Raw genomic sequence first — 72,089 nt, forward strand, 5'->3', positions numbered from 1 at the left:
CAACCAAACATACCAACCAATCCTAAAATACCATACAAACTTAGTAGAGCCCACATATCACATCAACTAATGCTAAAATCACGAATCACCCTCCAATTCAAACATAAAGAACTTGAAACTTCAAATTCCTACAACCGATGCTGAAACCTATCAAACCACGTCCGAATGATCGCAAATGTTGCACACAAGTCATATTAAACATTACAGACCTACTCCAACTTCCAGAATTGGAATCCGACCCCGATATCAAAATTTCCACTACCGGTCCAAAACTCCAAAAATTCAATTTTCGCCAATTCAAGCCTAAATAAGCTACGGACCTCCAAAATACAATTCGGACACGCCTCTAAGTCCAAAATCACCTAACAGAGCTAACGGAACTGACAGAATTCCATTCCGGAACCGTCTTCTCACAGTTCCAACTACGGTCCAAATTCTAAGACTTAAGCTCTGATTTAGGGACTAAGTGTCCCAAAACACTCTGAAACACAAAACCAATCATCCCAACAAGTCACAATAGCAGAAATAGATATAGGGAAAGCAGTTAATAGGGTTTCGGGGCTCTAACTCTCAAAACGATCGGCCGCGTTGTTACATATAGATACCTGGTTATTCTAACTAAAGCTTAGGTAGATAGGAATAAATCACCTAGTTGTCGATTTGAATCTTGGTCTTCAAGGTTTGCACCCACTTCATTGACCACGAGCTCACTATTAGATGCATATTGTAAGGCTTTATCAAGTTGACATTGCTCATCCATGCTTGTACGATTGTACTTGAAAAAAGTGATTTCAACATGATTCCACGTTTAACCCTTTCCGAAAGGTCAACTTGGAGAAAAATGGATGGGTTCTCCACAGAATATTTAATCAACAATGATAAGCATCTTGCTGCTCAGGTATCATTTCATCCTTCTCTCCTTCTTTATATTTGTTAAGCACCGTCTTTGATAACTTTAATCTTTGACTTTATAGGCTAACCTCCTGTGACGATCCGATAGGTCTTTTCGAGTAATAGCCTTAATTTTCGTGTTTCGATACCTCTCATAGCTTCGTTTGATATTTATTAGTTTGTGTACATGGTCCGTTATTTTTCGCAAAGCTTTTACGTGAAATTTTGAAGAAAAAGTAATTTTTAACTTAAAATGAGGTTTGAGCTGACCATAGTCAATATTTTTAGTTAACGACCTTGAATCAGTGTTTTGACGATTCGATTAGGTTCGTATGATATTTTTGTACTTGTACGCATGTTTTGTTGGGGTCCCGAGTGATCCGAGCACGTTTCGGTGCATTATGTGAAAGATTGTGAAAATTGAGTTTTTAAGTTGAAATCTTGAGTTTTGATGAATGATTCTTGTTCTTTGATGTTATTTTGGTGATTTGAGCTAGCAAGAGATTTTTTATGGTGTTATTATACTTGTGTGCATGTTTAGTTTGGAGCGCGAGGGGCTAGGGTGAGTTTTGGATGCATTGCAAATTGATTTGGAACTGCTGGTGCTCAGCAGTTGCTGGTGCAAAGTTGTAGGTCTTGCATTTGCGTGTACCAGATCATAATTGCAAGCCTCGCATTTGCAATGTCAAGTTTGCAAATGCAAAGTGGGCACTGGGCTATGGGGTTCGCATTTGCGAACAACCTTTCGCTTTTGCGATCCAGTCTGGGATCACTGTTGCGACCCTTGTGTCGCATTTGTGATACTATGCTAGGTAGAGCAGTTTTGCATTTGCGAGGGGGTGTCTTTCACAAATGCTATAGTTTTGTCGCATTTGCGACTCTTGCATGTCTGTCATGCTAGCCGCATTTGCGATTAGTGCTTTGCAATTGCGGACATCACAATTGCGAACAAGAGTTTACAATTGTGATGTCTGCAGCTGGGTAAAAGGTGGTAAAGCCGGGACTTAGCTCATTTTACACAAATTCTCCACCCTAAACACACAAATTTAGCTAATTTTACACAAATCTTCAACCCTAAACACACAAATTTTAATCAATTTCAATTACTTTACCATGAATTTCATCATCAAATTCATGAATTCCAAGGCAGAAATTTGGAATTTTGGGTAGAATTTAGTGATCTTGTAAAATTGAGATTTAGACATCAAATTGAGGTCGAATTTCGAAATAAATCACATATCCGGGCTTGGGGGTGAATGGGTAGTTTGGATTTAGTCCAAATCTCGGATTTCTACCAAGCGGTCCAAGGGTTGACTTCTGTTGACTTATTTTTGTGGGTAGTGTCTAAAACTTGTTTTGAATTATTTGATGGATAATTGGCTAGATTCAGTTGGTTTGGAGGCTTGTTCGAAAGGAAAAGCAATGGTTGAATATTGATTTGGTTGCAGAAAGAGGTAAGTGTCGTGGTTAACCTTGACTTGAGAGAATTAGGATTTGATTGGTCTATTATCTACTTTCTAACCGTTTGGAGGTGGATTCACGCGGGATGGCATTTCTAGAGTATTGGGTGGCTTGCTTGGGATTTGATTTGGCTTGTTCGCGGTAAGTAACATTTCTAAACTTGGAATTAAGGGTAATTTTGGCAGAAAACCATGTTATTTGTAATGTGTTGGGTGATGCACATGCTAGGTGACGGGCATGTGGGCATGCACCGGGGTAATCAAGAGCTGGGTTGATTTTTGGACTATGTTGCTATCATGTCTTGTTTTATCCGTATTTTTCATACTTGTTAGATTAACTGAGCTATGATTCATGTTAGAAATCATATTAATGATATATGGTTATTTGATTGAGACTTAATGAGGCTATTTCTGTTATTTTGCTTTATCTGATTTAACTGTAATTATACACTCAGTCATGGTTCTTCATTTGCTTATCATATCTCAGTCTCTATTTACCAGTCATTGTTAGATCGCATGTTATCATTATTATTTTTCATATGTGGAGTTGATGGGTTGAGCGGTATGAGATTGTGAGCCATTGAGACTTGAGAGGTTGATGACTGAGATGGGCCTTAGAGCCGTGTTAAAAGTGTAGTTGTGGATCGGACTGCATGCTACAGTAGGACATATTCGCTTTATTATTACTTTATTATTATTGAGGATCGAGCTGCACACCGCAACATGCCATATTGGCTTTTGATTAGCGCTTGGGCAGGATCCGCCCCTCCGGAATATGATATACCAGTAGTGAGCGCATGCACTGTGAGATACATACATATGCTTTGGTGAGGGGCAATGATGCCAGGCACCAGTACAGTGATGAGTGATTGTGTGTGTGTGATGAAGTGGGAATTTGAGATAAACAACTTGAGTATATTAAGAGTGAGAGCACCTGGGGATACCACCATGAAATTATTCATTTGTCATACATACTTGACATGTAGGCATTGAGATTCATTATCCTCATGCAGACGGTAATGTGACATTTGATGATTTGACATGTATATTTGACATGTAGGCATATGGATGTATATTCCTCATGCTAGACGGTATATGATAATTGATGACTTGATATGTATATTGACATGTATGCATAGAGATGTACTTTTTTCATGCTAATTGGTAAATGAAAATTCTTGTCTGGTGTTGTGAATTGGGAATACAGCTCTTTTGATAAACTCATGTTTAGTTGATTTTCAGTGGTAAGATTTGGGCTTGACTATTTTACTTGAAAAGTATGCCTACTTTCAAGTAACTGTGAACGAGCTGAGCATATATCTCTTGAGTTATTTACCTTTACTATCCTCATTATATTATTACGAGTTGTTATTGGCTATTGGTGTTGGATACTTACCTTCTTCCAAGCTCATCACTATTTTCAACCTGATGTTAGGTTTGTTAGGGGTCGGTTGTACTCACACTACACTTTCACACCTTTCGTGCAGATCTTGGAGCTGATGTTGCTGTGTATGGTGGGAGCTGCATTGAAGATGTCCCTACATTCCAGTTATAGCTGCCATTTGTCCTTGGTAGCTCTAGATTTACAAATCTATTAATGTATATTTCGAACAGATGATGTATTTATATCTTACCAGCTTTATAAATTCTAAGTCTTAAAAGCTCGTGACTTGTATTACCAAACATTGGGAGTTTGTTTAGAAATTCATTCATTTTACTCATTCACTCTTATTTATTCTCATATGAGTTGTGTTGAATGTTACATGGCTTACCTAGCATGTTAGGTTAGGTACCATAATGACTGTTCGGAGTTTGGGTCGTGACAGGTTTATAATGAGTGCCTTCTTATAGCCTCGTCACTACTTCGTCGAGGTTAGGCTCGGCACTTACGGAGTACATGAGGTCGATTGTACTCATACTACACTTTTGTACTTCTTATGCAGGTTATGGAGTTGGTTCCAGCAGTATTTAGTGGAGGCTTGCTCAGACTATCATTACTTAGAGGCTTGAGGTAGAGTTGCACGACATTCGCGGAGGCTGATGTCCCCTTCTTATCTTTGTACTGTTTATTTCATTTAAATAGTTGTATTTTATTTCAGCCCTTGATTGTAGTACTTTTAGTAGCTCATGTACTTGTAACCCCTTATTCCGGGATTAGACTAGCAGCGTGTTTGGAGTTTATTATATTTTTTGGAGTTTTACAGTTTTACCTTCTTGTTAAATCTGCATTTTAAATTATTAAAATGAATAGTTGTGCAACTCATGTTGGCTTCCCTAGCAAGTAGACGTTAGGCATCATCACTGCCCCGAGATTGGTATTCCTGGTCGTGACATCATGATCAAGCCTAGTAGAATCTTGAGTGTCGGTACGGAGACGTATGTACTTATCTTCTAGAGGCTGTTGATACTCAATTTTGACCCTCCGTATTTAAAAATTAACTTGTGCAGGCTTCCCAGTCAAAAAATGATTAAAAGTAGTCTTTTACACATTTTTTAGCTTAAATGTAATTTATTGATAATTATCCATGTTTTCAGAAAATATACTTTTTTTATCATTTTATTGCAATTAGTTAAATACTATTATTTTTGTGCATTTTTCTAGATTTCAAATAATTTATTGATAATTGTCTTCTTTTTTCAAATAGCAGGATATTCTATCAATTTCTTGTCCTTTAAGAAATGAAAATAACAATTACTACAACATTAGTGTAGTCATCAATATTTTCAAATAAATACTACAAAACATATTTCCTAATTAAATAATCATATTCTAGTTTATAATACAATCTATTAATTAAATGAAAGCCAATAGAATTTATTTTAAAATACGAATCGCATACAATCAAACCCAATATACCCTCAACGTCCGATGTGATGACACATTTGATGTGAGTAAATATTTGATGTGACTAGATATTTGATATGACTAAACATTTGACGTGACTAAATATCTTGATGTGAAAAGACATGTGATTTGACAACACATGTGATGTACCATGACATCCCTTTTACTCAATGGGTAAAGTTTTTATCCAAAGGGTAAAGACCATATTTTTTCCTATATAAAAAGAGGGTCATCCTCCACAATTTACATAAACATTCACGCACTTGCACATTTTCTTCTTCCTCCATTAAATTTTGCAAGAACACTTTGCGCACTTGCACGTTTTCTTCATCCTTCAATTTTTTGAAGAACACTTGCACTTTTCTCTCGTTCATTCTTCAATTTTTCATCACAAATCGAATTTCTCTCGGGAGCCGATATAATCGATTTGAAGCATACATCTCAATGTCATGTTCAGAGATTATGGAGCAAATAAAAATTTCTTCTCTATTGATTTCAAAGCTTTCTACGAGCGAAAATCAGAGTAAATGTAAAGCGAGGAGGGACAGACTCACTTAGTCGTTACCTTGGTTGTTTAATCCGAAGCTCATCTACTTCGGACATAAGGTCCACATCTCTCCCATTTTTCATGTTGTTTTACATATTGGGTGTGTTTGGTATGAAGAAAAATATTTTCCATGGAAAATATTTTTCTAGAAAATATTTTTCTGAAAAATGAGTAGTTTTATCACTTATTTTTTATTGTTTGGTTGATGAGTAAAAAACCTTTTCCGGAAAATAGTTTCTAATATTTGGTTACAGAGTATAAAATATTTTTAGGAAAATAAATTTTTTATGTTACTCTACTTAACCCACCTTCCCCAAAATCCTCATTGTTGAATGAAAGAAAATATTTTTTCTACATCATGAAAAGAAAATACTCAGTTTGTTGAAATGAAAAAAAAAATATTTTTTCTACATCATGAAAAGAAAGTACTCTTTTTTTTAAATGAAAGAAAATACTTTTTCTACATCTTGAAAGAAAATACTTATTTTGTTGAAAAAAATACTTTTTTCTATTTTAGGAAAAGAAAATACTTAGTTTGTTGAAATGAAAGAAAATATTTTTTTGGCTTAAATATTTTGGAAAATATTTTTCTCATCAACTCACTTTCCTCTAATTGGAGGAAAATATTTTTCTTATCAAGCGTAGGGAAACCATTTTTCAAAACTCTTTTTTAACCTTCTCTACCTTATTCCCCATGCCCACCAACCCCCACCAACCCCAACCCCCTACCCTCTACCCCTTACCCCCTTCCCCCGACTTCACCCCACCCACCTCAACCTTGTTCACCACCCACTCTAAATAGAACTATTATAAAGAGTACTTTCTTTTATGTTGTAGATAGAGTATTTTGTTTTATTTCAACAAAATGAGTATTTTCTTTTAATGATTTAGTAAAAAAAATTTCTTTTATTTAAAAAAAACGAGTACTTTTTTTTTCATGACGTAGAAAAAAATATTTTCTTTCATTTCAACAAAACAAGTACTTTCTTTCATGATGTAGAAAAAATATTTTCTTTTATTTCAACAAACTAAGTATTTTCTTTTCTTGTAATAGAAAAAGAATTTTTTTTTTCAAAAAATGTGTACTTTCTTTTCCTGATATGGAAAGAGTAGTTTCTTTCATTTCAACAAAACAAGTACTTTCTTTTCCTGATATAGATAAAATATTTTCTTTCTTTCAACAAAATAAAGTATTTTCTTTTTAGTTATCGAGCTCAAATTTTAACGTTATTTTTGTGTGAAAAAATAAAATAGCACATTATTCCTTTGGGTTTGTGTGAATTATAAAAAGAATAATTAAATTCTTGAAGAAAATAGAGTCCGGAGGGGGGAGAGGGGGGGTGGAGTGCATGAAACATGGAGATTTTGAGAAAGGTGGGTTGAGGAGAGTAGCATAAAAAATTATTTTCCTAAAAATATTTTATACTCTCTAACCAAATACTAGAAAATATTTTCGGAAAAAGGTTTTTCACTCACCAACCAAACAAGGAAAAATAAGTGATAAAACTACTCATTTTCCAATTCCATGAAAAATATTTTCCTTCATACCAGACACAACCAAAATATGGTACCTTTTTGTATTATGCATAGTGATAGGTGTATTGGGTAAATATGTTATGACACGTGGCCGCCCGAGAAAGGGACACGTGGAACCCAAGACAGGGGGATGACTGAAGAATGAAGACAACTGTTTCGTTTGTCACCGGAAAGAATAATGCTCATAAAGATATGATAAATGGTCTTCTCCCGTTAGCATTCAATAGAGAATATTCATAGCATTAAGAGCAGTTACCCATTACAAGGAATTTAATATTTATGTTCACTTACATCTTCATCATTGCCCCTCATAATTGACATTAAAGAAGGGCACGACCCTAAGACCTTCTTCATAGCTATAAATAGTGAGCTCAGTTGTCATTGTAAAGGACACGAATTTTCTGGCAAACTTACACTATTTTATACAAAGCTCAATCCAATCTTATCTTCTGATTTTTCTATTCTTTTGTTGTTGTACCTAGAAACCTTGTTCCCGAAATTGTTGCTTGTGCTGTTTCATCTATATCTTAAGGCTAAGTATTGTGTAACTCTTCAATTATTTATTTATTTCAGGATCAAATTAATTCACTTATCTAGAAACCACGTATAAATTCAACTGTACCATTTTACGGATAAACAGTAATTAAATTGATCATTGCCTTTTTTACTAGCGTGTTTTGATCATTTTTGTCTTAGAAAACAAATCATAAGAAATGGCAGATAATGCTGTTAACGACATGCACAGCCCCAAGATTCGAGGGGATCAGCCTCATTCCGAGGACTCAATCAGTGATACCCATAACGAAGGGAGTGACGCTACACCAGTGCATGACATGCAGTATCCTCGACATGTTCGGGGGACCACTCCCGAAGAGGAGCATGTCGTCGATGTGATAAGGGTCTTGCAAGAGAAACAAGCAATCATTTTAGGCCACCTTATGCGACAAGATAAAGTTATGACGGAGTTGAAGCAAGCATTGTCGGGAGCTTCAAATAATGCAAACAGACGATATCCAATCCCTCCCAGGATTCCCACGAATCAAACAACGCGGAGGATCGATAACATCACTCCTAGGGGTGAAATTGCCTTCGATGGGGCAGGGGCGAATGAATCCGGTCTCAACAACGAGAATGATTCTTTCAAGAATGAACTTTTACGGTTCATGAGGGAAGTAACGCCCGCATGGACCAGATCCCGGGCACGCCACCAGTGTTGAAAGGCAGGGACTCGATGAAGTATACTCAATTGTCGTACAAGCCAAGTGCGACACCAGAGTTAATCCCGAAGCGGTTCAAAATGCCTGAAATGCCAATGTATGACGGAACTTCAGACCCCCAGCAGCATATTACCACCTACACAATAGCGATAAAAGGGAATGATTTAGCTCATCACGAAATTGAATTTGTGCTGCTGAAGCAATTTGGAGAAACCCTCACGAGGGGGGCCTTAACATGGTATTCGCTGTTACCCGAGCATTCCATAGATTCCTTCGAAGTGCTTGCAGATTCTTTCATCAAGGCTCATGCTAGGGCAAGAAAAGTACATGCCCGAAAGGCCGACATATTCAGGATAGCGCAAGGAGAGTCTGAGTTGATATGAGAGTTCGTTACCCGATTCCAGAAGATGAGAATATTGCTCCCGGCTGTCCCGGATGAATGGGTGGCTGCGGAGTTCACCAAAGGATTGAATCCGAGGAGTTCAGATGCTTCCCCAAAATTGAAAGAGAGCCTACTCGAGTTTCAATAAATGACCTGGGCGGACGTCCACAACCGGTATGAATCAAAAATAAGGATCAAAGATGATCAGGTTGGTTTTCTATCGTCGACCAAAGGACGGGAAAAGAATAAGGAAAAATCAAAGGATGATTATGACGCGGACATGTAGACTTCGAGGGGCCGATTTTCCCTTACAAACGAACCGAAGACCGCATCAGAGGTTTTCGGACCGCGGACAAGGTCACGATCGATAGGAGGACCGATCGCGGCCAGAATGATCAATCACTGCAGGATAAATAAGTGGCAGGATCACGGGATCCTTCCTACCCTAAATTATCAGAAAACAACTTCAACGACAGTATAGTGGAATTGGTATCAGCCATGAGAAACATCAAAGAAGCATGGTTCCCAAGACCGACGGGATCTGATTCTAATCAGAGGGATGCCAACTTGTGGTTTAAATACCACGGGACAAATGGCCATCGGACAGGGGACTGTCGACATCTCCAGGAGGAAGTGGCAACATTATTAAGGAATGGTCACCTCAGAGAATTCTTGAGTGACCGAGCTAAGAACAATAATGGTCATAACTGAGACAACGTGGAACACTTGAAAGCGGGAGAAGATCCTCCGCGTCAAACAATCAATATGATCTTCGGAGGGAACGAGATTAACGGGGTCACCTTTTCAGCAACGAAGAAGAAGAAGGTATCAATAACGTATAGCAAAAGGCTTCGGGAAGATGATATCACTTTTACGGAGGAGGACGCAGATGGATTGCTGCTACCACACAACGTCGCATTGGTAATTCCTTTAAATGTGCTAGATTTTATGATTAAATGTGTTTTAGTAGATCCAGGGAGTTCGGCTAATATCATACAATGGAGAGTATTGGAGCAAGCTAAACTCACTAGAAGCATCATTCCGGCCACAAAGCTCCTCGCCGAATTCAACATCGCAAGTGTGACAACTCGGGGAGAAATTGTATTACTCACAAACACTGAAGAAGTAATGAAAACAACTCTTTTCGAAGTAGTACATGGTGATTGGGATACAACATCATTTTGGAAAGGCCATGGTTGCACGAGATGAAAGCGGTACCATCAACTTACCATCAATTGCTGAAGTTTCCAACACCCGAGGGAATTAAGTAGATAAGGGGTGACCAACCGGCGTCAAGGGAGATGAATGCAATTTCGGTCTCCAGTAGAAAAGGAAATAAGCACATGGCATAGAAATTATAGGGCTCGGCACCTACTCCTGAACTAGATGAAATTAGCCAAGCGTCGAAAGATAATCAGATGCCGAGATATTTATAAGTTCCAGAAGAGACTGATGTGACTAAGTCCACAGTGGAAGAGTTGGAGCAAGTGGAATTGTTCGAGGTATTCCTAGAAAGGAAATTCCACCTGGGGACATAATTGCACCAGGAACTTAGGTCCGACTTCATTAAATTCGTTAAATATAACATCGATTGTTTTGCATGGTCGCATGAGGATATGACAGGTATCCCGACAGAGGTAGCCATACACAAGTTAAGCTTGGATCCTAACATACCTCCGGTAAGACAAAAGAAGTACCCGATCGCCAAAGCTAGGAATAAATTTGTCAAAGAAGAGGTAACCCGTTTACTTAATATTGGTTCGATCGGAGAGGTAAGATATCCAAAATGGCTAGCTAATGTAGTAGTTGTTCCTAAAAAGAACAATAAGTTTTGCATGTGCGTAGACTATAAAGATCTTAATTAGGCATGCCCGAAAGACTCGTTCTCACTGCCAAACATGGATCAAATGATTGATGCCACGACCGGGAATGAGTTAGTGAGTTTCCTCGATGCTTATTCTGGGTACAGCCAAATTAAGATGAATTCGGAAGATCAGGAAAAAACTTCATTTATAACGAGTTTCGGTATATATTGTTACAATGTGATGCTCTTCGGGTTAAAAAACGCCGGAGCCACTAAGGAAGTTTATATAGACGATATGCTCGTTAAGTCTTCAAATGCATTTGATCGTCTTAAACATCTGCAAGAGACTTTTGACATCTTAAGGAAGCATAATATGAAGCTTAATCCCGAGAAATGAGCGTTCGGGGTCAGCTCTGGTAAGTTTCTATGATTTCTGGTATCACAAAGGGGGATTGAAGTAAACCCCGATAAGATCAAGGCCATAGAGTATAACCCGGACCAACTGACAAGCGTGAAAGAAGTCCAAAGGCTTACGGGAAGATTGGCAGCTTTGAGCAGATTCATTTCTCGATCGTCAGAAAAGGGTCATCGTTTCTTTGTACAGCTCAAAATGAAAAATAATTTCGAATGGACCTAGGAGTACCAACAGGCTTTGAGGGATTTAAAGAAGTACTTGTCGAGCCCTCCATTGTTTTCAAAACCAAAAGAAGGGAAAACGTTGTTGGTTTACCTCGAGGTCTCAGAAGTTGCGGTAAGTGCAGTTTTAGTCAGAGAAGATGAAGGTACGCAATCTCCCATTTATTATGTTAGTAAAGTTTTAACGGGAGCAAAAACTTGTTACCCATATTTGGAAAAACTGTCCTTAGCTCTCGTAGTCACCGCTCGAAAGTTGAGGTCCTATTTCCAATGCCACCCAAGAGTAGTGGTGTCTACTTTACCTTTGCAGAACATCCTCCATAAACCCAAGCTCTCAGGTAGATTTGCCAACTGGTCCATCGAAATGAGTGAGTTCGACATAGAATATAAGCCGAAGACTGCAATTAAGTCTGAAGTCTTGGTTGTCTTAGTGGCCGATTTTAGTTCGGGATTATTGTCTCAGGCAACCAAGGAAGAAATGATGATGTCAGAATCGATATCAGGGGTTTGGACCTTATTTGCGGATAGAGCTTCCAACGTGAAAGGGTCTTGGCTCGGTATAGTATTAATTACGACTTCGAGGGAAACCCTGAGGCAAACCATCAGGATGGTCCATTTAACTAACAATAAAGCAGAGTATGAAGCTTTGATTGAGGGACTCGAGTTGGCCTGGGGACTTGACTCCGAGGTCATCGAAATAAAATGTGACTCACAACTGGTGGTAAATCAGGTGTATGGGATCTTCAAGACCAAAGAGGAGCGCATGCAACAATACGTGGTAAAGGTTTAAGCTCCACTGGCGCGATTTTGAGAGTGGTCAATTACTCATATCCCAAGGGAATAAAACATAGAAGCATATGCATTGGCAAACCTAGGATCATCAATAGAAAAAAGGTATCGGAGTCCGGGTCGGTGGTACAACTGATGAACTTAGTCCTGGATACAGATGGTTACTACGAGATAAATTCAACTAGTCTAGTATGGGACTCAGTCCTGGAAGCTACCTGAAGACCCCAAAATGTCCCGAGCGCTACGCGCCAAAGAAGCGCGATATAGCTTTAAGGGAGGTTAATTGTATAGAAAATCTTTTCAAGGCCCACTGGCCCGATGCTTAGGATCATCCGAAACTAACTATGTCATGAGAAAGATTCATGAAGGGATATGCGGCAACCACTCGGGCGTAGATTCCTAGGTGTTGAAGTTGGTAAGGACAGGATATTACTGGCCCCGCATGTAACAAGACGCCAAGGACTTCGTGCAAAAATGTGATAAGTGTCAATGTTATGTGCCACTGGTGCATCAACCGGTAGAACCCTTACATTCGGTCCTATCTCCGTGGTCGTTCATGAAATGGGGAATGGACATCGTCGAACTATTACCACTGGCTCCCGGAAAGGTAAGATTTTTTTTAATTTTAACTGACTATTTTTCTAAGTGGGTGGAAGAAGGTTCTTATAAGAAAATCAGAGAACGCGAAGTGGTGGATTTCTTATGGAAAAATATAATTTACAGGTTCAGAATACCAAAAGAGATAGCATGAGACAATGGGACACAATTTATCGGCGTAAAAGTTACAAAATTTCCTCCAATATTAGAAAATAAAGAGGATCACATCTTCCCCTTATCATCCGAGCGCAAACGGTCAAGCGAAGTCGATGAACAAAGTAATTATTTAAAGCCTCAAGAAAAGGTTGGAAGTGGCTAAAGGAAATTGGCCCGAGGAATTACCCGGAGTTATATGGGCATTTCGAACTACGGCAATGTCGAGCATAGGGGAAACCCCTTTTTCCCTCGTATACGGTGCAGAATCTTTAATCCTGGTGGAAGTAAGGGAACCGACTTTGAGATACTTCCTAGCAGAAGAAGAATCGAACAACGAAGCAATGTTTGTCAACTTGGAACGGCTCGATGAACGCAGGGAATTGGCATATGTAAGAATGGTAGCTCAAAATTAAAGAATGGAGTGGTATTATAATCGAAGAGTCAACCTCCGTTATTTCAAAATAGGTCACTTGGTCCTAAGGAAAGTAACTCATAATACCCGGGAGCTCAATGCGAGGAAGCTAGGTCCAACGTGGGAAGGCACCTACCTGGTTTCAACTATCACCGGAAAAGGTTCATACGAGTTGGAAAACCAAAATGGAGAGAAGTTTCCCAGCAATTGGAACGTGTCACACCTCAAAAGATATTATTGCTGATGAACATTGTCCGATCAGAAAGTATGTGCTGTACTTTACTTCCCTTCATTCAGCTTTTATCCCAATTGGGTTTTTCTGGCAAGGTTTTTAATGAGGCAGCAACAGAAAGCATACTATGAATACAACATCAATAAGACCTTTAATAGCAAGCACACAAGCAGAGATCCACTTGGGGATGGTTAGATAATCGTTTGCTCTATAGAAAATTCCCACCGGGAAGTTAAGTTTTTTATTGAGCAAAAGTTATCTGATCATACACGAGCACAAACCACTAGAGGGTTATTAGATAGTCCTTCGCTTGATAGCATAAATTCCTAAGGAGAAGTAAAGTGACTTACCAAGTTAAGAATTATCTACCAATGTATTAGTGGAGTCTTCGAAGATACAAGACATCCAGTGTTCCAATTCGCATTCTTCGCATTCGAACACTGGGTGGGGGAATGATATGAGGATATGGCAACAATGACTGCCATGTCAACAGGGAATGAAAAACTGGAAATATAATTACATCATCGGGACTGGGGACTGCACGAACAGCATTGTAGAGATAAGTTGTACAAGTTAGCCACAAGTAATGGCGATTTCTTTTCAGCAAAGCAAATGCTTATGTATTTTTTGAAAATAGAAGGAATAAAATGAAATCCTTTTGTTTTTATCTTGTTTCTTGTCTGAACGATGAATTAACTTTGTCATTTGAAAGTTAAACAAGTACTACAAATGCTAGTGCCGTAATGAACAGGAGACATCCTCTTCAAGAGCACCGTAAACATAAGATGGCCCTCTCTTATGAAACCCCTCACATTAAAGGGTTGTTTCTGGAAACATTTATGCCCGGAATAAAAAATGCCATCAGGGATGTACCGACCTGTCCGGTCATTTTGAGAGTTGTAGCCCCGTTCCCCCATTTACTGCTCATTTTGTACTTTATAGTCATAATGTGACTTGCCGGGGTAGTCGGTTTGGGTCCGGAGTAAATTCATAATAAAATGAGACACTTAGTCTCAAGGTTGAAAGCTTAAGTTAAAATGATTGACTGGATGTCAATATATGAGTAAACTACTTCAAAATAGAATTTTGATGGTTCTGTTAGCTCAGTTAGGTGATTTTGGACTTAGGAGCATGTCCAGATTGTGATTTGGAGGTACGTAGTGGAATTAGGCTTGGAATGGCAAAAATTGCATTTTTGGGAAGTTTGACCGGGAGTTTAGTTTTTGAAATCGGGGTCGTATTCCAATTCCGAAAGTTGGTGTAGCCATAATGTCAAATGTGACTTATGCGCAAAATTAAAGGGTCAATCGGACGTGTTTTGATAGGTTTCAGAGTCGTTTGTTGAATTGAATTTTCTTTAGTTTCAATAGGCTTGAATCGGGGTGCGATTCGTATTTTTGAAGTTCTTTGATGTGATTTTAGGGCTCGACTAAGTTCGTATGAAGTTTTAGGACTTTTTGGTATATTTGGTTGAGGTCCCAGGGGCCTCGGGTTGATTCCGAATGGTTAACAAATCAAAAGTTGAAGTTAAGTGATTGCTGAAGATGGACCTCTACTGGTGTAACCGCATTTGCGGAGCTTTGATCGCAGGTGCGAGCTCACAGGTGCAACCTGGCTTGAACATGTGTGATATTTGGAGGGGAGAGTGTAGGTGTGTGATATTTGGAGGGGAGAGTGTAGGTGGTCATAGGTGCGAGGATATTTCCGCACCCGCGTGACCGCAGGTGCGGAGAGAGTTACGCAGAAGCAGAAGGCCCGCAGGTGCGATAGAAAGTTCCGACCACAGAAGCGGAAGTGGGTAGATGAGTTGGGACCGCAGAAGCGGCTTGGATACTCACAGAAGTGAGTCCGCAGAAGTGGAGTGAGGGACTGTAGGAGCAGTATGGACCGCAGATGCGTGGGTGATGTCGCTTCTGCGACGCCGCAGAAGCAGTTAAGTGTCTGCAGAAGCGGAAAGCCTGGGCAGATTATTAAAATAAGGGTTCGCTGTTTTGGCTTTATTTCAAACATTTCAAGCACGGTTTAGGCGATTCTTCAGAGGGTTTTCAAGGGTATTCTTGAGGCAAGTCCCTTGTGCTCATTTTTGATCAATAATCTTGCTTTCCCATTGATTTTCCCACCTAGTTGGTGTTTATTTAAGGTATAAATTGGGAGTGTTTGGGAAGTTTGAAGAGTTAAATTTGGGGATTTGGGTGACGATTTGGTGTCAGATTTTGATACATTTGGTATGGTTAGACTCGTGGTTGAGTGGGCTTTCGGGTTTTATAACGTTTATCGAATTGTGAGATGTGGGCTTGGGGGCCGGCTTTTCAGACATTTTTTTTATATTTTGATTAATAACTTAGCATTTTCTTATGGAGTTGATTCCTTTAGCCCGTATTGATTATATCGCATTGTTTATGGCTAGATTCGAGGCATTCAGAGGCCGTTTTGCGAGGCAAGATTGTTTTGGAGTAGGGATTTACTCTAATTGAGGTAAGTAACCGTTCTAAATTTGGTTCCCAGGGTACGAAACCCCATATTACATGTCATGTATTTGGTTTTGAGGTGACACACATGCTAGGTGATGGGCGTGTGGACGTGCACCATAGGAATTGTGACTTGGTAAAATTTCATGGAACCATGTGCTTGAACAATTTGTTATATGTACATTCTCCATGTAGTACAGAAATTGAACCACAAATCATGTTTAGACTATGTGTTGGTACTATAGGGACCCACAGAGGTCATGTACATGTTGAATTATCTGCTAAATTATTGTTTTGTACTTAGTCACAGTTTTACTTGTTCATTATATCTCAGTCTCTATTATTCCTTGTTGATACATTATATCATTTCTATTGGGGCTGACTTTCATGATTACTTAGAGCCCGAGAGACTGGAGAGATTGATGACTGAGTGAGGCCGAGGGCCTGATTGTGAGATATTGATACTATAGCACGTGAGTTGTCCGTGCACCAAGTGAGTTGTCCGTGCAGATCCAGATATTATACTATAGCACGTGAGTCTTCTATGCAACACGTGAGTTGTCAGTGCGGAGTATAGAGCTTGGGTTGAAGGAGCCCCTCAGGAGTCTGTACACACCCCCAGTGAGCGCAAGTACCTACTGAGTGCGAGTGCCGAGTGCCGAGTGCCGAGTGCTGAGTGAATGGGAGGGATGAGTGACTGTGGGCCTGAGAGGATGCATTTGATTTCGTTATCGTTGCACTTAGCTTCCATGTATCACAGTCTTGAAATTTCTGAAAGACATTACACTCTGTTTCACTTAAACTTGTCATGGAGTAACTGTTTGACATAATATATCGAACGTGAGAGCATGCCTACTTTCCTATGTTGACATCACTGTAATTAAACTATAACTGTGAAGCCCGTCACTACTTTCAGTTATTTATTTAGTCTTGTTACTTACTGATTTGGTTGTACTCACGCTACACCCTGCACCTTGCGTGCAGACCCAGTTGCTTTCGGTCACGACGATTGTTGAATTGTGGAGTTCGGATTCTCGGAGACTATCGAGGTAGTTGCTTAGCATTTCACATACCTTGTTTCTCCTTCCCTATTTTTCCACTCATTGTATTTAGTTTAAGATTATCACAGACAGTATTTTCTAGACTTGTGATGTATAGATGCTCATGTACTCTGTGACACCCCGGTGGTTGGGAACTTCCACATTGTATTTTGTGTTTCTATCTCGTTTATGAAAACTTTTATTGTTTGAACTGCTTTAATTCATTTTCTGTTAGAGGTAATGGAAATATTTTTAAAATGACGGCTTGCCTAGTACCACGATAGACGCCATCACGACATGTTAGGATTTTGGGTCGTGACAAGTTGGTATCAGTGCCTAGGTTACATAGGTCTCACGAGTCATGAGCAGGTTTAGTAGAGTCTTGCTAATCGGTACGGAGACGTCGGTACTTATATCTGAGAGGCTGCCAAAACCTTAGTAAATTTCACATTCTTGTATTCTTGTTATGCGGATTTGTTGATTCCGGTAACTAAACGTATGCATTCTATTCTGTCACAGATGGTGAGGACACGTGCTATCGGACAGGATGGACAGCCACCAGTACCACCAGCTAGGGCCACGAGAGGCTGAGGTCATGATAGGGGCAGAGGTGCATCTCGTACAACAACTAGAGCAGCACCTGCAGATCCACCAGTTGCTCCAGCTCTGGAGTAGGTTCCAGATGTAGTTGAGCCAGTGGGGCCATCCCAGAAACCAGTTGTACCTATTGTGATTCCTGGCCTTCAGAAGGCTTTGGCCCAGATTTTGATGATTTCCACTCGCCTTGCTCAGGTAGTATCGACTCAGGTCGTGCCAGCCACTTCTCAGGCCGGAGGAGGTACTCATACCCCCGCTGCCCGAACTCCAGATCGGGAAATATAGGGACTTTAGACACCGGAGGTACTACCAACCTAGTCGGTTGCAGGTGCTCAGGACACGGTGGTCCCCATTTAGAGTGATGATGAGCAGAGGAGACTTAAGAGATACTGGAGGCTTCGGCCTCCATCATTTAGCGGTGTTGAGTCGGAGGATGCCCAGGGCTTCTTGGACAAGTACCAACAGACTTTTCGTACAACAGGTATTCTGGAGACCAGTAGGGTCTCGTTCATTACTTTTCAGTTTTCTAGGGCTATCTTCAGATGTTGGGAGGCGTATGAGAGGCACAGGCCGGTCGGTGCAGCACCACTTACATGGCAGGAGTTCTCCATTCTCTTCTTGGAGAAGTTCATGCCGTTGTCTCGCAGGGAGGAGCTGCGCAGACAGTTTGAGCAAATTCGGCAGGATGGCATATCTGTGACCTAGTACGAGATGAGGTTTTCTGAGTTAGCTCACCACATAGTTTGTTTGGTTCCCACTCATAGGGAGAGGATCATAAGGTTCATTGATGGCCACACGTGTCAGCTGTTGTTTCTTATGACTAAGGAGATGGTATCTGGTGCCACTTTTGATGAGGTGGTTAACATTGCTCGGCACATAGAGATGGTCCGTAGCCAGGAGCATGGTGATAGGGAGGCCAATAGGCCTCGAGGTTCGGGCAGTTTTAGTGGGATACCTTCTGGGGGACAGTCCTACCATAACAGGGGTCGCCCTTATAGGCCCGCTTAGATGACTCGTCCAGCTCATCGTGGTGCATCAACTAGCCAAGATTCTTCCAGTTCTCACTCAGGCCAGTCTTCATTCAGTGCACTACCAGTGCAGAGTTCTCACCATGCCTCGTCCGCTCAGGTTTCTACAGGTAGTTCCTCGGGTTATTAGGAGCAACAGTTCTGTCAGAGGAGGGGTTGTTTCGAGTACAAAGACTTTGGTCATATCAAGAGAGATTGCCCTAGGTTGTTAAGTGGGGTGCCACAACAGAGTTCTCGGCCGATGGCACCAGCACCAGCAGTTACACCACCTACTCAGCCAGCTCGGTATGGGTCCTAGGCAACTACATGTCGCCCTAGAGGGGGAGACCGATCGGGGGATGGTCAGACTCGATTCTATGGTGTCCCTGCCAAACAAGATGTCGTTGCTTCCGAGGTATTGTCTTAGTATGCCACCGGGATGCCTCTGTATTATTTGACCCTGGTTCCACTTATTCGTATGTATCATCGTATTTTGATTATTATCTGGATATTCCCTGTGTGTCCTTAGTTTCATCTGTTCAGTTATCTATGCCAGTGGATGATACTATTGTTGTGGCCCGCGTATATCGGTCGTGTGTAGTGACTTTTGGGGTATGGGAGATTAGAGTTGATCTATTCCTGCTTAGTATGGTTTATTTCGACGTGATCTTGGGTATGGATTGGTTGTCTCCATGTCATGTTGTTTTGGATTGTCACGCTAATGTTACAACCCATATTTTCCTACGTAAAAGTGGTCATAAGCAAACTAATGTAAGACCAAAAATGAGATCATCTTTGGAAGTATATAAAGTAAGTTATCATGTTACCTCGGAGGTTACAAATATTGAGGATCATGAACAACAAGTACAAAGAGGGTTGGAAGGTTCAGAAGCTAAGAAATTGAAGAAAATAATGATTCGTCGAAAGTCGACAAGTTGGGAATGTTATAACCCGTACCCTTGGGGTGATACTAGGGTTATTAAAATGATAAGGATGTTATGTTATGAGTTATGTTAGTCGTATGATAGTCGTGTGTTAGGTTTTGAAGTTAGGCAAATTGTGGAACAAAAGTCGATGAAAGTCATCACAAGTTACATTCATAAGTTTTACTGAAATTTGGGTCAAATCTAACTGCGATTTTCTCCCATTATACTTAGGGTTACGGGTTGTTACACCCATCAAATTGAAGATCTATGAGTCTATTTTCTAATGCATTAAATTGTTTATTAATACAACATCATAGTAGAGATATATATGAATTTTTGCAAGACTGCACAGAGTTCTAGGTGACAAGTAGGTGTGTCACTTACTTGCTTAAATGAGAGGATTATATATGTCCAAAAATGGGCTAGTTTGGGTCATCCAAAGAGAACTTTTAAAAGCCCATTTCCTTCATATATAACACTGATAATAGGGCATAATAACCATACATAATATCTTGCAAAAATCCTCCCAAAAATAGCACACAAATCCTAATTGATTTTCTCTCTCTTTCAAGTTATAATTGGAGGTAAAACCTAGAGTTTGAAGAACTAAGATATGAGCAGAGTTACTCAAAAAATAAGGTAAGTTTACTGCTCTCTTTCATCCATTTTTTATTTTGTATATGTATGGAAAGTCGTTCTATAATTATAAGAATGCACGGGACAGTGATCGGAAGACGTGAGTTCGAGTTATTCACTTGTAGCGAACTCTTTTGTGGACTGTTTAGTGTTGCTGTTGGACTGCGTGTTTTGATACTAATTTATGGAGTTTTGGAGGAGAAAAGGTATGGAGAAACACCACATAAATTCAGGGTGGTGGGCTGGTCATTCGTCATAACATTTTCGGGATGTTTGACACTACTACAATGGTCATTTTGTGTATGAAGAGTTTGGGGTGTTTGGGGCTATTTTATAGTAATTTGTGGTATATATAAGGTTGTAAAATAATGTATATATGTTGTTATTATTGTGTTCTTGTGTTTTTTGTGTTATCTTGAATTTTGAGGGAGTAAGGATTATAGGGGAGATGTTGCCTGTTTTAATACAAAATAAGCTTGTCGTTCATTGTGCGATAGTTGTACCTTTCATAACGTAATGTGCAAAGAGGCGAACGTGTTGTTTATTATCGTTGTTGTAGATTAAGGTGCGAAGAGGCGAGTTAAACTTGGTGGTTGGAAAGATTGTGATAAGGTATGTTAGGGCTAAACCTTTCCTTCATTTTAGCATGATCTCGTAACTACATGTATTTGATAACGAGACATAAAGAGAAGTTGGTATTCCTGAATTTATTCACATTATCCTAGTCTCAGAAGTTACAGTATTCTCCCTTATAGGGACTTTATATTCAGTTAAGTATTGTTTTCTTCCAGTCAAGAGATCAGAGGGTTTATATACAGTATTACAGTACCTAAAATAGGTTTCCCGTTTCTTGTTCATTTAGATATACGGTATTACAGTATTTTCACCACCATCGAGCTATAATCGGTGGGCAGGCCCCTATTGGGCAACCTTTGATCAGATGGTAAGTTATATACCGAGTCTACTATGGCCGAGTGCCTATGAGTGAGCCCAGTTGGCCTAGATACAGAGCCTAGTCTGGCCGAACGCCTATGAGCGAGCCTACTACGGTAGAGAAGTTACACGCTCCGAGCCTTATAGGGCCGGACAACTATTTTACTTACTATATGGAGAGAGTTGAGTCTGTATCAGCAGGTAAGTATATTTCCAGATCATCTTTGACTCCCAGTTATGTTCAGTTATTATATTATCTGTTTAGTTTTAGCTTTCAGTTATTCTATTGCCTTACATACTCGGTACATTTTTTGATACTGATGTCCCATTCCTGGAGATGCTGCATTTCGTGCATGCAGGTTCGGATAGACAGCCTGGTAGACCTCCTCCATAGGTGTTGTCCGTGATCAGCTTGATCGGTAAGCTCCATGGAGTTATCAGGTCTAGGGTTTTGAGTATATATTATGTATATATATTATGGGTAGGTCGGGGCCCTGTTCCGACCACAGTACATCCATTAGTAGAGGCTTGTAGACAAATCCTGTCAGTTAGTGTAGTTTGTTGGGCTTGTAGGCCTTGTATGTATATTTTGGTGATTTGTCAGTTGTAGTAGTTATGACGGCCTTGTCGGCCCAGCTTTATATTGATGTTTAGTCAGAGCTAGTTTCCGTTCAGTTTTATATTTTGTTTCGCAAATTGTCTTGCAATGTGGAACCATGGCCAAAGTATGACATTGTATGTTCAAAGTCCCTCGGTCGCAAATTGGTACGCTAGGTTAAGGATCGAGTGGAGAGGTTCTCTATACTATGTTCCCAGCAGAGTGATTTCATATTTAAAGGCCCAATGGATGGTTGGGAAGGGTTGTTTATCTTATTTGGCCTTTGTGCGGAATGTTTGTGCTGATACTCGTACTATTGATTTTGTTCCGGTGGTGCGATATTTTCCGGATGTGTTTCCTGCAGACCTGCCGGGCATGCTGCCCGACAAGGATATTGAGTTTGGTATTGACTTGGTGCCGGGCACCCAGCCCATTTCTATTCCACTGTATCGTATGGCACCAGCTGAGTTGAAGGAATTGAAGGAGAAGCTTCAGGAACTTCTTGATAAGGGGTTCATTTGGCCTAGTATGTCGCCTTGGGGCGCACCGGTTCTGTTTGTGAAGAAGAAGGATGGTATTATGCGGATGTGCATTGATTACATGCAGTTGAACAAAGTTACAATCAAGAACAAGTATCCTTTACCGCGCATTGATGATCTATTTGACCAACTCTAAGGAGTGAGGGTGTTCTTTAAGATTGACTTGAGGTCTGGGTATCACCAGTTGAAGATTCAGGACTCGGATATTCTAAAGACTACATTCAGGACCTGTTATGGTCATTATGAGTTCCCTGTGATGTCTTTTGGGCTGACCAATGCCCCAGTAGCATTCATGCACCTGATGAATAGTGTATTTTAGACTTACCTCGTCTCGTTTGTCATAGTGTTCATTGATGATATCCTGGTGTACTATCGTAGCTAGGAGAAGCATGCCCAACATTTGAAGATTGTGTTGCAGCGGTTGAGGGAGGAGAAGCTTTATGCTAAGTTCTCCAGATGTGAGTTATGGCTTAGTTCAGTGGCATTCTTGGGGCACGTGGTGTCCAGTGAGGGGACTCAATGGATCTGAGGAAGATAGAGACAGTCCAGAGTTGGCCCAGACCGTCCTCAGCTATGGAGATTCAGAGCTTTCTTACCTTGGCCGGTTACTATCGTCGCTTCCTGGAGGGTTTCTCATCTATTTCTTCGCCTTTTGACCAAATTGACCCAGAAGGGTGCTATTTTCAGATGGTCGGATGAGTGTGTGGAGAGCTTTCAGAAGCTCAAGACTGCCTTGAACACTGCTCAAGTTCTAGTTCTACCTTCGGCTTCTGGTTTTTATACAGTATATTATGATGCTTCTCGGATCGGTATTAGGCGTGTCTTGATGCAGGGAGGTAGAGTGATAGCTTATGCTTTGCGTCAGTTGAAGCCTCATGAGAAGAACTACCATGTCCATGATTTGGAGTTAGCTGCCATCGTTCATGCATTGAAGATTTGGAGGCATTATCTCTACGGTGTGTCTTGTGAGATGTTTACAGATCATCAGAGTTTCCAGTATTTGTTTAAATAGAAGGATCTGAATTTGAGGTAGCGGAGATGGTTGGAGCTGCCAAAGGACTATGATATCACTATTCTGTATTATCCCAGGCTGGCCAATGTGTTGGCCGATGCCTTGAGTATAAAGGCGGTGAGTATGGGTAGCCTTGCATTCATTTCTGTTGTTAAGAGACCTCTTGCAGTTGATGTTTAGGCCTTGGCCAACCAGTTCGTGAGATTAGATGTCTCGGAGCCCAGTCGGATTCTAGCTTGTGTTGTTTCTCGGTCTTCTTTATATGATCGCATCGGAGAGCGCTAGTATGATGACCCTCATTTGCTTGTCCTTAAGGACACGTTTCAGCACGGTGATGCCAGAGATGGTACTATTGGGGATGATGGAGTATTGAGGATGCAGTGTCGAATTTATGTGCCTAATGTAGATGGGTTATGTGAGTTAATTCTTGAAGAGGCTCACAGTTCGCAGTATTCCATTCATCCGCGTGCCGCGAAGATGTATTAGGACTTGAGGCAGTATTATTAGTGGAGGAGAATAAAGAAAGATATAGTAGGGTTTGTAGCTCGGTGTCTCAACTGTCAGTAGGTGAAGTATGAGTATCAGAGACCTGGTGGATTGCTTCATAGGTTAGAGATTCCAAAGTGGAAATAGGAGTAGATCACCATAGATTTTGTATTTGGGCTCCTACGAACTTCGAGGAAGTTCGATGCTATTTGGGTAATTGTGGATTGGCTGACCAAGTCGAAGCACTTCATTCCAGTCGGGACTACTTATACTTCAGAGCGGTTGGCTGAGATTTACATCAGAGAGATTGTTCGCCTCCATGGTGTGCTAGTGTCCATCATTTCAGATCAAGGTACGCAGTTCACATCACAGTGTTGGAGAGCCATGCAGCGAGAGTTGGGTACCCAGGTTGTGTTAAGCATATCGTTTCACCCTCAGACGGGCGGACAGTCCGAGCACACTATTCAGATATTGGAGGATATGCTACGCACTTGTGTCATTGATTTTGGGGGTTCTTGGGATCCGTTTCTGCCACTCGCGGAGTTTTCCTACAACAACAACAACCAGTCAAGCATTCAAATGGCTCTGTATAGGAGACAGTGTAGATCTCTGGTGGGTTGGTTTGAGCCTGGTGAAGCTAGGCTATTGGGTACTGACTTGGTCCAGGATGCTTTGGACAAGGTTAAGATGATTCAGGAGCGGCTTCGCACGGTGCAGTCTAGACAGAAGAGTTATACCGACAGGAAGATCTGTGATGTTGCTTACATGATTGGGGAGAAAGTACTTCTCAAGGTTTCACCCATGAAGGGTGTTATGAGGTTCGGGAAGAAGGGCAAGTTGATCCCTCTGTATATTGGGTTGTTTGAGGTACTTCAGAGGATTGGGGAGGTGGCTTACAATCTTGCCTTGCCACCTAGTTTGTCGAGTGTGCATCCAGTGTTTCATGTTTCTATGCTACAGAAGTATGTCGGCGATCCGTCTCATGTTTTGGATTTCATCACGGTTCAGTTGGATGGTGATTTGAATTATGATATGGAGCCGGTGGCTATTTTGGGTCGACAGGTTTGTAAGTTGAGGTCAAAGGACATAACTTCAGTGAAGGTGTAGTGGAGAGGTCAGCCAGTTGAGGAGGCTACTCGGGAGACCAAGCGAAAGATGCGGAGCAGATATCCACACCTATTTGAGACTCTAGGTACGTTTCTAGCCCCGTTTGAGGACGAGCATTTATTTAAGAGGGGGAGAATGTAACGAGCCGATCGGTCGTTTTGAGAGTTGTAGTCCCATTCCCCTATTTACTGCTCATTTTGTACTTTATAGCTGTTATGTGACTTCCCGGGGTAGATGGTTTGGGTTTGAAGTAAATTCAGAATGAAATGAGACACTTAGTCTCAAGGTTGAAAGCTTAAGTTGAAATGATTGATCAGATGCTGATCTATAAGTAAACGATATCAGAATAGAGTTTTGAGGTTTCCGTTAGCTCCTTTGGGTATTTTGAACTTATTAGCATATTCGGATTGCGATTTGGAGGACCGTAGTAGAATTAGGCTTGGAATGGCGAAAGTTGAATTTTTGAAAAGTTTGACCGGGAGTGGACTTTTTGATATCGGGGTCGAATTTCGATCCCGGAAGTTGGAGTAGGTCTGTAATGTCAAATGTGACTTGTGTGCAAATCAGACGTGTTTTGATAGGTTTCAGCGTCGTTTGTAAAAGTTGAATTTCCTTAGTTTCAATAGGCTTAAATTGGGGTGCGATTCATGTTTTTAAGTTGTTTGATGTGATTTGAGGGCTCAACTAAGTTCATATGAGGTTTTAGGACTTGTTGATATGTTTGGTTGAGGTCCCGGGGGCCTCGGATTGATTCTGGATGGTTAAGACATCAAAAGTTGAAGTTGAGTGATTGTTGAAGATGGACCTGTGTTGGTATAACAGCACCTGTGGAGCTTTGATCGAAGGTGCAACCTGGCTTGAACAGGTGCGAGATTTGGAGGGGAGCGTGCAGGTGGTCGCAGGTGCGAGGAATTTTCCGCACCTGCGTGGTCGCAGGTTCGGCGAGAGGTGCACAGAAGGGGAAGGCACGCAGGTGAGATAAGGAATTTTGCATCTGCGTGGCCGTAGATACGGCAGGAGGACCGCAGAAGCGGAAGTGGGCAGATGAGCTGGGACCGCAGAAGCGGCTTGGATGCTCGCAGAAGCGGCTTGGATGCTCCCAGAAGCGAGTCCGCAGAAGCGGAGTGATAGATCGTAGGAGTGGTATAGACCGCAGATGCGTGGGTGATATCGCTTCTGCGACGCCGCAAAAGTGGTTAAGTGTCCGCAGAAGCGGAAAGCCTGGGCTGATTATTAAAATAAGGGTTCGCGATTTTGGCTTCATTTCAAATATTTCAAGAACGGTTTAGGCAATTCTTGAAAGGGTTTTTGAGGGGATTCTTGAGGTAAGTCCCTGGTGCTCATTTTTGACCAACAATCTTGCTTCCCTATTAATTTTCCCACCTAGTTAGTATGTATTTAATGTGTAAATTGGGAGTTTGAGGCTAGGGATTTCGAGAGTTTGATTTGGGGATTTGGTTGATGATTTGGTGTTGGATTTTGATAAATCTGGTATAGTTAAACTCGTGGTTGAGTGGGATTTTGAGTTTTGTGACTTTTATCGAATTTCGAGATGTGGGTCTGGGGGCCGGCTTTTGAGCTGATTATTTTTATTTTGATTAATAGCTTAGCATTTGATTTTGGAGTTGATTTGGTGTCGGATTTTGATAAATTTGGTATGGTTATACTCGCGAGGCAAGGGTGTGTTTGAGTAGAGGTTTTCTCGGATTGAGGTAAGTAACAGTTCTAAATTTGGTTCCGAGGGTACGAAACACCATATTACATGTCATGTGTTTGGTTTTGAGGTGACGCACATAATAGGTGATGGGCGTGTGGGCATGCACCGTAGGAATTATGACTTGGTCAAATTCCATGGAACCGTGTAGTTAAATAACATGTTATTATCTATACATTCTCCATGTAGTAGACAAATTGAACCACAAATCATGTTTAGACTATGTGTTGGCACTGTAGGGACCCACAGAGGTCGTGTGCATGTTGAATTATCTACTAAATTGTTCTTTTGTACTCAGTCACAATTTTACTTGTTTATTATATCTCAATCTCTATTGTTCCTTGTTAATGCATTATATCATTTCTATTGGGGCTGACATTCATGATTACTGACAGCCCGAGAGACTGGAGAGATTGATGACTGAGTGAGGTCGAGGGCCCGATTATGAGATATTGATACTATAGCACGTGAGTTGTTCGTGCAGCACGTGAGTTGTCCGTGCAGATTATAGCGCTTGGGCTGAAGGATCCCCTCCGAAGTCTGTACACACCCCTAGTCAGCGCAGATACCTACTGAGTGCGAGTGCCGAGTGCTGAGTAACTGTGGCCCTGAGAGGATGCATTTGATTTCATTATTGTTGCACTTAGCTGCCATGTATCACTGTCTTGAAATTTCTGAAATATATTACATCCTGTTTCACTTAAACTTGTCATGGAGTAAATGTTTGACCTAATTTATCGAACTTGAGAGCATGCCTACTTTCCTATGATGAAATCACTGTAATTGAACTATAAATATGAAACTCACCACTACTTTCAGTTCTTTATTTAGTCTTGTTACTTAATGAGTTGGTTGTACTCACGCTACACCCTGCACCTTGTGTGAAGACCCAGGTGCTTCCGGTCACGACGGTTGCTGAGTTGTGGAGTTTTGATTCTCGGAGACTATCGAGGTAGCTGCTTGGCGTTTCGCAGACCTTGTTTCTCCTTCCCTATCTTTCCACTTATTGTATTTAGTTTCAGATTATCATAGATTGTATTTTCCAGACTTGTGATGTATAGATGCTCAGGTACTTTGTGACACCCCGGTGGTTGGGAACTTCTGCATTGTATTTTTGGTTTCTATCCCGTTTATGGAAACTTTTATTGTTTGAACTGCTTTAATTCATTTTTTGTTAGAGGTGTTTGAAATATTTTTAAAATATCGGTTTGCTTAATACCACGATAGGCGCCATCACAACAGGTTAGGATTTTGGGTCGTGACAGGGGAAAAATATACCCGGATCCGCATACAAAAAGTACGCAAAAAGTAAACTTGTGCAAATACTTATCAAAGCCCTCACGGAAAAGAGTTGATGCTCGGAGCCAAAAATTCTTTTGGGGAGAATACACCCAAAAGTTTCACATAATAAGACGCCAAAAAGTCTTCAAAAATTCTTAAAGAAAATGCAAAGATTAAAGGCTTGCATGAAAATTCTAACGATGAGAAGACTCAAACAATACTTGAGCAAAAGATATTTTTATTTACAAAAAACATGACAAAATTGCATAGATACGAGAACTATAAAAGAATAGAAAAGCTAAACTGCGTTGTCTCCAGAACCAGGAGGAAGAGAAGTGTCTGCGCCCCTAGAAGAAGTTGGCGAATCCACCGATGTCTCAACATTTTCACCAGTTTGGCCTTCGGGAGTCCACTTTTAGCAGCTAACTCAAGCTTGCGGGCCTTAGCAACTTCGGCATCAAAATCAATGACACCAGTTTTGGCCTCTTCCAAGGTTTTTCTCCTCATGCTGTAGATGGTGTAAGTTTTTTCAACAACGAGGGAAGCCTCTCGGCACTTGAGTTCTTCTTTGAGATGGGTTACCTCGGCAGAAAGGTTTTTCCGGGTGGGCCTAGCAGATTTGAGGGTGACATCAAGGTTGCGGACCGTTGAACTAAAGAGCCTATTATGCTCGATAGTTTTCCTATACTTCTCTTCCAACTGGGCGTGTTTCTCCCACACAGCAGCAAGCTCTTCAATTTTGGAGTTCAAGGCTGCCTCTAAGTCATTCACTCTTTCAGTGGAGGTAGCCTCCCGTTCGATTGCAGCAAGAACAACGTTATGGAGTTCAACCCATTTGGCCCTGGCTTCGTCAAATATAACTCTCATAGGGCCAATTTCTTGGCTAAGGGTTACTTCTTCTTCTTCACTCTGCTGCAAACGAGCTTCCAGTACAACAGCCTCATCGGCTTTGGCTTCCAGTTCCGAAAGGCGAGCGATATGTTGCTCTTGCTGTGCCAAAAGCTGATCCCGTGCGAAGATAATCTCATATTTTTCATGTATCAACCTCTGAAGGCCCTCAGAAGCAAGAAAGTTAGCCTACAAAGTAATAAGGGTAAAATTCAGGAGATGTTCACACACAAAATTAGAAGATGTAATAAAGGAAGAAAGGAACTCACCGCTGCGGCGTTATGCATAGCGTTGTTCAACAAACACTCTCCCGAGGGTGCTTCAATCTTTTCCCAGTCTTTCTCTAAAGCCAAAGGCTTCATATAATTAGCAAGCTCCACCGGACGGCATAGCAAGTTGCATCCAGTAGAGACCGAAAGAGTAAGGTTCCTCCTCCTTTGTGGATCTTCAGAAGGGGCAGCATAATTTTGTCCCAAATTACCATGAAATGGGGACTGGGGAAGAGGAACACCTTCTTCATGGTCTGACGCGGCCGGCGGAGGTGGTGTAACAACTGTTGGTAGAAGAATGGATAAAGATGGAAGTGATGTAGCAGTTACTGGTGTTGGCGAAGATGGAGATGAAGCTGATGGAGTTAAAGAGTGAGAAGCAGCTGCTTCAAATGCAGTGTTGGTTGTTGGATGCTCATCAACTAAAGACAGAAAGGGTTCGGTACTCAGCTCCGCAGTACCGGACATAGCAATTGGGGTTCAAAAATGGGAGTTGACATTATCTACTAAATCAAATTCTCCCCCAAAGTGCTGAGGCATCGTCCTCGGTTGGTGTAACTCTCTCAAAAGGTTGAGCATCCTGTTGAGATGATAAGGATTGTCGTCTTCTTTTTAGAGAAGCTCCCTCATCACTAGCTTCTTCATAATTATCGATCATCACGGTGTCTATGACCGGCCCGAAAGGAGTGCTAGTCACCATCGCTACCCGAGATGACTCGAGGGCATCGGTCCTCCCGTTTTTATTATTTTCCCATGCTGCAGAGGAGCGTCTTCTCTTTGGTTCTTTGTCTTCTAGTCAGGGACTCTGAAAAGAAGCATTTGCTCTCAAAGCCGGCCCGGAGCCACCTGTTCGAGTAAGTGCCTCCTGAAGCAGCCTCACTGGATCAGCAGGATCAGCCAAGACATCCTCCTTGGGAACAGCAATAGGTTAGAAAAGATCAATCAAGTTCTTCACATGAAATATTGAAACAAGATGAGTTTGAATTACCATGATTATTAGCCTTCCACCCGTATTTAGGGGCCAGTTCTTTCCACAAACGAGTCTCGAGCGTCGTAACATCCAAGATATTTTGTACCCACTGGTCCAAACCTTCAATCACCGATGGGACCAATCGAGTTACTGAAAGAAACGAAGGATGGAGGATCAATACGGCCATTAAAAATATTGTAAAAGGAAATACTAAACAAAGAGCATACGAGTGTGTTTCCAAGTGGCCGAAAAGGATGAAGCTATTGTTGGAATGATATTGTCGGTGGCAATTGCAACAAACTGTTCCATCTACCCACGGTCGTTTTCATCATCCATGCTAGATAATAAAGCATGGTGGCCACGCTTGCAGAGGTTTATCATTCCCCCACGGAAGATTTTGGGAGAATAAAGATTCATCATGTGAGCTAAGGATAGCTCCTCTCCAGTTTCTGGGCACAAACGCCGAAAGCAAGCATCTGTCCTCCACACAGAAGGACTTACTTGCTCCAAACACACCTGGTAACGGAGGCAAAACTCCGCAATCATGGATTCAAGCTCTCCGCTCAAAAGAAATGCACCCAAAGTAAAGGGATACGTGTAAACATATGTAAAACCCTCCTTGGGAAGAGTGACTCGCTCTGATAGATCAGAAGCGATAATTTCTAAGTCATGGCAGTAACAGTAATGGCCCATGTATGAGAATTAGCAGTAGGATATGGAGCCCACTGTTGGAGGAGCAAAGTCCTCGGCTTTGTTTTTGCTTTTTGAGGAACCAGTACGTTTCGAGGAAGAAGCCATTGTAGGAAAGAAAGGGTCTTTCGAATGAACAGAATTAGAACAAAAATAAAGAAAAAAATATGCAATTTAGATGAAGGAAGTTTTAAAAGTTATGAAGCATAAGGGTGGAAATTGATACGTATAAGTAAAGGTTTAGGCAGCTAAATTCATTGCCAGGATTACCTCGATAATCGGTAAAAGATGTGCTGAATCATGGGAAGACGTGTGTTCGGGGCATTAAATGCAGAGAGACATGCCTCTAATCAACCGTCAGAAGCCTTTAAAGGGAATTATAGTAATTCCCGCCAAAAGAGTATTTCTACCAACTTCCCGGTAACACAAAGTTATGTCACCGAAAAGAAGGGGGCTATCTATATTGGGTAAAATATGTTATGGTACGTGGCCGTCCGAGAAAGGGACACGTGGAACCTAAGACAGGGGGATGACTGAACACTGAAGACAACTGTTTCGTTTGTCACCGGGAAGAATAATGCTCATAAAGATGTGATAAATGATCTTCTCCCGGTAGCATTCAATAGAGAATATTCATTGCATTAAGAGCAGTTATCGGTTATAAGGAATTTGGAATTTATGTTCACCGTTACATATTCATCAATGCCCCTCATAACTGACATTAAAGAAGGGCACGACCCTAGGAAGTTCTTCATAGCTATAATAAAGGACATGAATTTTGTGTTAAACTTACACTATATTTTATACAAAGCTCAATCCAATCTTATCTTCTGATTTCTCGATTCTTTTGTTATTGTGCTCGAAAACCTTGTTCCCGAAATTGTTGCTTCTGATATTTCGTCTATATCTTAAGGTTAAGTATTGCATAACTCTTCATTTATTTATTTTTTCACTTATATAGAAATTACGTACAAATTCAACTGTATCATTTCACGCAGCTTCTTGGTACCTTTAGTCCTTAACTGATGTTTAGTTCTTTGAATTTGGAACATTTTGCCTAGCTTTAAATATTCAATGTCAGAGTTGTTTGTTGTCTCATTCACCAACAGAGCTTAAGTTGGGTACTAGAATAGATAGTTTTATGCTATTTAAAAAGTAATGCTTTATTTTTGAATAAATGAAAAAAACATGATAGTCTAAGTGCATAGATATCATTCCAATTTTTGAAGATTAGTTAAGGTTGGTATTAGGCTAAATGTTGGATAATTCATTTAAGATCTAGTTAGTTGCATTTGTCAAGACATGATGTAAAAGAATATGTTGTGAACTTTTAATAAAATTGATTATTTCCAGTATTTGTGCGATCTTTGACTCGCATGGTTGACTTCACAATTGTGATCTCCTGCTCGCATTTGCCACACCTGAGGCCAATTTCCAGATTTCTGCTTTTGAGCCCCTTTTTGACTTATTTTCGCTTGGTTTCTTCCTGATTACTTCTACAACATATAAAACGTGTAAAATAGAAGTAAAAGACATTAAACACATTATTTTATCAATCAAACATAGCAAAAATCTGAGATTAAAGACGAGATAAGTTGGTAAATTACCAACTTATCAAGAAGCTCAAGATTGCCTTGACCATAACTCTAGTTCTAGTTTCGCCTTCAGTAGCGGGTTCTTATACAGTGTATTGTGATGCTTATCGGATTGGTATTGGGTGTGTCTTGATGCAGGAGGGTAGAGTGATTTCTTATGCTTCACGCCAGTTGAAGCCTTATGAGACGAACTACCCCATTCATGATTTTGAATTGGCAGCCATCATTTGTGCATTGAAGATTTGGAGGCACTATCTCTACGTCATGTCTTTTGAGTTATTTACAGATCATCGGAGTCTTCAGCACTTGTTCAAGGAAAAGGATCTAAATTTGAGGCAGCAGAGATCGTTGGAGCTGTTAAAAGACTATGATATTACCATTTTGTATCATCCGAGGAAGGCCAATGTGGTGGCCGATGCCTTGAGTAGAAAGGCGGTGAGTATGGGTAGCCTTGCATATATTCCTGTTGGTGAGAGACGGCTTGCATCAGATATTCAAGCCTTGGCCACTCAGTTCGTGAGGTCAGATGCTTCGGAGGTTAGATGACAACCCCCATTTGTTTGTCCTTAAGGACACAGTTCAACACGGTGATGCCAAAGAGGTGTCTATTGGAGATGATGGGGTGTTGCAGATGAAGGGTCGGATTTGTGTGCCCAATGTGGATGGGCTATGTGAGTTGATTCTCGGGGAGGCCCACAGTTCACGGTATTCCATTCGTCCGGGTGGCGCAAAGATGTATCAGGACTTGAGGCAGCACTATTGGTGGAGGAGAATGAAGAAAGATATAGTGGATTTCGTAGCTTGGGGCTTGAATTGTCAGCAGGTGAAGTGGGAGCATCAGAGGCCGGGCGGTTTGCTTCAGAGGCTTGAGATTCCTGAGTCGAAATAAGAGTGTATCAACATGGACTTCGTAGTTGGGCTCCCATGAACTTTGAAGAAATTTAATGTTATTTTGGTGATTGTGGACTGGTTGACTAAGTCCGCGCATTTCATTCCAATTGGGACTACCTATTCTTCGGAGTGGTTGGCTGAGATCTATATCCGCGAGATTGTTCGTATTGACGGTGTGCCGGTGTCCATTATTTTAGATCGGGGCATGCAGTTCACATCGTAGTTTTGGAGAGCAGTGCAGTGAGAGTTAGGCACACGAGTTGAGTTGAGTACCACATTCAACCCTCAGATGGACGGATAGTCCTAGCCCACCATTCAAATATTAAAGGATATGCTACGCGCTTGTGTCATGGATTTCGGGGGCTCTTGGGTTCAGTTTCTACCGCTTGAAAAGTTTACAATAACAACTTTAATCGAATATTCAGATAGCTCCGTATGAGGCCTTATATGGGAGGCGGTGTCGGTCTCCAGTTGGTTGGTTTGAGCCGGGTGAGGCTAGGTTATTGTGTACTGACTTGGTTCATGATGATTTGGAAAAGGTTAAGTTGATTCAAGATCAGCTTCGCACGACACAGTATAGGTAGAAGAGTTACACCGATCGGAGGGTTCGTGATGTTTCTTACTTGGTGGGAGAGAAGGTATTGCTTAGAATTTCACCCATAAAGGGTGTTATGAGGTTTGGGAAGAAGTGCAAGTTGAGCCCCTCGGTATATTGTCCATTTTGAGGTGCTTGAGAGGTAGCTTACAAGCTTGTATTTCCACCTAGTCTATCCAGTGTTCACCAAGTGTTTTATGTTTCCATGCTCCGAAAGTATTTTTGTGATCTGTATCATATTTTTGACTTCTGCACGGTTCAGTTAGATAGGGATTTGACTTATCATGTGGAGTCGATGGCCATTTTGAATCGACAGGTTCGAAAGTTGAGGTCAAAGAATATAGCTTCAGTGAAAGTACAGTGAATAGGTCAGATTGTTGAGCAGGCTACTTGGGAGACGGAGCGGGAGATGCGGAGCCGCTATTCATACCTATTTGAGGCTCCAGGTATGATTCTAAACTCGTTCGAGGACGAACGTTTGTTTAAGAGGGGGAAAATGTAACGACCCGGCCGGTTCATTTGAGTATTGTAGCCTCATTCCCCCATTTATCGTCTATTTTATGTTCGTTTGTTGTTATGTGACTTGTCAGGGTGGTTGGTTTGGTTCCGGGGATATTTCAGAATGAATTGGGACACTTAGTCCCAAGGTTGGAAGCCTAAGTTAGAAGAGTTTATCGGATGTTGACTTATGTGTAAATGACCCTGAAATAGAGTTTTGATGGTTCCAATAGATCCGTATAATGATTTTGGACTTAGGAGTGTGTCCGGATATTGATTTGGAGGTCCGTAAATGATTTTGGCTTGAATTAGTGAAAGTTGAAAAAGTTGAAGTTTGGAGAGTTGAGAACTTTGATCGAGAGTTCACTTTGTTGTTATCGGGTTCGAATTTTGGTTTCGAAAGTTGAAATAGGTCCGATGTATCATTTATGACTTGCATGCAAAATTTGAGGTCAATTGGAGTTGGTTTGATAGGTTTCGGCATCGATTGTAGAAGTTGGTAATCCATTAGTTTCATTCGGCTTGAATTTGGGAGTGATTCCTGTTTTTGATATTGTTTGATGTTATTTGAGGCCTCGACTAAGTTCGTATCGTGTTTTATGACTAGTTTGTATGTTTGGATAGGGTCCCGGGGGCCTCGGGTGTGATTCGGATCAAGTTCGTCTTCATTTTGAACTTTGGTGGACTGCTGGTTTTTGTATCTAGTTTCCTCATTCGCGATCGCAAATAAAGGTGCGCGATCACGATGAGTTATTGTTGGTAGCTGGAATTTATTTATCGTGTTCGCAATACTAGGCATGCATTCTCTAAGCTTTGAGGTCTCAGGTCATCGCGGTCACGAGATGGTTCATGCATTCGCGTAGAGGAGTGGTACTGTTGTAGCATCAGGCTTTAAGCATATGCGATCGCGTAGGTTTGCGCGCGTTTGCGAAGGGTCAGGTTGGGTAAACATCGCATTTGGGACTTTGGTTTCGCGTTTGCGTAGGCCATTTTGGAGGGTAGTGACTTTTGTTCTTCGCGAACGCGAGGGGCTTTCCGCGATCGCGAAAAGGAACATTTGGGTAGCAGATTTAAAAACCCAAATCGAGGGTTAGCGTTATTATTTCATATTTTGAGTTGTAGACCTCAATTTTGGGCGATTCTTGAAGGTATTTTCAAGGAGTTGATTGGGGTAAGTGATTCTAACTCGGATTTGGTTAATATATATGAATCTATAATTGTTTTTACCATTTAATTAGTGTTTTGGTTAAATAACTTAGCTTTATCATATGGAATCAATTCATATAGCTTGTATTGATTGTATTAAGTTGTTTGTGACTAGATTCGAGTCATTCGGAGGCCGATTCCCGAGGCAAGGGCTTGTTGGAGTAGGGATTTGCGCTGTTTGAGCTAAGTAACACTTCTAAACTTGGTATTGAGGGTATGAATCCCCGAACTACATGTTATGTAGTTGGTGTTGAGGTGACGCACATGCTAGGTGACGGGTGTGTGTGCGTGCACCGTGGTAATTATGACTCGGTTGATTTCGTGGTACTGTGTAGTTATCAAATCTTGTTGTTATTCATGTAATCTCCATGGGTTAGAGAAATTGAGCTATGATCCATGTTAGAAATCATGTTTAGGCTATATGTTGGTACTGTTGGGACCTACGAGGTCATTTCTGCTATTGAATTATTTGATTCAATTGCAATTATGTACTCAGTCACATTCATTATTTGCATATCAAATCTCAGTCTCTGTTATCATTTACCGTTACATCATGTATCATTTCTTGGGCTTATTGGCATGAGATTTGTGAGCTCGAAAGACTGGAGAGATTGATGACTGAGTTGAGGCCGAGGTTCTGATTGTGAGTGATATTTATGGGATCAGGATGCATGCCGCAACAGGCTTTTTTGATTCATGATGGGATTGGGCTACATGTCGCAACATGTCATGTTGGCTTATATTAGCGCTTGGGCAGGATTCGCCCCTCCAGAGTCTGACATACCAGCAGTGAGTGCAGGTACCATTAAATGCTGAGTGCGAGTGCGAGTGCTAAGCGATTGAGAGTGCTGAGCGATTGAGCATGTTGAGTGAGGTTGAATACTCCGAGAGTGTGTGTATATGAGTTTATCACTGTGTTACATTACAGTTGACACGCATATTTGACATATAGACATAGAGATGTAACATTCCTTATACTAGCTATACTTGGCATATTTTATTAGTATTGAGCTTAAACTGTTGAACTTGAAAGCATGTCTATATTTATGTATTGTGTACAAACTGATTATGAGACTTCTCTAAGTTGTTAGTGTTATTTCCCTATTATACCTGCACTGTTATTATCTAGATTTGGACTGTACCTTTTTGAGCTCGTCACTGGTTTTTAGCCAAGGGTTAGTCCTGTTACTTATTAAGTACATTGGGTTGGTTTTACTCATACTATACTCTGCACTTCGTGTGCAGATATAGGTACATCTGGACCCGATGGTTGCTAGACTTGGAGTATTACCTACTTGGAGACTATTGAGGTAGTTTTTATGGCGTCCGCAGACCTCGACTCTCCTTCTTTTTAGTTTATTTAGCATTGTTCTATATTTCTAGATAGTTGTATTAGAAGTTTTGACTGTGTTGAAATTTAGTAGCTCATGTACTCGGTGATACCCGGATTTTGTATTTGAGTCGCTGTTACTCCTATCGGTTATTTATGAGATTTTCACTGTTAAACTTATTACATCATGTTTTCAATTTAAAACGTGTAGTTATTTTATGATTGTCAGCTTGCCTAGTACTGTGATAGACGCCATCACGACATGTTGAGATTTGGGTCGTGACATCAACCTTCAATGCCAGCAACTTCACGCCCCTCAACACCAGCTGTACCTTTGCCACTAGCACCCACTGCATCTCCCCCACCGACAACAGACGTTTGAGAGGGGGGTGCTTCTCCTCCCAGGTCTCCCGACCATGGGAATTTGGGGCACAATTACTCACCCCTTCTCTAGATCCCCGAGGGAGGTGGAGTGCTACTATTTCGATTTTGAAGGAGTTCCATATGCTGTCCAGGCCGGTGGAACTTTCGAACTACCCGAAGCCGCTGGCTTCAAAAAAAGATAGAAAGAAAATATGATCCCTTTCAGGGAGTGTTTGTTGAAAAATGCTATGCACAATGCGGCAGCGGTACCGTACTTGCTTTCTTATCACTTATTTTCTATTTATTTTCTATAATGAGATTTCTAATCTTGATATTCCTTTTTTTACAGGCCAATTTTCTTGCTTTCGAGGGCCTGCAGAAATTGATCCTCGATAAGCAAGGACTCGCCTTCGAGCGATATCAGCTGTTGGCCGAAAGGGACCAACTTATTGTGTGCCTCAAGATGTTGGAGGCAAAAGCTACTGAGGCGGAGGAGCTTGAGCTACGATTGTAACAAGTGAACAAGAGATGATGGCCCACAGCTAAGAAGCCATTTCATTACACTAACAACTCCAATAGACTAAGGCTAAGTGGGCCGAGCTCCAAGATACTGTACATGTTGCTGCCGAGAGCGAGTCTGCATCCAAGAAACAAATGAATAACCTGAAGCAGCCTTGAGCTCCAAAATCGAGGAGGCCAATACCGAGGATAAGAGGGCTAGAAGATCATGGAGCAAAACCGGATTTATCTATATACAACTCGAGACCTTGATCCTAGCCTCGGAGCCATGAGATCCGAAAGGGACGACTTTCAGGCTGAGGTTGACAGCCTTAAGGTAAAGCTCCAGTACCAAGAACATTCCCTCGTATTTAAGAAGACGTATGCTATGTATCATATAAGGAGAAAAACCTAGGAAGAGGCCTATTACACCCCATGTTCTCGTATGTGGAAGTACGCCATAAGTAAATTGATATAAGCTCGTAAATGAGATGTTACATCCCGTATTTGTGTACGTTAAAGTTTCATTGTAAGTTAATCGACGTATGTTCGGGAATGAGATTATTTGTAGATTATAAGCATTACGCTACTTCAAAAAAGTTGTTAGATCCCGTACTTTTCTACAGAGGATTTGTGACCGGAAGACTCCGTAAGTTTAACAACATTGTTACCATTAGATATTATGTTAATGTGGTATTTTTTTTTAAGTGGAGTATTTTAGTAAAAGTTTTATGAGTATAATTTTGGATAGTTACCATTATTACTATTTTCGAATATGGTAAATTATACACATAATATAAGAAAGTTTATAAGATTTTTTTTATTTTAAAGATAGAAATTATTTTCTCACAAGAAAAGACAGTTATCTTTTTACCATTTTAAGAATTAAGCGTACGAGAATTTGTACTCTTTATATGAGATTAGAAAAATTAGAAGCTGAGAAATATATGCATTTTTACATGAATGTTTTAATAAAATAAAAATGTATGTATTGATTTTATATGGTACCATAAATTATTAAGATTTTAATATTTTAATAGTAGTATTTTATGTAAGTCGAGATAATTCTTAATTATGCGGATAATTGAGTAATTAATAATTTTTAGTGGGAGACTAATTAAAATCTTTAGATAATTGAAGAACCCCACGTGGCAACAAGCCATCCCAAGCTTTATGACTCTTAAAACTTATGGATTATGCGGTAAAGATTAAGGATTCAAGGTTATGTGGTTAAGCCACGTGAGATTCTCAAACTTAAGAAGCTTTAAAACATGATGGAGCACTTGGTAGGTTTTTGGTTTAGGTTACTGTTGTGAGTGAATTTGGTTGTGCCCTTTGATTTTCTTTGTTAATACTTCAGGCACGCCTCTCTGATGTAAAGAGAAGTGCATATATCAAACTTTAGAAAAGGATCTTCAACAATTCAAACCAGCTTTCATAAACAACGTAAGATTTTGCAATTCTAAGATAGCACGGTACAATTTTGCTCAAGAACATCTTACAGATTTTTCCCTACTTCGATCCACCGTTACGTGTCATCGCAATCAACGGGTGTTAAAGGGATTGTCAAGAGAATCGGTTCAGGTATTAAGGCTAATCCTTCTTCCTTTTGGCATGATTCAAGTAACGAGACGTAAACGTAATGCTATTCCATAAGTGGTTTTACTCTTAGCAGTTAAGGATATCTACGTTATTCAATTCCATTATTTACGTGAATCTCTTCTTAATCCTTGTAAGCGGATAGTCTACTCAGCCAACATTTTGAGACTGAATTATACTTCAATAGCTGAATAAGTATTGCACTGCAAAAAAGGGGTGTCATTACTTTATTAGGCGATATTAAAAGATAACAACTGTCTACATATTAATGTAATGTTTCTGCCAAAGAATTCAGCCAAAGATAAAAGCGTGTTCTTTATCTTTGCATTTTACTTTTTATGACTGCAGCTTTTAGAGCCAGTGAGATTGTTGGCAAAAAGTAAGTAAAAGTAACTCTGCTTCAAGTTGTGTATGGTATATGATAGAGAAGTTAATGTTTATAATATAGTGATACATGTACATGTATCTTCATGCGTTTACCATCGTGCTACGGCCGATCGGGCAGTTACCACCGGTTGGGCAGTTATGCATCATTATTTACTGCCGGTTGGGCAGGTATGCATATTCATTTACCACCAAGCTACGGCCGGTTGGGCAGTTACACATTTACTACCGATCTATGGCCGGTTGGACAGTTACATATTTATCATCGAGCTACGACCGGTCGGGCAGTCATGCATTTACCATCGAGCTATGGCTGGTTGGGCAGTTACATAATTACAATCGAGCTATGGCCGGTTGGGCAGTTACATATTTACCATCGAGCTACGGCCGGTCCACTGATCAGTTGGGCAGTCATGCATCATACGATATGGATAATAGTCTTAAAGAGAAGCATTATATATATATGAGTATAATAATTATGCATATACAGTGGTACTTCAGATATTCAGGTTGATTCTTATATGTCTTTAATTAATATTGACTTATTGTTATGTTTCAGTTCTGCCTTACATACTCAGTACATTATTCGTACTAACATCCTTTTGTTGGGGACGCTGCATTCATGCCTACATGTATAGATAATCAGTTTGACGAGCCCTCATAGTAGACGAGATTGGAATTCAGCAAAGGATCGGTAAGGCTCCACCTCATTCGGAGTGCAGCCAAGTCTACGAGTCATCGTGTCAGAGCTTTACTAATGACTTATGGGTAGGCCGGTACCCTATCCCATTTGATGTGAAATAATCTTAGAGGCTTTGTAGACAGATGTTCATTTTGTACATTATATAAGAGGCCTTGACGGCCCATATGTGTTCATATGTATTCATATCTTAGCTGTTGCGCGCCATATTTATAATTGAGAGGCTATAGGGAATTTAGGAAATGTTACCATTCTTTAGTTTCCAGATCGTGCCACAGAGTTGAGTTGTAAGAAGTCAATATAAAATTTTCGCCATTTTGTATGCACCAGAGGTGCAGGTATTACAGTAGAGCTTTAAGGCATAATATGGAAGGGAGTTTATGAAAGAAACAGAAGATACGATGCGAGATTAAAAGGTAAGTAAGGTAAAGGTAAAAAATATACGAGATATTCAAGTGCAAGAGATTGTGATTAGTCGAGACTTCAGATAGAGGTTGGGTTTTAGTTTAGTTACAGAGGAGACCCTAGTGAAAATTTTATAAATCTCTAAGAGTTAGCATTCGAGGACGAATGTTCTAAAGGGGGGAAGGATGTTACATCCCGTACTTTTCTACAGAGGATTTGTGACCGTAAGACTCGGTAAGTTTAGAAATATTGTTACCGTTAGATATTATGTTAATGTGGTATTTTCTTTTAATTGGAGTATTTTAGTAAAAGTTTTATGAGTATAATTTTGGATAGTTACCATTATTACTATTTTCGAATATGGTAAATTATACACATAATATAAGAAAGTTTATAAGATTTTCTTTATTTTAAAGATAAAAATTATTTTCTCCCAAGAAAAGAAGGTTATCTTTTTACCATTTTAAGAATTAAGCGTACGAGAATTTGTACTCTTCATATGAGATTAGGAAAATTAGAAATTGAGAAAATATATGCATTTTTACATGGATGTTTTAATAAAATAAAAATGTATGTATTGATTTTATATGGTACAATATAAATTATTAAGATTTTAATATTTTAATAGTAGTATTTTATGTAAGTCGAGATAATTCTTAATTATGCAGATATATAGGGTAATTAATAATTTTTAGTGGGAGATTAATTAAAATCTTTGGATAATTGAAGAACCCCATGTGGCAACAAGCCACCCCATGCTTTATGACTCTTAAAACTTATGGACTATGCGGTAAAGATTAAGGATTCAAGGTTATGTGGTTAAGCCACGTGAGATTCTCAAACTTAAGAAGCTTTAAAATTTGGTGCAGCACCAAATTTTACACAAAAAAAAACTTATCCAAAATCTTGAAAGTCATATTACACCATATCAAAAGTGTATAATATAGTAAGGAAGTACATTATAATATAGTACTCTTTCTATTAGAAAGTTACGTGAGTATATCTTGAAAGAACACATAACATTTTTTTAGTACAATACCAAATAAACATGATGGAGCACTTGGTCGGTTTTTCGTTTAGGTTACTGTTGTGAGTGAATTTGGTTGTGCCCTTTGATTTTCTTTGTTAATACTTCACGCACGCCTCCCTGATGTAAAGAGAAGTGCATATATCAAACTTTAGGAGCGGATCTTCAACAATTCAAACCAGCTTTCATAAGCAACGTAAGATTTTGCAATTCTAAGATAGCACGGTACAATCTTTCTCAAGAACATCTTATAGATTTTTCCCTACTTCGATCTGCCGTTACGTGTCATCGCAATCAACAGGTGTTAAAGGGATTGTCAAGAGAATCGGTTCAGGTATTAAGGCTAATCCTTCTTCCTTTTTGCATGATTCAAGTAACGAGACGTAAACGTAATGCTATTCCATAAGAGATTTTACTCTTAGCAGTTAAGGATATCTACGTTATTCAGTTCCATTATTTACGTGAATCTCTTCTTAATCCTTGTGAGCGGATAGTCTACTCGGCCAACTTTTCGAGACTGAATTATACTTCAACAGCTGAATAAGTATTGCACTGTAAATAAGGGTGTCATTACTTTATTAGGCGATATTAAAAGATAAAAACTGTCTACATGTAAATGTAATGTTTCTGCCAAAGAATGCTGCCAAAGATAAAAGCTTGTTCTTTATCCTTGCATTTTACTTTTTATGACTGAAGCTTTTAGAGCCAGTGAGATTGTTGGCAAAAAGTAAGTAAAAGTAACCCTGCTTCAAGTTGTGTATGGTATATGATAGAGAAGTTAATATTTATAATATAGTGATATATGTACATGCATCTTCATGCATTTATCACCGTACTACGGCCGGTTGGGCAGTTATGCATCATAATTTACTGCCGGTTTGGCAAACATGCATATTCATTTATCACCAAGCTATGGCCGGTTGGGAAGTTACACATTTACCACCGAGCTACGGTCGGTTGGGCAGTTATATATTTATCGCCGAGCTACGGCCGGTCGGGCAGTCATGCATTTACCATCGAGCTACGGCCGCTTGGGCAGTTATATATTTACCATCGAGCTACGCCCTGTCGGGCAGTTACCACTGATCAGTTGGGCAGTCATAGATCAAACGATATAGATAATAGTCTTAAAGAGAAGTATTATATATATATGAGTATAATAAGTATACATATACGGTGGCACTTCAGATATTCAGGTTGATTCTTATATGTCTTTAATTAATGTTGACTTATTGTTATGTTTTAGTTCTGCCTTACATACTCAGTACATTATTCGTACTGACGTTATTTTATTGTGGACGCTGCATTCATGCCTACAGATATAGATAATCAGTTTGACGAGCCCTCATAGTAGACGAGATTGGCGTTTAGCAAAGGATCTGTAAGACTCCACCTCTTTCGGAGTGCAGCCTAGTCTACGAGTCATCGTGTCAGAGTTTTGCTAAAGACTTATGGGTAGGCCGGTACCCTATCCAATTTGATGTTAAATAATCTTAGAGGCTTTGTGGACAGACTTTCATTTTGTACAGTATATAAGAGGCCTTGACGGCCCACAGTGTTGCCCACTTATAGTTATACATTATGAGTTGTGGCCATGTTGGCCAATGATAGTTACAAAAGGAATGAATTAAGCCAAGTCAAACCTATGTATGTTCTAGTTGTGGTCGAATGATCATGAGATACGGAGTGGTTCGCTCGGGCCAGCTCGGCACCGGGTGCCAGCCACGCCTCCCCAGGTTTGGGGCGTGACAAAGTGGTATCAGAGCGGGTTATTTTCTAGGGAGTCTACAAAGCCGTGCCTAGTGGGATCACACTTATAGATGTGTTGCGCGCCATATTTATAATTGAGAGGCTATAGGGAATTTATGAAATGTTACCATTCTTTAGTTTCCAGATCATGCCACAGAGCTGAGTTGTAAGCAGTCAGTATAAAATTTTCGCTATTTTGTATGCACCAGAGGTGCAAGTATTACAGTAGAGCTTTAAGGCATAATATGGAAGGGGGTTTATGAAAGAAACAGAAGATACGATGCGAGATTAAAAGGTAAGTAAGGTAAAGGTAAAAAAGATTCGAGATATTCAAGTGCAAGAGATTGTGATTAGTCGAGACTTCAGATAGAGGTTGAGTTTTAGTTTAGTTACAGAGGAGACCCTAGTGAAAATTTTATAAATCTCTAAGAGTTAGCATTCGAGGACGAATGTTCTAAAGGGGGGAAGGATGTTACATCCCGTACTTTTCTACAGAGGATTTGTGACCGTAAGACTCGGTAAGTTTAGAAATATTGTTACCGTTAGATATTATGTTAATGTGGTATTTTCTTTTAATTAGAGTATTTTAGTAAAAGTTTTATGAGTATAATTTTGGATAGTTACCATTATTACTATTTTCGAATATGGTAAATTATACACGTAATATAAGAAAGTTTATAAGATTTTCTTTATTTTAAAGATAAAAATTATTTTCTCCCAAGAAAAGAAGGTTATCTTTTTACCATTTTAAGAATTAAGCGTACGAGAATTTGTACTCTTCATATGAGATTAGAAAAATTAGAAATTGAGAAAATATATGCATTTTTACATGGATGTTTTAATAAAATAAAAATGTATGTATTGATTTTATATGGTACAATATAAATTATTAAGATTTTAATATTTTAATAGTAGTATTTTATGTAAGTCGAGATAATTTATAATTATGCAGATAATTGGGTAATTAATAATTTTTAGTGGGAGATTAATTAAAATCTTTGGATAATTGAAGAACCCCACGTGGCAACAAGCCACCCCATGCTTTATGACTCTTAAAACTTATGGACTATGCGGTAAAGATTAAGGATTCAAGGTTATGTGGTTAAGCCACGTGAGATTCTCAAACTTAAGAAGCTTTAAAATTTGGTGCAGCACCAAATTTTACACAAAAAAAAACTTATCCAAAATCTTGAAAGTCATATTACACCATATCAAAAGTGTATAATATAGTAAGGAAGTACATTATAATATAGTACTCTTTCTATTAGAAAGTTACGTGAGTGTATCTTGAAAGAACACATAACATTTTTTTAGTACAATACCAAATAAACATGATGGAGCACTTGGTCGGTTTTTCGTTTAGGTTACTGTTGTGAGTGAATTTGGTTGTGCCCTTTGATTTTCTTTGTTAATACTTCACGCACGCCTCCCTGATGTAAAGAGAAGTGCATATATCAAACTTTAGGAGCGGATCTTCAACAATTCAAACCAGCTTTCATAAGCAACGTAAGATTTTGCAATTCTAAGATAGCACGGTACAATCTTTCTCAAGAACATCTTATAGATTTTTCCCTACTTCGATCTGCCGTTACGTGTCATCGCAATCAACGGGTGTTAAAGGGATTGTCAAGAGAATCGGTTCAGGTATTAAGGCTAATCCTTCTTCCTTTTTGCATGATTCAAGTAACGAGACGTAAACGTAATGCTATTCCATAAGAGATTTTACTCTTAGCAGTTAAGGATATCTACGTTATTCAGTTCCATTATTTACGTGAATCTCTTCTTAATCCTTGTGAGCGGATAGTCTACTCGGCCAACTTTTCGAGACTGAATTATACTTCAACAGCTGAATAAGTATTGCACTGTAAATAAGGGTGTCATTACTTTATTAGGCGATATTAAAAGATAAAAACTGTCTACATGTAAATGTAATGTTTCTGCCAAAGAATGCTGCCAAAGATAAAAGCTTGTTCTTTATCCTTGCATTTTACTTTTTATGACTGAAGCTTTTAGAGCCAGTGAGATTGTTGGCAAAAAGTAAGTAAAAGTAACCCTGCTTCAAGTTGTGTATGGTATATGATAGAGAAGTTAATATTTATAATATAGTGATATATGTACATGCATCTTCATGCATTTATCACCGTACTACGGCCGGTTGGGCAGTTATGCATCATAATTTACTGCCGGTTTGGCAAACATGCATATTCATTTATCACCAAGCTATGGCCGGTTGGGAAGTTACACATTTACCACCGAGCTACGGTCGGTTGGGCAGTTATATATTTATCGCCGAGCTACGGCCGGTCGGGCAGTCATGCATTTACCATCGAGCTACGGCCGCTTGGGCAGTTATATATTTACCATCGAGCTACGCCCTGTCGGGCAGTTACCACTGATCAGTTGGGCAGTCATAGATCAAACGATATAGATAATAGTCTTAAAGAGAAGTATTATATATATATGAGTATAATAAGTATACATATACGGTGGCACTTCAGATATTCAGGTTGATTCTTATATGTCTTTAATTAATGTTGACTTATTGTTATGTTTTAGTTCTGCCTTACATACTCAGTACATTATTCGTACTGACGTTATTTTATTGTGGACGCTGCATTCATGCCTACAGATATAGATAATCAGTTTGACGAGCCCTCATAGTAGACGAGATTGGCGTTTAGCAAAGGATCTGTAAGACTCCACCTCTTTCGGAGTGCAGCCTAGTCTACGAGTCATCGTGTCAGAGTTTTGCTAAAGACTTATGGGTAGGCCGGTACCCTATCCAATTTGATGTTAAATAATCTTAGAGGCTTTGTGGACAGACTTTCATTTTGTACAGTATATAAGAGGCCTTGACGGCCCACAGTGTTGCCCACTTATAGTTATACATTATGAGTTGTGGCCATGTTGGCCAATGATAGTTACAAAAGGAATGAATTAAGCCAAGTCAAACCTATGTATGTTCTAGTTGTGGTCGAATGATCATGAGATACGGAGTGGTTCGCTCGGGCCAGCTCGGCACCGGGTGCCAGCCACGCCTCCCCAGGTTTGGGGCGTGACAAAGTGGTATCAGAGCGGGTTATTTTCTAGGGAGTCTACAAAGCCGTGCCTAGTGGGATCACACTTATAGATGTGTTGCGCGCCATATTTATAATTGAGAGGCTATAGGGAATTTATGAAATGTTACCATTCTTTAGTTTCCAGATCATGCCACAGAGCTGAGTTGTAAGCAGTCAGTATAAAATTTTCGCTATTTTGTATGCACCAGAGGTGCAAGTATTACAGTAGAGCTTTAAGGCATAATATGGAAGGGGGTTTATGAAAGAAACAGAAGATACGATGCGAGATTAAAAGGTAAGTAAGGTAAAGGTAAAAAAGATTCGAGATATTCAAGTGCAAGAGATTGTGATTAGTCGAGACTTCAGATAGAGGTTGAGTTTTAGTTTAGTTACAGAGGAGACCCTAGTGAAAATTTTATAAATCTCTAAGAGTTAGCATTCGAGGACGAATGTTCTAAAGGGGGGAAGGATGTTACATCCCGTACTTTTCTACAGAGGATTTGTGACCGTAAGACTCGGTAAGTTTAGAAATATTGTTACCGTTAGATATTATGTTAATGTGGTATTTTCTTTTAATTAGAGTATTTTAGTAAAAGTTTTATGAGTATAATTTTGGATAGTGACCATTATTACTATTTTCGAATATGGTAAATTATACACGTAATATAAGAAAGTTTATAAGATTTTCTTTATTTTAAAGATAAAAATTATTTTCTCCCAAGAAAAGAAGGTTATCTTTTTACCATTTTAAGAATTAAGCGTACGAGAATTTGTACTCTTCATATGAGATTAGAAAAATTAGAAATTGAGAAAATATATGCATTTTTACATGGATGTTTTAATAAAATAAAAATGTATGTATTGATTTTATATGGTACAATATAAATTATTAAGATTTTAATATTTTAATAGTAGTATTTTATGTAAGTCGAGATAATTTATAATTATGCAGATAATTGGGTAATTAATAATTTTTAGTGGGAGATTAATTAAAATCTTTGGATAATTGAAGAACCCCACGTGGCAACAAGCCACCCCATGCTTTATGACTCTTAAAACTTATGGACTATGCGGTAAAGATTAAGGATTCAAGGTTATGTGGTTAAGCCACGTGAGATTCTCAAACTTAAGAAGCTTTAAAATTTGGTGCAGCACCAAATTTTACACAAAAAAAAACTTATCCAAAATCTTGAAAGTCATATTACACCATATCAAAAGTGTATAATATAGTAAGGAAGTACATTATAATATAGTACTCTTTCTATTAGAAAGTTACGTGAGTGTATCTTGAAAGAACACATAACATTTTTTTAGTACAATACCAAATAAACATGATGGAGCACTTGGTCGGTTTTTCGTTTAGGTTACTGTTGTGAGTGAATTTGGTTGTGCCCTTTGATTTTCTTTGTTAATACTTCACGCACGCCTCCCTGATGTAAAGAGAAGTGCATATATCAAACTTTAGGAGCGGATCTTCAACAATTCAAACCAGCTTTCATAAGCAACGTAAGATTTTGCAATTCTAAGATAGCACGGTACAATCTTTCTCAAGAACATCTTATAGATTTTTCCCTACTTCGATCTGCCGTTACGTGTCATCGCAATCAACGGGTGTTAAAGGGATTGTCAAGAGAATCGGTTCAGGTATTAAGGCTAATCCTTCTTCCTTTTTGCATGATTCAAGTAACGAGACGTAAACGTAATGCTATTCTATAAGAAATTTTACTCTTAGCAGTTAAGGATATCTACGTTATTCAGTTCCATTATTTACGTGAATCTCTTCTTAATCCTTGTGAGCGGATAGTCTACTCATCCAACTTTTCGAGACTGAATTATACTTCAATAGCTGAATAAGTATTGCACTGTAAATAAGGGTGTCATTACTTTATTAGGCGATATTAAAAGATAAAAACTGTCTACATGTAAATGTAATGTTTCTGCCAAAGAATGCTGCAAAAGATAAAAGCTTGTTCTTTATCCTTGCATTTTACTTTTAATGACTGAAGCTTTTAAAGCCAGTGAGATTGTTGGCAAAAAGTAAGTAAAAGTAACCCTGCTTCAAGTTGTGTATGGTATATGATAGAGAAGTTAATATTTATAATATAGTGATATATGTACATGCATTTTCATGCATTTATCACCGTACTACGGTCGGTTGGGCAGTTATGCATCATAATTTACAGCCGGTTTGGCAGACATGCATATTCATTTACCACCGAACTACGGCCGGTTGGGAAGTTATACATTTACCACCGAGCTACGGTCGGTTGGGCAGTTATATATTTATCGCCGAGCTACGGCCGGTCGGGCAGTCATGCATTTACCATCGAGCTACGGCCGCTTGGGCAGTTATATATTTACCATCGAGCTACGCCCTGTCGGGCAGTTACCACTGATCAGTTGGGCAGTCATAGATCAAACGATATGGATAATAGTCTTAAAGAGAAGCATTATATATATATATATATGAGTATAATAAGTATACATATACGGTGGCACTTCAGATATTCAGGTTGATTCTTATATGCCTTCAATTAATGTTGACTTATTGTTATGTTTTAGTTCTGCCTTACATACTCAGTACATTATTCGTACTGACGTTATTTTATTGTGGACGCTGCATTCATGCCTACAGATATAGATAATCAGTTTGACGAGCCCTCATAGTAGACGAGATTGGCGTTTAGCAAAGGATCGGTAAGACTCCACCTCTTTTGGAGTGCAGCCGAGTCTACGAGTCATCGTGTCAGAGTTTTGCTAAAGACTTATGGGTAGGCCGGTACCCTATCCAATTTGATGTTAAATAATCTTAGAGGCTTTGTGGACAGACTTTCATTTTGTACAGTATATAAGAGGCCTTGACGGCCCACAGTGTTGCCCACTTATAGTTATACATTATGAGTTGTGGCCATGTTGGCCTATGGTAGTTACAAAAGGAATGAATTAAGCCAAGTCAAACCTATGTATGTTCTAGTTTTGGTCGAATGATCATGAGATACGGAATGGTTCGCTCGGGCCAGCTCGGCACCGGGTGCCAGCCACGCCTCCCCAGGTTTGGGGCGTGACAAAGTGGTATCAGAGCGGGTTGTTTTCTAGGGAGTCTACAAAGCCGTGCCTAGTGGAATCTCACTTATAGATGTGTTGCGCGCCATATTTATAATTGAGAGGCTATAGGGCATTTAGGAAATGTTACCATTCTTTAATTTCCAGATCGTGCCACAGAGCTGAGTCGTAAGCAGTCAGTATAAAATTTTCGCTATTTTGTATGCACCAGAGGTGCAAGTATTACAGTAGAGCTTTAAGGCATAATATGGAAGGGGGTTTATGAAAGAAACAGATGATACGATGAGAGATTAAAAGGTAAGTAAGGTAAAGGTAAAGAAGATACGAGATATTCAAGTACAAGAGATTGTGATTAGTCGAGACTTCAGATAGAGGTTGGGTTTTAGTTTAGTTACAGAGGAGACCCTAGTGAAAATTTTATAAATCTCTAAGAGTTAGCATTCGAGGACGAATGTTCTAAAGGGGGGAAGGATGTTACATCCCGTGCTTTTCTATAGAGGATTTGTAACCGTAAGACTCGGTAAGTTTAGAAATATTGTTACCGTTAGATATTATGTTAATGTGGTATTTTCTTTTAATTGGAGTATTTTAGTAAAATTTTTATGAATATAATTTTGGATAGTGACCATTATTACTATTTTCGAATATGGTAAATTATACACATAATATAAGAAAGTTTATAAGATTTTCTTTATTTTAAAGATAAAAATTATTTTCTCCCAAGAAAAGAAGGTTATCTTTTTACCATTTTAAGAATTAAGCGTACGAGAATTTGTACTCTTCATATGAGATTAGGAAAATTAGAAATTGAGAAAATATATGCATTTTTACATGGATGTTTTAATAAAATAAAAATGTATGTATTGATTTTATATGGTACAATATAAATTATTAAGATTTTAATATTTTAATAGTAGTATTTTATGTAAGTCGAGATAATTCTTAATTATGCAGATATATAGGTAATTAATAATTTTTAGTGAGAGATTAATTAAAATCTTTGGATAATTGAACAACCCCACGTGGCAACAAGCCACCCCATGCTTTATGACTCTTAAAAATTATGGACTATGCGGTAAAGATTAAGGATTCAAGGTTATGTGGTTAAGCCACGTGAGATTCTCAAACTTTAGAAGCTTTAAAATTTGGTGCAGCACCAAATTTTACACAAAAAAAAAACTTATCCAAAATCTTGAAAGTCATATTACACCATATCAAAGGTGTATAATATAGTAAGGAAGCACATTATAATATAGCACTCTTTCTATTAGAAAGTTACGTGAGTATATCTTGAAAGAACACATAACATTTTTCCACTGCAATACCAAATAAACATGATGGAGCACTTGGTCGGTTTTTGGTTAAGGTTACTGTTGTGAGTGAATTTGGTTGTGCCCTTTGATTTTCTTTGTTAATACTTCACGCACGCCTCTCTGATGTAAAGAGAAGTGCATATATCAAACTTTAGGAACGGATCTTCAACAATTCAAACCAGCTTTCACAAGCAACATAAGATTTTGTAATTCTAAGAGAGCACGGTACAATCTTTCTCAAGAATATCATACGAATTTTTCCCTACTTCAATCTGCCGTTACGTGTCGTCGCAATCAACGGGTGTTAAAGGGATTGTCAAGAGAATCGGTTCAGGTATGTTAAGGCTAATCCATCTTCCTTTTGGCATGATTCAAGTAACAAGACGTAAACGTAATGCTATTCCATAAGTGGTTCTACTCTTAGCAGTTAAGAATATCTACGTTATTCAGTTCCATTATTTACGTGAATCTCTTCTTAGTCCTTGTGAGCGGATAGTCTACTCAGCCAACTTTTCTGAATTATACTTCAATAGCTGAATAAGTATTGCATTGCAAAAAAAGGGTGTCATTACTTTATTAGGCGATATTAAATGTAATGTTTCTGCCAAAGAATGCTGCCAAAGATAAAAGCTTGTTCTTTATCCTTGCATTTTACTTTTTATGACTGAAGCTTTTAGAGCCAGTGAGATTGTTGGCAAAAAGTAAGTAAAAGTAACTCTGCTTCAAGTTGTGTATGGTATATGATAGAGAAGTTTATGTTTATAATATAGTGATACATGTAGATGCATCTTCATGCGTTTATCACCGTACTACGGCCGGTTGGGCATTTATGCATCATTATTTACCGCCGGTTAGGCAAACATGCATATTCATTTACTACCGAGCTACGGCTGGTTGGGCAGTTACACATTTATCACCGAGTTACGGCCAGTTGAAAAGTTATATATTTACCACCGAGATACGGCCGGTTAGGCAGTCATGCATTTACCATCGAACTACGGCCGCTTGGGCAGTTACATATATACCATCGAGCTACGGCCGGTCGGGCAGTTACCACTGATCAGTTGGGCAGTCATGCATCATACGATATGGATAATAGTCTTAAAGAGAAACATTCTATATATATAAGTATAATAAGTATGCATATACGGTGGTACTTCAGATATTCAGGTTGATTCTTATATGTCTTTAATTAATGTTGACTTATTGTTATGTTTCAGTTCTGCATTACAAACTCAGTACATTATTCGTACTGGCGTCCTTTTGTTGGGGACGCTGCATGCATGCCTGCAAGTATAGATAATCAGTTTGACGAGCCCTCATAGTAGACGAGATTGGCATTCAGCAAAGAATCGGTAAGACTCTACCTCATTCGGAGTGCAGCCAAGTCTACGAGTCATCGTGTCAGAGTTTTGCTAAAAACTTATAGGTAGGCAGGTACCCTATCCCATTTGATGTCAAATAATCTTACAGGCTTTGTAGACAGAGGTTCATTTTGTATAGTATATAAGAGGCCTTGACAGCCCATATGTATTCATGTTTTAAGAAAAATGGTTCAGTGATACAATGTTGCCCACTTATAGTTATACATTATGAGTTGTGGCCATGTTGGCAAATGATAGTTACAAAAGGAATGAATTAAGCCAATTCAACCTATGTATGTTCTAGTTTTGGTCGAATGATCATGAGTTACGGAGTGGTTCGCTCGGGCCAGCTCGGCACCGGGTGCCAGCCACGCCTCCCCAGGTTTGGGGCTTGACAAAGTGGTATCAGAGCGGGTTATTTCCTAGGAATTCCACAAAGCCGTGCCGAGTTGAGTCTCACTTATGGATGTGTTGCACGCCATATTTATAATTGAGAGGCTATAGGGCATTTAGAAAATGTTACCCTTCTTTTGTTTCCAGATCGTGCCATAGAGCTGAATCGTAAGAAGTCAGTATGAAGCTTTCGCCAGATTTTGTATGCACCAGAGGTGCAGGTATTACAGTAGAGCTTTAAGGCGTAATATGGAAGGGAGTTTATGAAAGAAACAGAAGATACGATATGAGATTGAAAGGTAAGTAAGGTAAAGGTGAAGAAGATAAGAGATATTCAAATACAAGAGATTGTGAATAGTCGAGACTTCAGATAGAGGTTGGGTTTTAGTTTAGTTACAGAGGAGATCCTAGTAAAAATTTTGTAAATCCCTGAGAGTTAACATTCGAGGCGAATGTTCTAAAGAGGGGAAGGATGTTACATCCCGTACTTTTCTACAGAGGATTTTTGACCGTAAGACTCCGTTAGTTTAACAACATTGTTACCGTTAGATATTATGTTAATGTGGTATTTTTTTTTAAGTGGAGTATTTTAGTAAAAGTTTTATGAGTATAATTTTGGATAGTTACCATTATTACTATTTTCGAATATGGTAAATTATACACATAATATAAGAAAGTTTATGAGATTTTCTTTATTTTAACGATAGAAATTATTTTCTCACAAGAAAAGAAGGTTATCTTTTTACCATTTTAAGAATTAAGCGTACGAGAATTTGTACTCTTTATATGAGATTAGGAAAATTAGAAGTTGAGAAAATATATGCATTTTGACATGGATGTTTTAATAAAATAAAAATGTATGTATTAATTTTATATGGTACCATAAATTATTAAGATTTTAATATTTTAATAGTAGTATTTTATGTAAGTCGAGATAATTCTTAATTATGCGGATAATTAGGTAATTAATAATTTTTAGTGGGAGATTAATTAAAATCATTGGATTATTGAAGAACCCCACGTGGAAACAAGCCACCCCAAGCTTTATGACTCTTAAAACTTATGGACTATGCGGTAAAGATTAAGGATTCAAGGTTATGTGGTTAAGCCACGTGAGATTCTCAAACTTAAGAAGCTTTAAAAGCACCAAATTTTACACAAAAAAAAAACTTATCCAAAATCTTGAAAGTCATATTACACCATATCAAAGGTGTATAATATAGTAAGGAAGTGCATTATAATATAGCACTCTTTCTATTAGAAAGTTACATGAGTATATCTTGAAAGAACACATAACATTTTTCTACTACAATACCAAATAAACATGATGGAGCACTTGGTCTGTTTTTGGTTTAGGTTACTATTGTGAGTGAATTTGGTTGTGCCCTTTGATTTTCTTTGTTAATACTTCACGCACGCCTCTCTGATGTAAAGAGAAGTGCATATATCAAACTTTAGGAACGGATCTTCAACAATTCAAACCAGCTTTCACAAGCAACGTAAGATTTTGCAATTCTAAGAGAGCACGGTACAATCTTTCTCAAGAATATTATACGGATTTTTCCCTACTTCGATCTGCCGTTACGTGTCGTCGCAATCAACGGGTGTTAAAGGGATTGTCAAGCGAATCTGTTCAGTTATGTTAAGGCTAATCCATCTTCCTTTTGGCATGATTCAAGTAACGAGACGTAAACGTAATGTTATTCAATAAGTGATTCTACTCTTAGCAGTTAAGGATATCTACGGTATTCAGTTCCATTATTTACGTGAATTTCTTCTTAGTCCTTGTGAGCGGATAGTCTACTCAGCCAACTTTTTGATACTGAATTATACTTCAATAGCTAAATAAGTATTGCATTGCAAGTAAGGCTGTCATTACTTTATTAGGAAATATTAAAAGAAAAAAACTGTCTACCTGTAAATGTAATGTTTCTGTCAAAGAATGCTGCAAATATAAAAGCTTGTTCTTTATCCTTGCATTTTACTTTTTATGACTGAAGCTTTTAGAGCCAGTGAGATTGTTGGCAAAAAGTAAGTAAAAGTAACTCTGCTTCAAGTTGTGTATGGTATATGATAGAGAAGTTAATGTTTATCATATAGTGATACATGTAGATGCATCTTCATGCGTTTACCACCGTACTACGGCCGGTTGGGCAGTTATGCATCATTATTTACCGCCGGTTGGGCAGTTATATATTTACCACCGAGCTACGGCCGGTTGGGCAGTTACATATTTACCACCGAGCTTTGGTTGGTCGGGCAGTCATGCATTTACCATCGAGTTATGGCCGGTTGGGCAGTTATATATTTACCATCGAGCTACGGCCGGTCAGGCAGTTACCACTGATCAGTTAGGCTGTCATGCATCATACGATATGGATAATAGTCTTAAAGAGAAGCATTATAAATATATATATATATATATATATATATATATATATATATATATATATATATATATATATATATGAGTATAATAAGTATGCATATACGATGGCACTTCAGAGATTCAGGTTGATTCTTATATGTCTTTAATTAATGTTGACTTATTGTTATGTTTCAGTTCTGCCTTACATACTCAGTACATTATTCGTACTGACATCCTTTTGTTGGGGACGCTACATTCATGCCTGCAGGTATAGATAATCAGTTTGACGAGCCCTCATAGTAGGTGAGATTGGCATTTAACGAAGGATCGGTAAGTCTCCACCTCATTCGGAGTGCAGCCGAGCCTATGAGTCATCGTGTCAGAGTTTTGCTACAGACTAATGGGTAGGCCGGTACCCTATCCCATTTGATGTCAAATAATCTTAGAGGCTTTATAGACAGAGGCTCATTTTGTACAGTATATCAGAGGCTTTGACGGCCCATATGTATTCAAGTTTTAAGAAAAATGGTTCAGTGATACAGTGTTGCCCACTTATCGTTATACATTATGAGTTGTGGCCATGTTGGCCCATGATAGTTACAAAAGGAATGAATTCAGCTAACTTGACCTATGTATGTTCTAGTTTTGGTCGAATGATCATGAGTTACAGAGTGGTTCGCTAGGGCCAGCTCGGCACCGGGTGCCAGCCACGCCTTCCCATGTTTGGGGCATGACGCAAGTGATGAGTAAATTTGTGAAGGTGAGAGGGTAAGCAAATCAAAGAAAATGAATTTGGTCAAAGTTTGATATTTTGGGATAAAATACGGTCCGAGCCATAATACCCGGTATTTATGTACTAGTACCATACAAGGTACTACATGACCATGATAGTAAGACATATAAAGTGTATTAAAAGTGAGTAGTATTTAAGTAATTTGAGATAACTTTTAATTATGTAGATAATTGGGTAATTATAAATTTATAGTGGGAGATTAATTAAGTAATTAAGATTATGGATAAAGCTTAAGGTGTCCCAAAACGTGGCAGCAAATTAGGTGGGAATTAAAACTCAAATGAATGACTCTTACACTATAAAGCTAGGTGACACAATTAATGAGATTGGTGGCCAAGTCCTCACCCTCTTTAATAAAAAAAATTAAAGAAGATGTATAAGCTTGCTAAGCTTATGGATGGAATTCACAAAGCCATAATCTCAACGTGATGGCTTCAGGAAATTTCATACAAGGTTATGATTAAATTCACAAAGAGATCATATGGAATTTGCTACAAAGATTCATACAAGACTACTTAGCAACGTGGGAATTTGTGATTCTAAGAGAGCACGGTGCAATCTTTCTCAAGAATATCATACGGATTTTCCCCTAATTCAATCTGCCGTTCTGTGTTCTTCACAAAAGACGTGTGTTAGAGGGATTATCAAGAGAATCGGTTCAGGTATTTTAAGGCTAAGCCCTTCCTTTATTTTGGCATGATCTCGTAATTACATGTGTTTGATAACGAGACATAAAGAGAAGTTCATACTCCCGAATTTATATACACTATCCTAGTCTCATAAGTTACAGTATTCTCCCATATCGGGACTTTATATTCAATTGAGTATTGTCTTCTTCCAGTCAAGAGAGCAGAGGGTCTATATATATATATAGTATTACAGTATTTTCACCACCATCGAGCTATAATCGATGGGAAGGCCCCTATTGGGCAACCTCTGATCTGATGGTAAGTTATATACCGAGCCTACTGTGGTCGAGCACCTATGAGAGAGCCCAACATGGCCGAGATACAGAGCCTAGTATGGTCGAGCGCCTATGAGCGAGCCTACTACGGTAGAGCAGTTATATATACCGAGCCTTATAGGGCGGGACAACTGTTTTACTTACTATATTGAGAGAGTCGAGTCAGTATCAGCAGGTAAGCATATCTTCAGATTATCTTTGACTCCCTGTTACTTTCAGTTATTATATTATCAGTTCAGTTTCAGCTTTCAGTTATTTTGTTGCCTTACATACTCAGTACATTATTTCGTACTGACGTCCCTTTTCTGGGGACGCTACATTTCATGCGAGCAGATTCAGACAGACAGACGGGTAGACCTCCTCAGTAGGTGTTGTCTGAGTTCAGCTTTATCAGTAAGCTCTACGTCCTTCGGAGTTATCGGGTCTATATTTTTATGTACATCTTGTGTATATATGTATATTTATGTTATGGGTAGGTCGGGGCTCTGTTCCGATCACAGTACATCCATCAGTAGTGGCTTGTAAATATATTCTGTTAGTTAGCGCAGTATGTTAAGCTTGTAGGCCTTGTATGTATATTTTATGGGTTTTCAGCTGAAGTAGTTATGACGGTCTTGTCTTCTCAGCTTTATGTTGATGTTTAGTCAGCGTTTGCAAATTATCTTGCAATATGACTCATGGCCAAGGTATGATATTATATGTTCAGAGTCCCTTAGTCGCAAGTTGGTACGCAAGGATAGGTGAGGCACCGGGTGCCGGAATTGCCCCCCCCCCATAGGCTCGGGGCGTGACAAGGCCAAAGCGGGCATCATCGATATTTATGATTGCATCGTTAAGGCCTGAGAACTGGAGCTAACTTCTCGAGAATGTATCCCTGCTAGGCCCGTTGCAATCGACTCTTTGAGCACCGGTTCCAAGTATTCGGGAACCAAGGATGAAGTTGAAGAGAATAATAATGAAGGTCCAGGCTCCGAACTGGCAGCTGATTCTACCTCTTGCACCGGGGGGAGGGGTGGAGGGGGAGGCAGATCCCTCTCTCCCTTTGGGCTCCGGCGGCAATAATGTTTAGATTCTTTCTTCCTTTCCTTTGTTTTTTGTACTTTGTAATTATGCTTTTTCACTGAGTTTGGCACTTTTGATATTTTATTCCTTCTATATTTAAAAGTACATAAGAATTCATTTGATAAAGGAAAAAGGAAACTATCAATACATGTGGCTAACTTGTACAACTTATTTCTATGGGGCTGACCATGCAGTCCCCGGTAGCGATGCGACATTATTGTTCCCGATTCTCACAGTCCTCGATTTTTGTGGCATTCTTGTTACTGTATCTTATACTATTCCTCCCACTGTTCAAATGCGAAGTATGCAAATTGGAATACTGGAAGTCTTGCTTCATTGTTGGAAACAACTCGTGAACGGTTAAATAGTCTTTGGTTCGATGGACGTTTTGCTTCCCATTAAGAACTTTCCATCGAGCCAAAGATTATTTAACCATCCCATAGAGGTTTATCATTTCAATGCCTTGTCATTTAATGGTTTTAACCTTGCCGATGATGCTCCTTTCATAGTATGCTTTCCGTTGCTGCCTCGTTAAAAACCTTACCAGAAAAACACGATTGAGGCAAAAACTGGGCAAAGGGAGAAAGAGTGATGCACATACTTTTAGTATTAATAGGATCCATCAGCAGTAATACCTTTTGAGGTGAGTCACGTTCCAATTGCTAGGCAATTTTTCTCCATCTTAATTTTCTAATTCGTACGATCCATTATTGGTGACACCTGAAACCCCGTAGGGACCTTCCGATGTTGGACCCAGCTTCCTAGCATTGATTTCTCGGGTTCTCTGAGTCATCTTTCTCAAAACCAATTCTCCTACTTTGAAGCAGCAGAGATTGGCCCTCCGATTATACTCCATCAGTTTCAATTTAGATGACACACTTTCCTTATTATTTCGTTCCTAAAAGAATGACACATTTCTATAATTGGAAATAATTCAACTTTAAACTTTTTATTTTACCCATTTTACCCTTAATGAGAAGTTTTTATAACTACACAAATATTATGGCCCCACAAAGCTTTTACCCCTTAAACATTTAAGACCACAAGTTTCAAAAGTTTTTTTTTTCTTAAACTTTGTACCGAGTCAAACTACCTCATCTAAATTGAAACAGAAGGAGTAGTATCTTTCCATCCTTTGCTTTTGAGCCACCATCCTCACGTATGCCAAGACCCTGCGTTCATCGAGCAGATCCAACTTCACCAGCAATGCCTCATTATTTGCTTCTTCATTTTATCGGGAAAGCTGTAAGGTTGGTTCCCCCACTTCCACCGCCATCAGAGCTTTTGCGCCATATATGAGAGAGAAAGGTGTCTTTTTCGTGCTTGACTTAGCCGTCGTCTGATATGCCCATAGAACACCCAGTAACTCTTCGAGTCATTTGCCTTTAGCATCTTCTAACCTCTTTTTGAGGTTTTGAATAATCACCTTATTGGTTGACTCTGCCTGTCCATTAGCACTCGGATAGTACGGTAAAGATGTAATACTCTTGATTTTAAAATCCGCTAGAAATTTTGTGACTTTTAAGGCTATGAATTGTGGTCCGTTATCGCAGGAAATCTCCTTCGATATTCCGAATTCGCATATTATGTGGTCCCATTGGAAGTCGACCAATTCACGCTCACCGATCTTTGTTAAGGACATGCTTCAACCTATTTAGTGAAATAATTAGTTAAAATCAAAAGGAATATTACCTTTTCGGGACCCGGTGACAGTGGACCAACTATATCCATCTCTCATTTCATGAATGGCCATAGGGACAATACCGATTGTAAGGGTTTTGCTGGTTGGTGTACCAATTATGCATAGCGCTAGTATTTGTCGCATTTCTGAATGAACGTCTTTGCATCCTGTTCCATCCGGGGCCAATAGTATCCTGCCCTAACCAGCTTGAGTACCAACAAATCTGCATCGGAATGGTTCCCGTAAATTCCTTCATGGACTTCTCTCATCACTTAGTCCGCCTCCGAGACTCCCAGATATCGTGCCAACGGGCCTTGGTACGATCTCCTATATAATTGCACATCCATGAGGCAGTAACAAGCCACTTTGGTGCGTAGTGCTTGGGACACCTTTGGGTCTTTGAGTAATTTGTCATGTCGAAGATATTCGACAAAACTGTTCCTTCAGTACCAGACTAAGTTGGTTGAATTGACTTCACAATAACCATCCACATCCAATACCGCATGTAAAAGTTGAACGACAGTACCAGAGTCAGATCCTTTCATCTCCGTAGATGACCCCAAATTAGCCAATGCATCCGCTTCGACGTTCTCTTCTCTCGGAATGTGTACGATCGACCATTCCCTAAATCGTGCAAGCAATGACTGAACCGTGTTCACATACTATTGCATGCATTCCTCCTTTGTATCGAAAATCCCACACACTTGGTTTACTACCAGCTGGAATCACATTTGATCTCGATGACCTCCGAGCCAAGTCCCCGGGCCAATTCAAGTCCCGCAACCAAAGCCTCATACTCGGCTTCATTGTTAGTTAATGGAACAGTCTTAATGGTCTGCCTCAGGGTTTCTCCCGAGGGCATGACTAGGACTACCCTGACCCCGGGCCCTTTACATTGGAAGCTCCATATGTAAATAAGGTCCAAACTCCTGACATCATTTTCGACACCAGTACTTCTCTTTGGCAGCCAGGGGCATTAACCCGTGATTGAAATCGGCCACAAGTCGGCCAGAACTTGTGACTTGGTCGTAGTCCTAGGCTTGTACTCAATGTCAAACTCACTAATTTTGACTTCCCATTTAGCCACATGGCCTGACAACTCAGGTTTGTAAAGAACATTCCTCAGGGGAAAGGTTGTCACAACGAGAGCTAAGGCTAGCTTTTCGAGGTGTGGATAGCGAGTCTCCGCTCCCGACAATATTTTACTAACATAATTGATAGAAAATTATGTACCTTCTTCCTCTCGGACTAAAACGGCACTTACCACTACTTTCAAGACCGCTAGATATATCCGTAATTATTCACCCTTCCCCGATTTTAATATTAGCGGGGGGCTTGATAGGTACTGTTTTAAGTCTTTCAAAGCCTGCAAGCATTCCGGAGTCCATTCGAAATTGTTCTTCTTTTTCAAAAGTGATGACATTTTTTCGAGTAAGGTGAGATGAACCTCCTTAAAGTGGCCAATCTTCCGGTTAACCTCTATACTTCTTTTACTCTTATTAGCTACTCCGGAATGTCTTTGATGGCTTTGATTTTATCGGGATTTACCTTGATCCCTCTTTGTGAGACCAAGAACCTCAAGAACTTACCGGAGCCAACCCTGATCACATTTTTTCGGGTTGAGTTTCATGTTATGATTTCTGAAGATATTGAAGGTTTCTTGGAGGTGTTTCAAATGATCAACTGCATTGAAAGACTTGACTAACATGTCATCGATATATACTTCCATTCTTTTGCCTATTTGTTTCTCAAACACCTTATTATCAAGACTTTGATAAGTGGCTCTGACATTTTTAAGCCCAAATGGCATCACATTGTAACAATATATGCCGAAATGCGTTATGAAAAAAGTTTTTTCCTGATCCTCCGAGTTCATATTGATCTAATTACACCTAGAGTAGGCATCAAGGAAGCTTATTAACTCGTGCCCAGCTATTGCATCAATCATTAGATCAATATTTGACAATGGGAATGAGTCTTTAGGTTTAGGGCATGCCTTATTTAAATCCTTATCATCTACGCACATTCTAAACTTGTTATTCTTCTTTGGAACTACAACTACATTAGCTAACCATTCTGGATATTTTACCTCCCGGATTGAACCGATGTAGAGTAATTGAGTTACCGCTTATTTAACAAACCTGTGTCTGATCTTGGCTATTGGGCGTTTCTTTTGCCATACAGGTGGGATGTTCGGATCCATGCTTAGCTTTGCATGGCCACCTCTAGTAGGATACCTGTCATATCCGAGTGCGACCATGCAAAACAATCGACATTAGCTTTAAGGAAATTAATAAATCCTGACCAACACGAGTGGACTACAAAACAGCCCCCTAAAAGTGAAATAAATCGAACTCACGGCTTCCGATCACCGTCTCGTGAGTTCTGACTATTAGGAAACGAATTTATCAACCTTCCTTGATATTTAAAAGCTTAAATATAGAAAGTAGGTGTTTTTTAACTATGAATTACCTTCCAAAATTCTAACTAAAAAGAAAAAAAGAGGCGGTATAATGATACTTACGTCGTAGGGATCGTTCTAAGGTTATCGCTTCTTGATTTCGTGAAAGGAATGTTGATCTTGCTTGAAATTTCTTGGAAAAGTCCTTGGAGAACTTGATAGTGTTTTTGTATTTGTATTATTTGTATATTGATGATATATAATGGGAAAAGATCACTTATAAGCCCGCCGCCTCAATTCTCCAAGCAGGTGGGTAAGCTGCCTACTTGGCAACTTGAGTGGTGCAACTTCGGACGCCTGTATCTCCCTACTACGACATCGTATTGACAAATGTTTTGCATATTTAGAAACTAGACACATGGGGCTTTAATTATAGATAAATATCTCCATGTAACTCTCAATTTATTGGGAGAAAATGCCCTCGCAACCTGGCCTATAAACCTGCCAGTTTCTCCAAAGTGCGGCGATGTGACTTGGCGACCCTACTTTAAAACTTCATATTTCTCTACCCTGATATCATACGAATAAAAGGTTTAGACCGTTAGAAACTAGGTTCCAATACCTTCTTTTTTGTATGAGATATGTCCCAAAATGACATCATAAAGCTTTCGAATTTAATTTCTCAAAACAGCTCGTTACAAGGAAATCTTAGCTCGATTTTTTCGCAACTTAAAATCCAATTTTTCTCAAACTTTATATTTTATATCCAAACATCATATATAGTCATATCATGACTTTTAAACTAATTTAAATTATGATTAACAAGTCTCTTATTCATCTTAATTTACTTAAGATTTCGGTATACCTTTCTTGTTCTTGTAGAAGGATTTCGTCCTTTTTGAGCTTACATTAAATAATGACAGTGACGTCTGAAGTACGGGGTATAACAACATAAAATCACTTCATATAATTTCAAAGAGGTTTTCATTTCCGAGCTTACATCAATTGACTTACGACGTACTTTCACATACAAAAACATGGGGTGTAACACTCACAAAAGGGGCCCTAACATGGTATCCACTCTTACCCGAGCATTCAATTGACTCTTTTGAAATGCTTGCAGATTCAATCATTATGGCCATGCCGGGGCCAGAAAGGTCCAAGCCAAGAAGGTGTAAATATTTAGGATTGCACAAGGTGAGTCCGAATTGCTGCGAAAAGTCATGATAAGATTCCATAAAGAGAGGATACTGCTATCGATTGTACTAGATGAGTGGGAAGCGGTTGCATTCACAAAGGATTTTAATCTGAGGAGTTCCGACACCTCCTTAAAGTTGAAGGAAAGTATGCTCGAATTTCAAGCGACCATATGGGTGGATGTCTATAACCGTTATGAGTCGAAAATAAGGATAGAAACTGATCAGCTCGGGTTCCCAACATCAAACTAGGGACGAGACCGAGATAAGAACCAGGATAAGTTCAGCGATTTCGATGCGGATCGACAATCTTCTAAAGGTCATTTCCTGCCATACGAGATAATCGAAGGACGCGGAAGAAAGGGGTTCTTGTCCTCGGATAGGTTCGCTCCCGATAGAATAACTGATCGTGGCCTAAATAATAGGTCATTACAAGAAAAAGAGGTATCTGGGGACCGGGATTCCACATATCCCATGTTATCAGATTACAACTTCAACATCAACGTAATGGAGTTGGTATAAGCGATGAGGAATATCAAAGAAACACGATTCCCAAAGCCAATCAGATCTAATCCATGGCAGAGGGATCCTAACATATGGTGCAAATATCATGAGACTCACGGCCGCAGAACTGGGGACTGCCTGCATCTGCGTTAAGAGGTGGCGACGTTGTTGAGAACGACCATCTCAGGGAGTTCTCGGGTGATCGAAGCACGAACAGTTACAGCCATAGTCGGGACAATGCGAAGCCTTTGAAGACAATAGAAGATTCCCCTTGGCTGACTATCAACATGATTTTCGAATGGAATGAAATTAATGGTGTAACCTTCTCAGTGGCCAAGAAAACAAAGATATCAGTGACCTACAACAAGAGACTCCGGGGAGTCATAGAATATGACATCACATTCATGGAGGAAGACATCGATGAACTTCTTTTTCCACATAATGACGCCCCGGTATTTTCTCTCAATGTCTTAGATTTCAAGATTAAGTGTGTTTTGGTTGAACTAGGAAGCTCAGCCAATATCATTCAATAGAGAGTGCTGGAACAAGCAAAGTTAACCGGAAGCACCATTCCGGTAACAAAGCTCCTCGCTAGATTCAACTTGGCAAGTGTGACAACTAGATGAGGGCACCTGCTACCCACGAATCCCAAAGGGGTAACCAAGACCACCTTATTTGAAGTGGTAGATAGCGATATGGGTTACAACATAATCCTCGGAAGGCCGTGGATACATGAGATAAAGGTTATACCCTCAACATATCATCAACTGTTAAAATTTCCAACCCTGAAAGGAATCAAGAAGATAAGAGGAGATTAACCGGCAGCGAGGGAGATGAACGCAATGTCAATTTCAAGCATCAAAGGGAAGGAGCCCAGCAAATAGCAATTATATGAACCAATTTCTTCTCCCTTGCCAAATGGATATGATAAAGGCGAGAATTCATCGGAATCCCACCAGGTGTCGAGATACTTCCAGGTACTGAGGAGACATATGCAACCAAGTCCACTGCAGAAGAACTCGAGCAAGGGGCTTTATTCGAGGAATTCATGGAAAGGACGTTTCACTTGGGAACATGACTTAATCCCTAACTCAGGCCTATTGTGCTGCTTATTTATGGAGTTTGGAAGGATGAAGGGAGTGGATAAATGCCACATGTATTAGCGTAATGAGCTGGTCACTCGTCGTTGCAATTTCAGGCTAATTGATAACTTGTTGATTGGGTGTGTTATGGTATATTTGGGGCTTTTGTTGTATTGAAGGTCCCGAATTGTAGTTGGGTTATTTTTGAGTTCTTGATTGTATGGTGTTGGTATCCTGCCTATAGTAGACTTGTGGGGGAAGTAAAATCAGGGGAAATATAGCCTGTTTTATTTAGAATCGAGTTATCGTTTGAGATACGTGATATACTAGCGCCATCTAAGTTGTACATGAATTTTTTTGTTATAGGGATGGCGCACAAGTTTTCATAAGCTTGTTGTTGAGTTGCATTGACGACTTGAGGTATGTTAAGGCTATTTCTTCTTTCCTTATGGCATGATCCATATGATACAAACGAAACGAGTAAACGCATAACTTTCATAAATGGCTCTATTCATAGAAGTACCAGGAGTGCCTATGTTCTTGATTCCCCATGTGTTCTATTATTATATTATCTGTTCATGGGTCTTAGAAAACTACGTAAGTTGATAAAGTTTATCCGAGAGATCTTATTGAATTACTTCATTATGCATTGCATTCATTTATACATGTACATTGACCCATGACCAAATGGCATTATATACGCGTATATTATATGTATATGGGATATGGGGAAAGGTTATGGCGTTATATACGCACCACCACATGATCAGCTGGTATACATTGATGATTTCTCCCACAGAGGCTGAGATGATATGATGGGATGCCCTCAAAGGCTTGATGATGTTAGGTACGCATATACCTATGCATGATGTGGCATTTATACGCATATGCATGACATTATAAATGTTTCATGATTCACAGAGCTATTCAAACTTACAGGTTGAGTTTTTTACTCCATGTTTCTTTCATGTCTTTTATATACTGTTTTCATGCCTTGCATACTCGGTACTTTATTTGTATTGACATCCCTTTTTCCTAGGGATGTTGTATTTCATGCCCGCATGTCCCGATAGACAGGTTGAGAGTCCTTCTAGTAGGCTATCAACTCAGCAGAAGTTGTTGGTTCACTCCACTTGCTTGGGGACGCGGGACCCTGTCCCGACCTTTATAATGTTTACGTACTCTTAGAGGCTTGTAGACAGATGTCATATATATGGATACTTGTATGGCCTTATCGGCCTATGTTTTGAGTGTACAAATGATCATGTCGTCCTTATAGGCCCGTATGTCACATGTATAAATGATCATGTTGATTGAGTAATGATTCAAAGAGAAGTCATTTCTTGGATTGCATGGGATTCGAATACACCCATTAGATGAATCATGTTGGGATGCTATGAAATATGGTTATTGAAGTTTAGTATCATCCCTAGGTGGATCAGGCAAATAACTACAGATGGTCCCGATGAGACATGAGCCCTAATAAAAATGTATTACGTAAGAGGTTTCAAGTTATCAGTGGTAGTTTATAGATCAACATTAAGGTGAATCAACAATAGATGGATAAAAGTTATAAAGTATGAGACGATATTAGGTTGCCATTCGTAAGATGAACAGTAGTGAGGAAGCATTAAAGGACTTAGATTTATACATATAGGATAAGCAGCGAGAGAGTAACTTGGATTTGGGTAGTAGATCTCGATAATAATAAATCGAAGTAAGTGTTATGGTATAGTCTGAACTACCTAGATGCATTATAGCCATAAGCATAGATAACCGAGGCTATGAAACAAGATATAGAAATAATCGTAAGTTCGACAAAGTACGGAGCGAAGAACGTCAGTACACCTATAGGTGCCTAGAGGGACATCTTGTCATAGTTCTATATATGTTCACAAATTAAGGCCAAGAGATTGGCAAAAATATGGAGGAAAAAGGAGAGAAGATCCGCGCATAAAAGGACAGAGTCATACAGGCTACATCACAGAAAGTAGTCAAAGTTACGAGATTGGAAGAATTCTTACCACAAGTCGTGATGTGGGAAGAGGCCTATAAGGGGCAATCCCCTGGTCCTTGAATTTATTCACAGAACAATTGCCTATATGGTAAGTACAATATTAAATTATTCGTAATATCTATAGGTTATGAGACCCATAAGCACATCAGTCAACATTCGAGGACGAATGTTCTAAAGGGGGGAATGATGTTACACTCCATGTTTTTGTATGTGAAAGTACGTCGTAAGTCAGTTGATGTAAGCTCGGAACTGAGATCCTCTTTGAAAGTATATGAAGTGATTTAATATTGTTACAACCCCATACTTCAGACGTCACTGTCATTATAGGATTATTTAATGTAAGCTCAAAAAGGACGAAATCCTTCTACAAGGATAAGAAAGGTTTACCGAAGTCTTAAGTAAGTTAAGATGAATAAGAGACTTGTTAATCATGATTTAAATGCGTTTAAAGTGATGATATGACTATATATGATGTTTGTATATAAACTATAAAGTTTGAGAAAAATCGGATTTAAGTTGCGGAAACATCGAGCTAAGATTTTCCTTGAAACGAGCTGTTTTGAGAAATTAAATTCATAAGCTTTATGATGCCATTTTGGGACAAATCTTATATCAAAATGAAGGTCTTGGAACCTAGTTTCCAATGGTCTAAACCTTTTATTCGTATGTTATCAGGGTAGAGAAATATGATGTTTTAATGTAGGGTCGCCAAGTCACATCGCCGCACTTCGGAGAAACTGGCAGGTTTATAGGCCAGGTTGCGAGGGCATTTTCTCCCAACATATTGAGAGTTATAGGGAGATCTTTATATATAATTAAATTCCCATGTTTCTAGTTTCCAACTCTGCAAAACCTTTGTCAATACGATGTGGTAGTAGAGAGATACAAGCGTCCGAAGTTGCACCACTCAAGCTGCCAAGCAGGCAGCTTACCTACCTGCTTGGACAATTGAGGCGGTGGGCTTATGAGTGATCTTTTCCCATTATATCTCGTAAATATACAGAGAATACAAACACCAAAACACTCTCAAGCTCTCCAAGGACTTTTCCAAGAAATTTCTATATATTTATATAACTGATCTCTCCCCATTTTTACAAATGGTGATGCGATCCATTTTTTGGGTTATGAATGAGTCGGGTAGGAAAGGTTTAATAGGCTTGCTCGACCGGGTTCACTCGGTTGAGCGCCGGTCGCGCTCCTCGAGGTCGGGGTGTGACACTGACCCCCGGACCTAGTTTCTTCCACGAAAACACATGCCTTTCATCGCGAACATGAAGGCCATAGGTCCTAAACCTTCCCCGATGTGACCCTGTTATCGCGAACGCGAAGCACAAAAATGCCTCAGCGACGAATCCTTCATTACGAACGCGGGACACTCTCCAGGTTCTCGAAGAAGGAAACCATTACCAACTAAATCTACCAATATGGACTTAGCACCGGGTGGTCCAAAACACACTCGAGCCACTAGGACCACGTCCAAATACACCAACAAGTTCATAAACATAATATGGATCTACTTGAAGTCTTAAAACACGTAAAACAACATCAAAATGAGGAATCTTGACTGAAAACCAAATCAATCAACTTTTGAACTTCAAACTTTATCAACTAGCTCCGAACGCGATGAATGATACTTAGACAACCCGGAATGATGCCAAATTTTAAGCACAAGTCACAAATCACCATACGAACCTATTTCAATGCTCGAAATCCCAAACAGGCTTCAGTTACACCAAAGTCTAATGCAAACCAAACTTAGAAAACTCTAAAACCTTTAAGATACCAACTTTCAACAATAAGCGCTGAAACTCTCCTGGATCACCCGAAACTTTTTTTGAAAACACGCCCAAGTCATAAATTACCATACAAAACCTATTGGAACTTTCAAATCCTGACGCCGAGGTCATTTACTTAGAATGTTGACTTAAGTCAAACTTGGCCACCTTAGGCCACTATTAAGGAACTAAGTATTCTAAATTCACCCCGAACCCTTCTAAAACCTAACCAATCATCCTCGTGAGTCATAAAATAGTAAAACCACATATAGTAAGTCTCAAAAAGGGGAATAAAATCTAGAAAGAAAAATGTCCGGTCAGATTATTACAGGTACGTTATGATATGACATGATTTGCCCCATAAGGTGGCTTGATACTATATTATATGGCCCCGTTGAGTGGCTTGATCTTTACATACATGCATATATACCCATGATTGTGATAGTAGATTCCCTATGAAGCTTTTTATGAGTTTCTGGTAGAATTTTCTAACCTTTTCTATTGTATCATATATCTTATTTATATATATTACCTGCCTTACATGTTCAGTACATTTTTTTTAATGCCCGCAGGTATAAATAGGCAGGCCGACGTACCTCCGCAGTAAGGTACTTATTTTGAGCTGTCGATAGTAGTACACCACTTCTCTGGAGTTGCCGTTTGGAGTCAATAGATACTTATATATATTTTTTGGAATTTTGGGTACGGTGGGGCCCTGTCCTGATTAGTTGTTGTATTATAGTACTCTTAGAGGCTTGCAGACTAGTATCAGTATGTATTCACTTTGTTTGCCCTTGTCGGCCTCCCTATTAGTGGACGATACTCTTGTTATGGCCATGTCGGCCTCAGTTATGTAGAAAATTTTTTGTTGGGATTCTTGTACTTCCAGGTTGTATATTCTTGTCATGTAAATGTTATTTGGAGGCCTTGTCAGTTGAGTTTTTGTGGTTAAGATTTCAGGTACTACAGTTGGTTCGCTCGAGCCTTCGGGTGTCGGCCATACCCCCAAGGTTTGGGTGTGACATACGAAGGAATCCAAAAAAGGCTTGAACACTAGGTTCATCAAATCCATGAAAGTTTTTGGGGCATTAGTCAAGCCAAATGACATCACCAAGAACTCATAATGACCATAACAAGTGTGAAAAGTTGTCTTAGGGACATTCGATGCCCTAATATTCGCCAAATGGTAACAAGATCTCAAGTCAATCCTAGAAAACAACTTGGCACCCCGAAGTTGGTCAAATAAATCATCAATCCTAGGAAACAGATACTTGTTCTTGATACTGACCTTGTTAATTTGCAGATATTCTATGCACATCATCATCGGTCCGTCCTATTTCTTAACAAAAACCACCGGCACACCCCAAGGTGAAACACTAAGTCTAATGAACCCCTTGTCAAGCAAATCTTACAACTAATTCTTCAATTCATTCAACTAATCAAGAGCCATATAGTATGGTATAATAGAAATGGACTACGTGCCAGGAACAAATTCAATGAAAAAGTTGATAACCCTATCGGATATAATACCCTAAAAATCTATAGGAAACACCTGTGGGAACTTACTCACAACCGGTACTGAATCCATAGAAGGAACCTCTGCACTAGGGTCACGGATATACGCAAAGTATGTCAAACACCCCTTCTCGACCATACGTCGAGCCTTCAAATATGAAACCACCCTGCTAATAGAGTGACCAAGGATCCCTTTCCACTCTAATCTAGGCAACCCTGGCATGGCTAAAGTCATACTCTTAGCATGTCAATCCAAGATGGCGTGATATGCAGACAACCAATCCATACTAAGAATGACCTCAAAATCCAACATATCTAACAACAGAAGACCAACTAGATCAAAACAATTAATAGTAACAATATAAGACCTATACACCCGATCAACTTCTATAGAATCTCAAACCGGTGTATATATAGAAACAAGAACATTAAGGGAATCATGAGGTGTACTCAAATGAGAAGCACAATATAAATACACATAAGAATTTGTAGAACCCGGATCAAACAACACGGAAGCATCTCTATGACAGACTTAGATAAGACCAATAATATTAACATCAGACAACTCCACCACATGTCTAGCTAGAAATGCATAACAATGGGGTTGAGCCCCACCAACCTGGCCTCCACTTCTCGGATGACCTCTCACTGACTGGCCTCCACCTCTAACTATCTGACCTCCACCTCGGGGTGCCTGACCCCTGCCTCTAGCTGGATGGGTAGGTGATGGAGCAACTGGTGCCGAAATCATAGCATGAGTACCCTGTTGTGGCATACTGCTCTGAAGTCTGGGACAATACCTCCTGATATGACACGCACCTCCACACTCAAAATATTCTCATGGCTGGCGTGGTTGCTGAATATGAGACCAAACCTGACAACCTGAATAACCACTATAATAGCTCTGAACCGATGGTTCACTGATATGAGCTAAAGGTGCACTGAATTCTAGCTTCTCAAAATGAGACTCATAAGCACTATGATCATTTGAAGTTCCATGTGTGACCTGCAGAGCTGACTGAACCGGCCTGATAGGATGGACTATACCAAAGGAACCCTGCCTCCAGACGAGGCACCACTGAATCCTCCAAAATGATGGGGCCTCTTATTAGAGGTCATCTCCCTAGACTAACCTCTGATGTGCTCAATCCTCCTGGTGATCTCCACTACCCCGAGTAAAAGAAATATCACCCTCGATCTCTCTGGCCATCTGAAGTCGAATGCCATATGTAAGGCCATCTATGAACCTCTGCAGCTTCTCCCTGTCAGTATAGATCTTGATAGTGTCATGGCGTGGTAAATCCACAAACCAAGTCTCACACTGACTAACAATCATGCTACACTGCTGAAGGCGCTAAACCTGAATACCAAACTCCTCTCTCTGAGTGAAGGGAATGAACTTCTCCAAAAATAATTATGAGAACTGAGCCCATGTGAGAGAAGGTGAACCTGCTGGCCTGCCCTGTACATACACTTGCCACCACATTTTGGTAGAACCATGCATCTGAATCTTTGATAAATCAACTATGTTAGACTCCACAATACCCATGATGCGCAATATCTCACGCAACGGTCCAATAAATATTGGGAGTCATCAGAAGGTGCACCACTAAAGTGAGGGTAAACAACTTGGTGAACTTGTCCGACCTCTTCAGCCTCTCAACTGACATCGCGGGTCTCTCCCTGGGTTGTGTAGCAATAACTGGTTGAACTGCCCCAACTGGTAGAACTGCTAGGATCTAATTACTCTGAACCATGTGCTCTGGAGTGTGTGGTAGCAGAAGTCTGGGCTCCTCCCCTGGCCTAAAACATTGTTGGTGCCATCAAAAACACACCGGCCTAGGCCATACTCTCCATAACACCAACCATGCAGACTAAGGCATCCTGAAGCATTGAGGTAGCGATGAACCACTCTGGGACCTGAGCTGGTCCTTCTCTATTTAAAGCTCAACAACAGGTGTCGTTGCGCACGCTCTCGGATGAGCTCTACCTATGGCTTTGCCTCGGTAGTGGCTGCAACCTGGGGCTTCGACT

This window comes from Nicotiana tabacum, chromosome 15 (genome assembly GCF_000715075.1).
Source record: "Nicotiana tabacum cultivar K326 chromosome 15, ASM71507v2, whole genome shotgun sequence".
Lineage (NCBI taxonomy): Eukaryota > Viridiplantae > Streptophyta > Magnoliopsida > Solanales > Solanaceae > Nicotiana > Nicotiana tabacum.